At 36.4% G+C, this 72089-nt stretch overlaps 1 protein-coding gene across 2 annotated transcripts; it reads left to right on the top strand.

Annotated features, from left to right (window-relative positions):
* Positions 1-33367: 33367 nt before the first annotated feature.
* LOC114288617 (quillaic acid 3-O-glycosyltransferase CSL1) lies at positions 33368-51166 on the top strand. Of its 2 annotated transcripts, none has more exons than XM_028232134.2 (9): positions 33368-33844; positions 34860-35174; positions 48006-48101; positions 48500-48610; positions 48681-48893; positions 49020-49119; positions 49215-49336; positions 49632-49979; positions 50538-51166. In XM_028232134.2, the coding sequence occupies exons 1-9, from the start codon at positions 33545-33547 to the stop codon at positions 51000-51002; spliced, it is 2070 nt and encodes a 689-aa protein (XP_028087935.2). In that variant the 5' UTR covers positions 33368-33544; the 3' UTR covers positions 51003-51166. The 2 variants fall into 2 exon arrangements, with proteins under 2 accessions (XP_028087935.2, XP_082736448.1); XM_082880322.1 differs by having other exon boundaries at positions 49632-50042.
* Positions 51167-72089: the final 20923 nt, after the last annotated feature.

Below are 72089 nucleotides of genomic sequence, written 5' to 3'. Positions count from 1 at the left end.
TGTTTGTTCAAATTCATTACTTGCGTAGACCGCATGTTTTGTTTGCATAGACCGCATGTTCGTAATCATTTCATTACCTGCGTAGACCGCATGTTTTGCTTGCGTAGACCGCATGATTATGTTCAATTTCATTACCTGTGTAGACCGTATGTTTTGCTTGCATAGACCGCATGTTTGTTCAAATTCATTACTTGCATAGACCGCATGTTTTGCCTGCGTAGACCGCATGTTTGTTCAAATTCATTACTTGCGTAAATCGCATGTTTTGCCTGCGTAGACCGCGTGTTTGTTCAAATTCATTACTTGTGTAGACCGCATGTTTTACTTACATAGACCGCATGTTTTGCTTGCGTAGACCGCATATTTGTAATCAATTCTATTACTTGCGTAAACCGCATGCTCATGATCAATTTCGTTGCCTGCGTAGACCGCGTGCTCCACTTACATGTCTGTGCCTTCACAGCATTGTTATGCTTCCCACTTGCTTTGCGTTGTCACGCATTTTGAGTACACTATTATGCATGTTGCTAACGATATTGTACCTGTTAAGTTTGTTTTCTTTGCAGACACGATATTGTATGCACGGTTCATTTGAGGTTGGTGCAACCAGACGAGCCGTACAGGTATTGTATCCTCCGAGTGAGACGTATTGAGAATTGCATGATTCTCTTACATCCTTTCTACATTTGTAATGTAGTTGCATCGGTGTATGCTAGCTTAAAACTGTTGCATGTGTAATTCGTTACAACTTTTCTTTGCATGATCATAAGTTATGCTCGGCTTCGTGCATTGTCTTGCATTTTGCCCCTGCCTTCGGGCGCATATCTTGATTGTCTTGCATGTTTGTCTGAGTCTTTGGCCTTGTCAAAAATGGGTCGTCTCTGGGCTTTGACATTCACTCCCATCATTGTTATGACTTTCGAGTTCTGTCAAAGAGGGGCAACTGTAGACACCCAAATTTTGACCGTCCTCAAGACTTGGACGTCACCGTTTGAACACCCGGTGATCATCCATGTTTGTGTTCGTTTGGAGTTCCCAGAGGTCTCGGCTATGCGCTTTGCCTCAGGATCTCCGAACTCGACTGTTTAGTGTCTGGTTTTGCACCAAACACTTGTGTTTTGCCTTGAAGGGGCAGGGAATGCCTTGTGAGGCATCCCCACACATCACCGGCCATGGCCAGAGGCCACCGGCTGGTGTTTTGTTGCCATCGGCAATGTATATTGCCGGTCGGCATTCTTTGTTGCCGGTCGGCAGTCCATTTTGTCAAAATGGCAATTTTGAGTGGCCGATCACTGTTCATCTACTTTTAGTAGATATTTTGTGCCAGCTGTGATAGCTGGCACCCACTTTGTTCCCCTCCATACACGTGTATGGAGGGATTTCCTTCTAAGCAAGCTTGTTGGGTAAGCTTTGCAAGGGGGACTTCTATAAGAGGAGAGCTCTTCTCCTTCTTCTAGGTTGGCAATTTTGAAAGAAAAACCAGAGCTTATACATATACATACACACTCTCTCTCTATATTTCCCTCTCTCTCCTCCCTTGTGTGTGTTTTGTGGCCTAAAAGTGCATTTTTACCTTAGTTTTGCACTAGCACACACACTACCACACCTTATGTCAACTTTGAGGGACTTTGAGGGGTGTTTGTTGAAGTTTTGGACTGGTTTTGGTCAATAGAGGGTGGCTGGACCAACTGTTCTTCAAAGGTTCTTCAAGGGTAATCACTTTACTTTAGTTTCTCCAATCTTGCATTGACTTTTGACCTATCTTGCTTTCTGTTTTAGGCTTTGTGTATAACTGAAAAAAGCTTTGTATTTTCATGCTTAAGACATCTCATTGAGGTCGTTTTGGCATTGGGGGTCGAACTCCCCCTCTTAGGCCTCTTTTGGCCTCTTTTGGTGCCTTTTCTTTAAGCCTTGTTGACCTTTGGTGTACTGCTCTTTTCACCACTGAAATCCAGTGGATTTTCAGTGGTGAAGAAGATGGTTTGAGGTCTTGCATAGGGGAGGGACACCCCTCTCCCCTTTTGTCTCTCTTCGCGGCATGGAAGAACGGAAAACGCAGCGGGGTCCGGCTCAGCGTGAATAGTGCATTTATTCTGAAGCCCCGAAAATTCAACTTTTCTAAGTCATCCAAGCTTGCAATCCAATTTGTGAGGTTTTGGGCAAGAAATGCCTCCATTTGGTGCAAAAACTGAGTTAGAATGAGGAAATCCCGAAGCTGGAACTTATATTGAAGATAAGGCAGTGAAAGGAGGACAGATGTCGACGTTTCAGAGAGTCTGCCATCGATGGCCGGCACCTGCTCATTGATGGCCGGCAGTGGCTTATCAATGGCCGGCAGCCTTTCCCTCATGCTTACTAACCTTCTTGGTGAAGATCCAGTTGTTTGCTGTAGTGGAATCCTGTTACTTGCACCTTTTAAGGTCTTGTTTTGGTCCTTTTTCGATTTAAGTTTGTTTGTTTAGGTTGTAATCATTTAGTGTTTTTGAGTTGTATTTTGTTGCTTATGGAGTTGTTGTAATTTGCTTATCGAGTTGTAAACTTGTTAAGGTTTTGTTGCTGCTTATTGAGTTGTGTTGTTTTTGTTTGTTGTATTGGTTCACTACCTGACTTGGCGATACACGGATGTTCAATATTCATCAATATCACTTTTATGCAAAATGATGCGATGCGATGCTTAGAATATAAAATGCAACACTTTTTTAACCAAAAAGCTGTTTTCATTCCATCTTGGTTTCTTTTTTACAAAAGAGCACAAGTTTTAAAGAAAGTAAAACTACCTGATGCTGTACAAGGTGCTAAAACTACTAGTAAAAAGAGAAATAAAGCAAAAATAGAACATCTAAATCGGCGCCAATTGTCTCAAGAGTGGGAAGCCCTTCTCGTCCTCTTCCTCGACGAAAGCCCAAAACTACCACCATCAGCTCCGCTACCTGAGTCTGAACCCGAACTATCTCCAGCCTCATCTCCATACTGAGACGACTCTGACTGTGGACTCATTACTTCCTCGTCAGACTCATCATCATCTGGAGCAGGCTCTCGCAAACTACTCCCGGTGTGAGCACGCCTAGCTCTGCTTCGGCTGTGCGCTGGAGTCCCTCGTCCCACTCCCTCTGCTGCTCAGGGAGGTGCTGAAGGACCCGCCCCTGCTCCTGTTGGGAGATCTGATGGTCCTGGCATCAGGAAAGGAATCTGAAAAAGGCAGTTCGCCAAAATGCATTAGTAATGAAATGTATCAGATGCAAAGAATAATGTATTGTGAGCAGTGAATGATTTGTAGTGTATGTGTACCAAGAGCAGTGTATGGGAGCAATGTATCAGATTAGTGCAGTGTGGAACTGTGCAAATGCTAGTGTGTCAAGAAAAGACTTTGTGGCATGAAGTGCAATTCGAAAGAACTCACTAGGATTTTGTAGAGGCTGAGTAGGTCCAGACTCGTCTCTATCATCTCTGTCATGGAGGCCACTAGATCAATGGCCTACCCTGTGTACTCAATGGGCGCCTGCAAGTGCATCGAAAAGATCAGTATCCGATGAAGAATAATTAAAATGAAGTAAATATGCAAAATGTGGGGTTTAGTACATATCGGAGTCGGGCCTCGCATCCCGGCAAGTGCACGCCCAGTAGATGCAGGTGCAATGGGGATCTGATAGGTCTCCCCAGAACGTCTCTCATAAGTCAATGAAGTAGGCAGCTTTGGCCATCCAGTCCCCTGTCTCTCCTCAGGATCTTTTCTCCTATGAGATCTAGTCGCTCTGCCACTCCCTCTCACAGCTGGAGCCCTTGCTCCCTCTCCTCTCCGAACACTGGACAAAGATGGCATCAGATGCGTCTGAATGAAGGTCGCGTAGTCACCCTCTGTGTGGAAGTAATCTATCTCCAGTCCTACCATAAACTGAATCACCTGGTCGGTAGATATGTGTCTTCCTCATCGATAGTGGAGGTGCCATCGGTACAAATGGAGCAGGCAATCTCAAGGTCTGGCGTACGAAGTGCTCACTCAAAAACCAAGCACGACAGATCGGGCCCTCGAAGAGGATATGGTAACGGGAGACAATCCGGACGATGTTATATTGATCTCGGAGCCCTGACGGTATCACATCCCATGGCTGCCACGTGATCTGAGGAAAAGAGAACGAACAAGATGATTAGTTATTGTCAGTTAACTAATGTGGGTGTATCGAGTTAATTGAAATAATGTCATTGCGAAATTACCTCGCGCGCCGTGACTGAGTCAAAGTACTGCCGGAAGAACACGAAGCTCTCTCGGGTCCTACAACGGAGCTGGCCGTCGTATACATCAGAGAGTGAGACTGTCGCTGGGGTCTCTTCCACAGGCTCCGGAGCAAGTGTCGGGAAGTATGCGTACACCCATAGCTGTAAGGAAGATGTGATCAATACAGTGTATGAACAAAGTATAGAACATGCAGAAAGCAGAACGCAGTACAATGCATAAAGAGTGCAGGTCTAGAGCAGAGATTAGACTTTGTGTGTGCAGTGTATGGTATGCAGTGTGCAGTATGTATGGTGTACAGAAAATGCAAAGCAGAAAGCATATAGTGCAAGAGCAGATACAAAGAATGCATAAAGTACAAGTGTTGAACAAAGTGAAAGCAAAAAATGCTAAGCAGATAATGAAAAGGGAAAATTAAGCTGTGTACCTCAAAAGCGCGCCAGTACCCGCCGATCAAGGTCCCGCACATCCGAGAGGTCGAGCTCATGTATCCATACAAAGTGGTAAGGTCGGCTGCGCCCCAATCATAGAAATGGACCTGCTAGAGCACCACTACAGCGCCCAGGAAGTATAAACCCACGGTATTCCACCTGTTTGAAAACAAGGTGGTACCAAAAAGGAACAGAAAAAAGCCCTTGGCATACTGCTCCGCCTCCTTATCAGTCTCGAGATGCTCCCCTCTGTAATGCTCCTCGAACCAGGTATATCTAACCATACCGGTTCGAGTGTCAGTGGATGCCCTCCAAGTAGTATATCCCATGCGGCCACCCACTCTCCCATGTTGGGATTAAGAGGAATCGGATCACCTCCTATGCCCAGGCCAGTGATCATGGTGAAGTCGAAGGGAGTCATCGTCATCTCTCCCGTCTTGGAGAAGTGGAAAGAGCTCCACAAGATCCCCTAGGAGAGGGCGACTCGCTATGACCTGTCAAGCTGGAGTAGAATAGGCCAAAGCCGGTCCCATCTATGATCTGGCGGACCCTCGCGGGAAGCTCATCATACCAATCCCGAGCGGTCGTCGCACCATAGCCTCTGAAGGAGCGCGATCCGTCCTGTGGTAGTGCATGTGATATAATCAGATCAAGTGACAAAAGTACAGTTGAAAATACAGTTGAATGCAGACCGGTGATGTATTGAAAATACAGTTGAATGTAGATCAGTGATGTATTGAAAATACAGTACATTCAAAGCAGTGATGTATTGAAAATACAGTTGAACGCAGAGCAGCAATGTATGAAATACAGTCAGAATGTGATGCAATCAAATCAAAACAATGAAAGAAATGCAAATAGTTGAAAATAATACTGCAGAAAAGTAGAGTTGGTACTTCCTCGGCCATTGCCGACAAATGAGACATCGGCTCTCTCAGCAAGAGGTCGTCTGGCGCATCCTCATCGAAATTAGTGAAGGCGTGGATGCCTCCCGCTATTGGTATAATATAAGTCTCCGAGTGATAGCTCGTCGTGTCAAAAGGGCGTATACTATGGGGTAAAGGCTGAGGCTCGACCCCCAGCTCGGCCGTGAAGTTCGCTGCCAACTCTACTGGAGGGAGTGCGGGGAAGCCCCCATCATGCGGGATATCGTCAGCCATCTGAGATAGATGCAAAAATGAGCAAAAATGAGAAAAGATGAGCAAAATGGCGGAGCTTTGAACAAATCAAACCCTAAGAGAGAGAAAAGTCAAAGAAAATCAAAAACCCGGGAAAAGTGAACTAACCTTGAGAGAAACTCGGGGGAAATGATCCTTGAATGGGGGAAATAACGAAAGAGGCCTCAGAATCAATTTCTGATCGGTTCAAATCGAAAAGAACAAAGGGGTTTTAGCGATTAAAGGTTGTCTAAGGTGTTGGGACACGCGTAGAACGTGCGGATCTAGAGAGGAGGCACACCTGGAGAGCAAGGGAAATGATTCTTGTACAAGGGGTGTGGAGGAAATGAAGTAATTTTAGGTGTATTTGAAGAGCCATAGGTCAAAAGACCAAAATGGCCAAATCTGCCAGCGGTGGCTGGCACCCCCTTCATCGGTGGCCGACACCCCTTTATTAATGGCCAGCAGTTGCCATTAATGGCCAGAAGGCCTCCACCAGCTTCCCCTACCTCTTTTACCTTGATATGTGTCCTTGGGTTCCAAGAATTGTGAGGTATGTGCAAAACTTGATTCAAAGTGCCTTCACGGAAGCTCGGAATGGCATTCATGATGCGCAATGGCCATCACTCATCAACACACACAAGGTGTATCCTTTTTGATACATTGCAACTCTTCCGGGAGATAAACCGAAAGTTGCCTTCAAGTTGTCTTTATCGAGCATACTTTGTTATGACATAGCATTTGCACATTATATTTAACATGCATCGTTGATTATCTTGCATTGAATATGCATCATTGCCTATCTCTCATAGAACATGCTTCGGTCCCATCTCTTGCATGTTAAGCATTGAGTACGCCTTGGCATCATGTTGTGATCCTTCGTCTCGCATGAGATATGCATTGTTTGGCATCGCACCTTTCAGGTTTCTCTCTTGTACATGCACGATATTGTATATACGGTTCATTCGGAGGGATTCAGGGTAACACCATTCCTCTCCCTTCCCTGTTTGTTTAGAAACACCCGGGTACGCCCATTGTTGCATTAACACCTTGTTAGAAGTGTTTGGGTTGTTACCTTTCCCTCTCTCGCGTGTGATACGCTGAGAGGTGTACCTTTCCCTTTCCTACGTGTGATATGCTGAGAGATGTTGTGTTTGAGACTCCGGATATTCTCGGTAGTCGCTTTTTAGCCTTCTACGCGTGAGACGCAGTGAGAATTGTCTAATTTTCTTACATCCTTTCTGTTGAAATGTGTAAGACTTCTGCAACTTGTTGGTTTGCTCAAATTGTTGTATTTATTTGCATAAATGTTTCATTACAACTTTCTTCGCATAATCATAAGTTATGATTTGCATCGTGCATGTCATTTGCATTTTGCCCCAGCCTGCGGGCGCATCTCTGTATCTTTATTTTGAATGTTTGCCTGAGTCTTTGGCCTTGTCAAAAATGGGTCGTCTCTAGGCTTTGACATTCACTCCCGTCACTTTGCGGCTTCCGAGTTCTGTCAAAGAGGGACAACTGTAGACACCCCATTTTGACCGTCCTCAAGACTTGGATATGCTTGCAGAGGTACATCCAATGACAAGTTCGATTGCTCGTTGAGTATTCAAATTTCGCGACGGAACGTCACAGGTTTGAGCTTTTCAAACCCTGTATTCTTTTTGCCTCATTTTTGGACCATGTGTTGGTCCTTTCAGCATGCTTCTTGTGAGGCACTGTTGGCCACCTTTTGGCCCTGCCTGCCATTAATGAAGCCTGCCGGCCATCAATGAGGCACTGCCGGCCACCACTGATGGCCGGCAAAACACCTTGTCTTAGCAGATTTTGTGCTAGACCTTTTGAGCCAGCTGGTTTTCACTGAGACATCCTCCATACACGTGTGTGGAGGGATAGAGGCCTTTTCAAGCTTGTTAAACAAGATTTGCATTGCATGCCTCTATATAAGGGGAGGCTCCTCCCCTTTTCCAAAGGTTCAGCCACTTTTTAGAGACAATATCTCTCTCTTTCTCTATATATATATATATTTCTCACACTCTCCTCTATATTGTGCTAGTTTGTGCCTTGAAGTGCATTTTCTCTTCACTTTTGCACTACAACACATAGTAAAACACCTTCGCTCTTGAGCTGAGGTTCTTGGAGGTTGTATTTGGGTGTTTTTAGTTTTGTTTTGCCTCAGAAACTTGCTGTTATTACTGTGCTTCAAGGGCGAGTCTCGTATCCTCTTTAAAACTTTATTTTCATCGCTTATTTGGACATCCTTGCATATTGTTTTAGGCCTTGCTTTCAACTACAAAAATCCTTATTTTCAAGTGTTTAAGATGGTTGTTTGAGGCCTTTTTGGTGTTGGGGGTGTTTCACCCCCCTTTGTGCCTTATTTATTAAGCTTTTGAGCCATCCTTTGAAGCTTTTGTATTAGTCTTTGTTTGGCCTTTTAGACACTGAAATCCAGTGGATTTTCAGTGGTAGAAATTTGGTTTTGAGACCCAAAATGAAAAGGGGTGGTCCCCCTTTGCCTTGTCTTGTTAGCATGTGTTATTGGCCTATCAAATGAGCATATATTTCTATCCTCTTAAGACTTAGTTTGAGCATGTTTTTGTGAGTTTTTGGACCTAATATAACTTTGTTTTTGGCTGGTTTGGTTGCCTCATGCATGCTTGTTACACTTGTAGTGTAATCTTGCCATTTAGCCTTGTGTGCTCAATGCTTTGATCCATCATACTAACCTATTTTGGTTCTATCTCAGCATGTTTTTGGTGTTGTTTTAATATGCTTAAACTCTATTTTGGTTGGTCTTGGTCATGTGAGACTTGCCTTGTATGGTTGTAATATAAGTGGCTTTGACTAGCTTTGAGTGTCAAGTCTCTAGCATGCATCACTTGAGTTGTTTGCATGCTTTGGTCTCATCTCTAACATGATTTCAGTATATATGGTGTGGTCATACCCTCTCATGCTTCACTTTTTCAATGCTTTTGGAGAGCTATTCTTTATGCCTTAATCATGGCCTAACTTGTATGTATGCATGCCTAAGCTTTTGGGTTACCATCTCAGTGTATTTTTGGTCTTATTTTGCCATAATACAACTCTATTTTTGGTTGGTTAGAGCATCCCTCATTTGCTTCTTACACTTGTAATGTAATCCCACTTTTTGGTCTTACATGCTTGGTGTTTTGGCATTTTATTCTAGCATATGTTGGCTATGTTCAAGCATGTTTTTGGCATTGTTTTGACTTGCCTTGGGACTGTTCTAGCATGCTTTGTTTGTGGTATTTATGTGATTTGGCATCATTTAGCACTTGATTTCAGAGCATATAGCATTGCCATCTTCTCATGTATATCACTCTTTCATTGTGTTTGAGAGTTGAGCATTGTGCCTAGTTTGTAGACCAACATGTGTGCATATTTGCCAAGCCCTTTGAGCTTCAATTCCAACATGTTTTGGCCACTGTTTTGGCATGATGTAACTCTATTTTAAGCTGGTTTGGTTGTTTGAGCATTGTGATGCATGCTCATAGTGTTATTCTCTTCACTACCCTTAGTGCTCTTGGCCCCTTAACATGTCTTACATGCATTGCTTGCATGATAGAGTCTCATGCATGCCATCTTAACATGTCAAGATTAGCATGATTGTTTGCATAACATGTTGTTCGTGTGCATTGCATTGTGTTCGATCGGATATTGTGTTGAACATAAGGTGGATTAGCTCATTTCATACTTGAAGTGATGAAATGAGCCAATCTCCCGTGGTCTCCATCGCCTTTGATCTCTCATGATAAAGAGATGGTCTAAGTGTCTTGTTTGTCATGTATTTATTGAGTTTGTACAAATTGGATCTTTGGCTATCACGCATTGCGATGCTCGATTGATTGTCTTGGATCCAATTATGCCTTTCCCTTGATGTTTCGAGATGATATAGAGGGGCATAGTACGTACATACCCTAGGGAGACCCTCTATTTTCTCTATTTTGTGCTCTGATGCAGCTTGGTGTCACAGCACATCAGTGGTCGACACCCTCTTATTGTTGGCCGGCAGCCCTTCATCCTTGGTCGGCAGTGTGCATCTCTGGCCAGCAGAGGGGTCGGCAGAAGCTCCTCATGGCTGGCAGGCCACTGGTGCACTCCTCAGCACTGTTTTGGTGAGATCCAGTAGCTAGTTCTCAAGGACACCCTGTAAATAGAGCCTCTAAAGAGCATTTGGAGAGCTTTTCAGGACGGGAATCGAGCATGCATCTTCAATTTCTTCAAGGCAGAGCTGAGGCAGCCTGGTTCACATACTTTAATGCTTAAGCATGAATTTGTAATTTAATTAATTCATTTGTTAATTAGTTAAAGTTTTGTAATAATTAGCTTAGTGTTTGCTAGTTATTCAATTTGATTGTGTAATAATTAGTCTAATTAGTTTAATTAGATCAGTTAGTTAGCTTAGCTTAGATTAGCTTAGCTTGTTCATTCGGACCCTCCGTCGAGAGGGCAAATTTTGTAATAAGTATGCGTGTGCGTGATGCATGTCTTCCAACCCCACTTCTTTCTCCCTTTTACTTATCAACTTTCGATGGTTAGTTTTATGGTATGTTTCAATTAGCATACTTATGCTTTGCATGCGTGCATCATTCATTCGTCTTGCATGCACCGGGCTCGGCGCATCATTCAAACTGCATTGTATTTCAATTTCTATTTGAATATATGTATCAAGTGTAGCATTCATATGCCATCTTAGAATACTCGAGTCTATTTATCTGCTTTTTTGCATGTGTTGCATTAGGCATTGTTAACATAGCTAGGATCATGCATTGATTACTAACTAGCTTCTGTTTTGGCTCGGAGTACACTGTCAGTGTTTACGTTTTAGCATCCTTACATGTGTGTAAGTGACTGTCATGATAGCGTGCTTGCCATGAGGCTATTTGCTTAATTGATTAACTGCATGAATGCCTGTGGGTGAAGGTTTGATTGCCTGGATTGGAACAACTCGATGATTGTGAGTTTTAAGCCCACTTGAAGTGGCAAAATCATGTTTTTCTAAGCCCACTTGAGGGTGACAAATCCGCGCTTTAGCCTACCTGCGAGTAGCACTTTCAAACCACTTTCAAAACCAAACATGAGTTGTTTCGTTCCAATTTGCGCAATTGAGTCTATACTTGTATATTGTGCGCATCACATAGTAAGCTAGCTAATAAATCAGAATAACACATGTGTTTTCAAAAACAACATATCATGTTAGTAGAGGCCAATCTTTGATCGGGCGAGCAGGGGTGCTCATTTCAGGACCTTCCCCTCTCGTACCCAAATTCCCGAGCTGAGGCAACTTTGGTGATGACGAACATGTGGTCTTGGGCACGAGTCAGGGTTTCCTAAATTTTCCAAAACAAAATATTTACGTGGCGACTTTGAAATCTGGCAAAGCAGTCTATGTTTGGCACTTCTTGATTAAAATCGATTTTCCAAAATGATTTGCCGGATTTGGACTCTTTGGTGATTTATCAGTCTTACATTGCACTTTGTGAGATTAGATTCAGAACCGTGACAGGAGTCCGAACTATAGTAGCTAGAACTACAATTCGCGCCCTCACGCGTGGAGTGGAGTGTTCGGGCAATCTACATCAGCATCCCTAGAATCAGAATCCAGGGAGTGGAGAATGGAACCAATGAGGCGTTCTTAGCTCGAGATCTAGATCTATTGAAAGAAATAAGGGAGAGAGCAACAATTCGACTGGGGGCATACTAGTAGCAGCTTGCTAGGGCTTATAATAGGAAGGTCAACCCAAAGGAATTCAAGGTTGGGGACCTGGTCCTAAGGAAAGTGTTCGGCAGTTAGAAGGGCTCAAGAGAGGCCAAGCTTGGCCCAAACTGGGAAGGGCCCTACAGAATCATCTCGGTTGTCGGAAATGGGGCATATCGGCTTGAAAACACTGATGGCAAAGAGTTGCCAAGACCTTGGAACACTTGCAATCTGAAGTTTTTTTTATCATTAGTTTTTATTTTTTGAGAATTATGCAAATATTAGCCAAAGTTTTAATAAAACACTAGTTTAATTTCGTTTTTATTGTTGGTAATATTTGTGCGATAGGACTGAGTCATCTTATGAAGATGTTTCCGATTGAAACATGATGAATAACTTAGACTTATCATGTGGTAGAGTTGAATTATACTTGCCATATAATAGAATTGAACTAAGTTTACGATGTTTTCGATTGAAACATGACGAATAACTTGGACTTATCATATGATAGAGTTGAATTATACTTGTCATATGATAGAGTTGAACTAAGTTTGCGATGTTTCCAATTGAAACATAAGGAATAACTTACACTTATCATATGGTAGAGTTAAATTATACTTGCCATATGATAGAATTGAACTAAGTTTGTGATGTTTCTGATTAAAACATGATGAGTAACTTAGACTTATCATATGGTAGAATTGAATTGTACTTGCTATATGATAGAGTTGAACTAAGTTGAAAATGTTTCCGAATGAAACATGTCGGGTAATTTGGACTTGCCACTACGGCAGAGTTAAACCAAGTCTGGTCTAGTTAGATTAACATGGAGACCAAGGTAGCAAGACTCGGCTAAATCTTTGTTTGAATAAGACTTTAGCAAAAATTAGAGATACACACTTATTGTGAAATTAAGTGCTACTTCGGTTCACATTAGGGGGCAAGAAGCATGAATGAGGAATAGGCTTGACACTTGTTGAAATTTTTTACAACAATTTACAAGTTGGAATTAGCTGAGGTAAATAGTTAAGAGTTACCCGAGACACTTGTTACCTAGGATAATCAAACAATTTGGAAGGGTTAAAAGATTGAAGTATAGATAATAGACAGCAAGTACAAGTGAAGGGAGAACACATGTAAAAATGTTTAAATAAAATATTTTTAAGTGTTGTTTTACCCAGATCACAGTAAAAGGTGAACTTCAAGGTAAGTTGGTCCGAGGTGACTAACTACTGGTTCATTCAAGATAAAGTGGATCCAAGGTGATACATGTCAAATGTATTCTAACCCAAAGTGGTTACACAGTTAAGATGTACTTTGAGATATGCAAAAATATTCTAAGTGTGAAAGCATGCAAGGCAAAGAAGAAAAGCAGTGTAAGCATACATGAAAAGAAGTATTCAACACTTAGTGAAAAAGAGAACTCACATTCAACAAAATATTACTTGTTCAGATACAAAGGGAGGCACATCGGCCAAAATAAAGATTGATTGTTCGAACTACTAAAGAGTTACAAATGTTCAAAGAAAAAAGTATAAAGTAAAGAAAGACATCCTAAGTACTAGAAACATAGAGAATTGTTTCGAATTGCTCAACCTCGGCTATTGGCTTTAGGTCAGCCTTGATTGGCTGTGTGGCTTCCTTCTTCGCCGCTATCTCGACTTCTATCTCGAGCAAGGTCTAATCCAAGCTCTTCTCGGCCGCCTAGACTTCAGCCTCAGAGGATGTCTTCTTGGAGGAGGAGCTCTTGGGAACCTCGTCCTTCTCGTCTTATGTCAGGTCCAGGACCTAATCATTCAGAATAGAGGACGTGGCCCCAATCGCAGCTTCAGTTTCATCATCAACCTCTTCCTCGACATCGTCATGAGATTCTTTGGGAGCTGGAGAGAAAGGCACTTGGAGTTGGCTAATATTTCGGAAAGGTGAGTCCATTAGGACAGATAGTTAATTAAGGACTGTCGTCCAGCCGAGCTAATAACCTCGGTTACAAGCCTAATTGACTTGTTCTTTGTACTAATCTCGAACGGCGGCCTGCCCTTCTTCGAAAGCCTTCTCATTGGCTGCTTTTACATCGGCATCTTTGGAGCCAATGGACTCCTTGAGCTTGGCCTCCAACTCAACTTCTTTGACCTTGGCAGCCTCAACGTCGGCCTTGGCAGCTTCGACATTGGCCTCAGCAGCTTCGGCTTTGGCCTCAACTTGGTCTTGCGCAGCCTTGGCTTGATCTAGCAGGCATCTATTATTGACCTTGGTGTGGTTCAACAAAGACAAGAGCATGACAGCCTCTTAGGTTTTCTCAACCAACTCCTTCCTCATCATCTCAATCTTAACCGTATATGAATGCGCATGCTGGATGGCCTGCAAAGAGTGAAATAGATTAATGAAATTTGACTAGAAAGTGTTTAAAAACTTTAAAAGGGTAAAGGAAGAGACTTACCAAGACTAAGTGTTGTATCATCAGGCTGAAGTTCTTATACTACTGGAGGTCGGCCATGTGATTCATGTCTTCTGGTAGGAGCACGGCCGTTGACAAGGCAGCGCCGACCTTGACTTCCTAGATCGCGCTGTCGCCGGTTCTCCAAGGTCTGTCCCCTACCATGACTTCGGGCTCCCAGGTCATTTTATGAGGAAAGTTACTGCTACCTTCGAGGCGGTCTGACCTCAGCTTTTTTGTTGGGGAAATAGGGTGTTGCGGCCTTAGCTGGCCTCTTCTCGGCAGCGGACGTATTCGTTTTGATCATGGCTAGATTAGAGATCGGCACAGTGTCCTCAGAATCAACCCGAGTTACTATGGCCATGGCCTTAGCCTTCTTCACTCTCTTAGGCTTTAGTTTGGACTGGGATGGGAAAAAGGAGGACTGGACAGTCACAACCCCAAGAATGTTGGCAAGAAGATCTTCAACGACAGCTGGTTTACGTCCCATCTCGTCAGTTGTCCCTGCAATAGTAACGTTGGTGCCAAAGCGAATTGCTAGAAGGACAATTAGCGGATTTGAGGGGTCGGACTCCGAGAACTCAAGACCTCGGTGTCTTCTACTATGAGTTCTGCCGAGGGAAACATTTATAGGAGCTCGGTGACGGCACTGGCATTGGGCTGAAGGACTTAGCTGGGGGGCTGAAGTGGATAGTTGGTTTGCAGGATCGGATGTGGAGGCCTAATCTAGCCTTGGAGATGAAACAACTGGTGGAGTTGAGGCAGAAGGCAGAGTTTGGCTTCTTTTGGAAAAATCGGGTAAAGGACTTCTATATGTTGGGATATAATTGAGAAGGAGAGGAGCCTTGCAAAGTTTGATAGGCAGGCCGAGAAGTCAAACCAAGCCCTGGCTAGGCACGTAGCACTGACAGAAATCTTTTTGGGCTCAGAGAGAGCTGTAAAAGTAGAAAAGAACATTAGAAACAGATAAACAGCAAGATGGCTAAGTAAAGTAATAGAAAGAGGGACCTTGGGGTGGGGGGAACTAAGTCCTTACCCTTGTCATCCCTAAAAACTTCTCGGACCAGTGGGTAAAGAGGGAGTTCATCATCAGGTGCGAACTCCCAATTGCCCGAGACAATTAGGTAGTTGTCGGCTGCGCCCTTTTTGGAATCTGGAATGTCAGCTATCAACTTGTACTGTGTGGATCTCAGCTTAAGGTAGTACGTATAGCCAGAGTTGGTTTTTAGACCACACATAGTGTAGCAGTACTGGATGTCAGATAGTGTAATTCCAGCATTCTATCGACGTGCCAACTCGTCAACACCGCTGATAATTCTAAAGGAGTTTACGGCCAATTGCATGGGGTTAAGCTTGTAGTAATGGCGGACTTCCCTAAAAAGAATGTCTAGAGGAAACCTAACTCCACCCTCAACGATGGAAACTACTAGAAATAGCATGTAGCCTTGGCTAAGCAATATTGAGTCCTCCTCCCCAGCCAACCTCAAGTGGACGTCGGCTGGGATAGAGAACTCTCGCCTAAAGCACTCAAGTTTTTCTGGGGTGTCTACCCTCCACCTGAACATATCCATGATGTCAGCTTAATAAAGTTGGAGCAAGATTTCGAGAAAAAGTGACTGGTATGGATTTAAAGACCTCAGCTAAACCCTAAACAGGCACTAGAGCTAGGGTTTTTGAAGATCTAGGGTTTTTGAAGATCTAAGGAGAGTTTGTTTCAGTTTTACCTAAGTGTTTGGTTTCTAGGCAAATCCTAAACCTAAAAACTAAGCATGAAAACAAAGTTGCAAGGGCAAGATCTGGAAATAAGCAAGAAAAACAAAAGAAAGAACATGATTCAAAATCAAGAAAGCAACAGGGATTCAAGAACAAGAAACTGATGTACAAATGACTAAGTATGGCAATCGAGGCAAGAATCAGGGAATGAATGAATAACAAAGTATAGCTACAAACATAGATGCAAAATGACAACAGACAGAATGTATACAAGTGACAAATTCAAATAGTAAATAAATAAATCAAAAGAATAGTGAAAGATTGAACTTAAAGAGGAAAGAAATTGTGAGCTTACCAAGTGAAATGGACATCGAAATAAGGCTTGCTGGAGACAGACGATATGAGTATTCGGAACCAAATGCTTGAAAGCTCGCCGGAGAAGGCGATTGAAGTAGTTACAGAGAGCTCGAAGAAATAGCAATAGAGGTTGGGGAGTTTTTAGAGAGAGAAAATCTTAAGCACAGAGAGAATGTGAGAATACGGAGTGAGAAGACGAAGAGAGAGAAAGAGAGTTTTGTTAAAAACTTAAAAGGCGGCAAAACATAATGAATTAGCCTTGGACGACGTGCTTGTCAGGTGGCGTGCACAGAAGCAATGCGACCTGATAGCACGTGTTAGGTACGATCTAGTAAGGAAGCGACGCGTGGAGAAAACAGTTGGGAAGACTGTGTGTGACATTTCATGCGCTGTCAAAACTTTTGAAATTCTTGATTAATGAAGCAAAAACCTCGGCTAGAGGAGCGATCTCAGTTAGGATACTTAAATAACTTGACTTTTGGTTCTTGATCCTAGATAAAGATGGACAGTTGAGTCTTGGGTACTTGAAATCGACGAGTCATGACTTCGGTCAAAGATAAAAATGAAGTTTTGAGCCGACGTATTGGTTAGACAAACGATGTAGGTTCCATCACCTCAGATTGCCGAGGTATCATGACCCAAACCTATCCCTATAAGTTTAGCATCATAACCGGCCAGTAATCCTTGAATTACCAAAGGCCTCTGAACAGAACAACATATAATTAGGGGTTGTGGAAGCAATTGTACAAAATATATGTAGTCCATTGAACTGTGATGTCAAACTTCCATACACATAGTATTATAAGGGACTTCGCCCAATGTACAGGTAGACAAACCAAACAAAAAAAAAAACAAAAGAACATCTTCAACATGATCACAAAACTTGACTTCTCAAAAAGGAACCTCCTTGGGAGGCACGACGACTGGCTGACCCAAAAACTCGCCAGACAGCAACTTAGGCTTGGTCATGCGCCTGCTCACCTATATACATAATATAAACATTGAACGGAAGCCCAGTGAATAATAACAGAGTAAAGGAGTAAATGAATGATGTCCGTCACAGATATAACTTTCAAATCTCTTATTGAACAGAAGCATAAGCATATTCGTATCAGAAACAGAGTCATAAACATATTCATATCATGAGTGGTGCATCGGTTAGCATTAAACATATCTCTTTGGTCAAGCATATTAAGTTCTACATTGGAACCCCCGGTATCGGGTAACATATCTCATACGTGGGCCACGGTATTGTTTCGCCCAGGCGAGGGCATGTGCCACGGTATTATCTTCCCCGGCCGGGGACCTCATGACCATAAGCCACAGTATTATGTCCCCTGGGTGAGGGCCTCTGCTAAGGATACCACAATTACATTCCAAAGAAGTGGATCATTATTCATGTAATCACAACACATTCTTTTCTACCATTCAAAAACAGTTCATATCATATCATAATATTCAGAAACCATTTCATATCAAACATAGCTTTACTAAATTATTACTCACAGTTGGCTCCAAAGCAAACAAACGGAGTAGGCAAATCAGATATCTTGTGGCGTGTGACCTATACAGATGCAGAACGAATGCGTACTGAATTACACACCCGGAATCATTAACTTAATTCTTTCTTATCTTGGTGTTTTTCTACTTTTTATCGTCATTATTATGTCTTATTCTCGGCTTAGGAATGCCTAGGATGCAATGAGGATGCTAAAATGCACTTAGAAACACTTAACAAAACTTGCTGAAAATAGGGGTCCTGCTCGAGCGTAACTTCCTTCACTCGAGCAGACATGCAAAATATGAGTAGTCGTTCGAGCGCAACTTCTGTCACTCGAACGGTCTGTAAACTTCTGCAAAAGTACTGGTTGCTTGATTTTCCCGCTCGAGCGTGAGACTCAGGTCCTCACTCAAGTGGTCTGCAAAACATGTGAACTTCTGGGAGCTTGCATTTCACACTCGAGCCAACTTTTGGTCGCTCGAGCAGAAACGCAAGATCACAGAATGGTCACTCGAGCGCAGGATCTGTCGCTCGAGCGCAGGGTGCAAATTCTGAAATTTCCATATTGCACTTCTAAGTCCAAAACTCGAATTTAATGCCTTCAAACTCAACCTTTGGGCTCCAAAACTTCAGAAAACATGTCTAAACTTGAAAAACATGGAGAATTAACGATCATTTCAAGAAACCAAGGCCCAAAAGCTTGCCCATTGCTCAAAAGTCAACTCAAAACTTTGAAAACATATCACATGTGCAATGGAGTGAGTTCAAATCTTCTAAATCATGTTCAAATCTTCTAAATCATGATCAAAGTAGGCAAATTGATGGAAAACATAATAAATTTTCAAAACTATGGTAGGCTTGGTGCATACATGTGAGAAATCTTAGCAATTAAGCTTAAAATGGAAGAAAATGTGCATGCATGCATGATGTGTTCGTCCTTCCTACCTCACTAGCTCAATTCTTGCATAATTCAACTAAATTCTCTTGAATTCTTGTAAGAGTGAGTCAAATGAAAGTTTACGGACTGTAAGTCTCACCTAAAGTCCTCAATTCTTTGATTTCTTGGTGAGTCCTACCTCAATTCTCCAATTGCCCCTTAATTGCCTAGCAATTCCTCCCATTCCTTCTTGAAATCAACTCTCACTCTCTAATTCTCTCTTCTCTCACCTTTTTGAGCTTAGGAGTATGAAATGAGGGTGTAAAATAAACTAAGGAAGTCAAAGTAGCCTAGAGGCTTAATTAAACTTGACTTAGGTTGATCATATTGACATTAATTGTTCTAATTTAATCGTTTCGAATTGAATTTTAATTAAACCTACCATAAAATTCTATAAATTCCACATAACACATATACCAAGTCAATTTCGTGATCGGATATCAATAAGGCCTTCAATCCACAGAACAAAGCATAAACACATACAAATAGTCCAACTTAAAACAGATAAAATTTCACATAGCATATAACACATGCAGTTAATGTAACATTTCACCTTAATTACTTGTTAGGCATTCTTAATCATGGTTTAACAGTTAATCATAGATCGGGATTATTATATGAGGTAATAGAACCTAGGGGGCAGTTGTAGGGACATATTTTGAGAATGACAACATGTGGCTAAGGTGATGTCGAAATATCAGCCGAGATGCCACGTGGCCTTATTACGTTGCCGAGATGATCTTGGCTAGACTGAGGTTATCTGCAGAGATACCAGAATCCGAGATGAGTAGATAAGGGACAAGAGTCCCAGAACAGGAGAGGATCTCAGTCTGGATAGAGATAAGGCTCAAGAAGAGCTATCTCTATCTAGATGAGGGCCCGAGATAAGCATGGAGCCTGAGTCCATTGAAGTAAGGCTTCTAAGGGGATCAGGTCATAGCTGGTTATAAAAGTAAGGCACCCTTGTGGGTCTGAGGTAAGTTATTTCTTGTGAGTTTAAGCATAATTTGCTATTTTTTAGAGATATTGATTACTAACTTGATCGTCGGAGTGCCCCTGGGTAGACGAACCACCGCCAGATTCTCATCTTTTTATGCAGGTTATTGGACTTAATTTATTCTACAGGTGCTCTCCGGCTGAGTTCCCCATTTGGTTGTGTGGTCGGAAATCAACACCCACAAGTACGTAGAACTATTCTATTCTTTGTTACTAACATTATTGAAATGTAAACAACAAAAAAATGAGGGGAAGAAGAAATTACCAGAAACTGGGTTTGCCATGATCGGGCCACATAAGGGTTTGGAAAGTTCGAACTTGATGGTCGCCATAGATGCTGAAGCTGAGAAGCTCCCATAGAGAGGAATGAAAGGTTGCTGACAATGTAACCACTTTTTTTAGAAGTAGGCTCTTTGTTCTGCAACTTCTTCTCTAAAGGAAGATCAAACATTTCTTTTGTGGTTTTCAAACAAGTCTTCATGCAACTCTATTGGGATCTTCTCATAGTTCTCCACCAAAAAACAATCATATCTCTCACAAGCCTCTCTTACTTTCTTTGTTATTTCCATGCTTCACTTTCTCTCTCCAAACCTAAAACCTTATCATGATCACCCATCTATCTATCTATCTATCTATCTATCTCTCTCTCTCTCTCTCTCTCTCTCTCTCTGTGTATGTCTTGTGTGTTTTGGTTCAAAAAAGTGGATTTGGAAATGCCTCAAAGGGACATTGCTATACAAGTTCAAAAATTAGACTTAAGCATTGCTTGGAAATAAGTTATTTTAGTAGAATTTTTTTTATCTTTTTATGAAAAGATGTGTAGAAAAGTAGAGAGAATGATGTGATAACTTATAGTGATTTTTTAACTAAAACATACAATTGTCAAACGAGACCTTAATTTTCAAACTCAATAATGTAATAATAAATTAAGATATTTAAAGTAATACTCTCTCTCATATCTTTTTAATTATCAATCATCATATCATTTACATATCATTAAGTTTGTAAAATAAGTTTAAAAAAAAATTTAGCCACAAAAAACCATAGGTTTTTTTGGGAAGCCATGGCTTGGGCTTTTTTGGCTATTTTAGTCACAAAAAATAAAATAGGCTATTTTAGCCATAACAAACAAAACATCACATCCAACCCATAGTCATTACATTCTTCTCTCACAAAAAAACTCAAAAAAGTCAAAAAGTCAAAAAGCCCTTCCCAAACCAAGCTTTTAAGCCCAGGCTAAAATAGTCAAAAAAATTAAAAAGCCAAAAAGTCAACCCATTTTCCTAACGGAGGCTATATATCATTTTCGTTACTAAAAGTAAAAATTTGAATAAAAAAAATATCAAGAAAAATAATGCAAAATATGATTCTCTAACCAGAGAGAGAATAATATTTTATGTCATAATAATTGAGTACCCAATGCATGAGGGAAGAGTGGCGGGGTAAATTTAAAAAATGTCTTAAAAATAGGTTGATAGGGGTTTTGATTTGATATATTGAATTTAGTAGCCCGTATTTTTTATTTTTAATTAATTAATTGCAGCATGTATTGCGTGATTATTTATTTATTTATATTTTAAAAATAATAATAATTAATTTTAGTGGACTGATTTGGCCACAACGTACGGACATCGCCTGCGATCTCTGTGATTTCAGTCTCTTGAATATTATTTTTTATCTATATTTTTATTTACTTCTTTTATATTTTTCTTAATTAATGGGCCCTTATATTTTTTTTATATGTCAAATATATTATTTAAGTGAAAAATCAAAATAAGAATATCAGTTGAATAAAAAAGTCTATACACTAGTTCTCCATCAAGTTTGCAAAGTAGTTTACTACCAATAAGATATAACATTTATTGGTTGTGAATGCTTTACCAATAATCTGGATTGTAAATTATAGGGATTTTTATTGATAACTTCAATTTAAAAGTATTTTAACTCAAGAAATTTATGAAGGAATTTTTTAACTCATTTAGTCTCATATATGTATAGTTTTATTTCATAAAGTCCATTTTCTTGATTTATACTATTTTCTTGGACACTTATACCCTTATATTTAATTTTGATACCTTTATAAATATTTTTTCAACGATTAGCAATTTAATGATGTGAACATTTATATTTTAAAATTCACATTTGTAGGAATATAAATTGGCCCGTGGGCGGCCCGAAACCCGCCCACGAGCCAGGGCGGGCCCGGCCCGTTGACAATGTGAATATTCGCATTGACATGTTAAAATTCACATTAATAGGAGTGTAAAATTGACCCCCGTCCCGTGGCGGCACGAAACCCGCCTGCGGCCCATGGGCGGCCCGGGCGGGCCCGGTCCGGCCCGTTGACAATGTAAATATTCACATTGACATGTTAACATTTACATTGATAAGAGTATAAAATTGGACCGCGGCCCATGGGCGGCCAAAAGCCCACCTGCAACTCAGGGCGGGCCGGGCCCGGTCCGCTGATAATGTGAATATTCACATTGACATATTAACATTCACATTGATAGGAGTGTAAAATTAGCCCGCGCCTCGTAACTGCCCGAAACCGGCCCACGACCCGTGGGCGGGTCCGGCCCAGCCTGTTGACAATGTGAATGTTCACATTGACATGTTAACATTCACATTGATAAGAGTATAAAACTAGACAGCAGCCCAGGGCGGGCCCGACCCGGCCCGTTGACAATGTGAATATTCACATTGACATGTTAACATTCACATTAATAGGAGTGTAAAATTGGCCCCTGTTCCGTGGCGGCGCGAAACCCGCCCGCGGCCCGGGGCGGGCCCGGTCCGGCTCGTTGACAATGTGAATATTTACATTGACATGTTAACATTCACATTGATAACAGTATAAAATTGGCCCGCAACCCGTGGACAGCCCGAAGCCCGACCGCAGCCCGAAGTGGGCTTGGCCCGACCCGTGACAATGTGAATATTCACATTGACATGTTAACATGCACATTGATAGGAGTGTAAAATTAGCCCACGCCCCGTGGCTGCCCGAAACCTGTCCACGGCCCGTGGGCGGCCCGGAGTGGGCCCGGCCCGGCCTGTTGACAATGTGAATATTCACATTAACATGTTAACATTCACATTGATAAGAGTGTACAATTGGCCCGTGACCCGTGGGCAGCCCGAAACCCGACCTCGAGCCAGGGTGGGCCCGGCCCGTTGGCAATGTGAATATTCACATTGACATGTTAACATTCACATTGATAGGAGTGTAAAATTGGCCCGCAGCCCGTGGGCGGCCCGAAACCCGATCACAGCCCAAGGTGGGCTTGGCCCGACCCGTGACAATGTGAATATTCACATTGACATGTTAACATTAACATTGATAGGAGTGTAAAACTTGTCCGCTGCCCGACGCTCGCCCGCGGCCCGGGGTAGGCCCGGACCCAAACCCAGGAAACCCCGGGCCGCCCATGGAACGCGAGTCAATTTTACACTCTTATCAATGTGAATATTCACATTGACATATTAATATTCACATTGTCAACAGGCCGGGTCGGGCTCGCCGTAGGCGTGTTTCGGGCAGCCATGGGGTACGGGCTAATGTTACACTCTTATCAATGTAAATGTTAACATGTCAATGTGAATATTCACGTTGTCTACGGGCCGGGCCCGCGTCGGCCTGGGGCCGGGCCCGCGTCGGCCTGGGGCCGGGCCTCGGGCTGCCCACGGGTCACGGGCTAATTTTACACTCTTATCAATGTTAATGTTAATATGTCAATGTGAATATTCACATTGTAACAAGCCGGGTCAGGCCCGCCCTGGGCAGCGGGCGGGCGTCGAGTCGCCCACAGGCCAATTTTACACTCCGATTAATGTGAATGTTAATATGTCAATGTGAATATTCACATTGTCAACGGGCCGGACCAGGCTCGCCCTGGGCCTCCCATGGGACGCGAGTTAATTTTACACTCTTATCAATGTGAATGTTAATATGTTAATGTGAATATTCACATTGTCAACAGGCCGGGTCGGGCCCGCCCCGGCCGGCCCACGGGCCGCGGGCTAGTTTTGGGCAGCCATGGGGGGCGGGCTAATTTTATACTCTTATCAATGTGAATGTTAACATGTCAATGTGAATATTTGCATTATCAACGGGTCGGGCCGGGCCCGCCCAGGGCAGCCCACGAGCCGCAGGGGGGTTTCGGGTCGACCACAGGCCGCTGGCTAATTTTGCACTCCTATCAATGTGAATGTTAACATGTTAATGTGAATATTCACATTGTCAACGGACCGGGCCGGGCCCGTCCCGACCCGTGCCCGGGGGTTCGGGCTGCCTACAGGTCATGGGCTAATTTTACACTCTTGTCAATGTTAATGTTAATGTTAATGTTAATGTTAATATGTCAATGTGAATATTCATATTGTGAACGGGCCGGTCCAGGCCCGCTCCGGGCGACGGGCTGGTTTCAGGCCGCCCACAGGCCGCAGGCCAATTTTACACTCCTATCAATGTGAATGTTAACTTATCAATGTGAATATTCATATTATCAACGGGGCGGGTCGGGCCAATTTTTTTGGCTTGTGGGCCGGCCCGGCCCGACTTGAATTTTTCCGGACACCCACGAGAATCGACATGAGCCCGGCCCCTACACATTGACGATATAAACATTTATATTAACGATGTGAACATTCACATTAAGGTATTTTGGTAATTATGTCACCCATAGGACTTATTGAAATATAAGAAAATAATGTGAACTAAATGGAACATAAGTAGATGAAAAGGGTATTTTGGTCTTCTTATCTCAAATTGGACCTAATGAAATAGTCAAAAAGAATATGGGTTGAATGAAATAAAGCTCTTAGAAAATGGATTTATCAAAAAAGCTTTCTAAATTATATCTTAAAATGTTACTCCAATATTATGGGTTTAGTTTGAAAATTATTTTTTGAAATTTAATTAACCACTATCGTGGGTTTAATTTTGAGATTTTATCAATGTTATGGATTTAGGTTGCAAATTTCAATTGGAAAATTCTACAAATATTATAAGTTTGAGTTTGAAAAGTTTAGAATTTGTCAAATTCCGAGAGGGTGCTAAGCACAGTGCGGACTCACTTTAGGCTTTTAAATATTTTCAACCCTTTTACATAACCCAAAATTAAAGGCTCCCTTTGAAAACTGTATTGATTTTTTAACTTTTTAAATTTTTTTAGTATGAGATTAAAAAGTTTAGTTTAAAAAAGACTTTTAATTTTTTTAACTTTTTGTGAGAAAAATAATATAATAATTATAAATTAAATATGATATTTTATTTTACTAAACTAAAAAATTTATTTTATTTTTTATAACTATTTTAACTAAAAAAATCTTCAAACCCAACCTCCCAAACATAGGCAAAATATTATTCACGCCCAAACCAAAAGTACCCGACAAAAAAATTATATTTAATAAAATAATTAATTTTTTTATAGTTGATTTGATGGTTGTGAGAAATAAAGTGAAATAGTTATGATTTAGATGTGACATTTTATCTTATTCATTATTTTAACATATTTTGTCTTTATTAGTTATTTTAGACCAAATTCAACTTCTCAAATAAGGCAAGTATTTCATAGTGAATGAGAAAAGTGAGAGTTAAAGGTTTGATATTAGAAAGCTACAGCACTACTAATATAAAGTAAACTAATAATGTATGAATGTGATTTGGTTAATGAATAACTAAGCAGAAATTAAAAAAAAAAAAAAAAAAAAAAAAAAAAAAAAAAAAAAAAAAAAAACTTAAACCTATAATTTATTGAGAATGCTGATGACTTATCTAGATTCAAAACAAATCTCAACTACACGTGTAATTTCTAGTAAAAAAAAAATTGAGTTTATTTGAAAAACAGAAATAAAATGATTGGATTTGAAAAACAAAAAATGATATATTTGAAAAACAGAAATAATTTGTAGGAGCATGACCATTTAGTGATTGGATTCTCTCTTTACAGTAAACAGAAATACAAATTGTATATTTGAAAAACAATGGAAAATTTAGACCATATATAGAAGAAGTGTCTCTTAATGAATAGATATGTCTATTCAATTTAATTTTGTAATAATCTGTAGGAGCATGACCATTTAGTCTATATAAAAAATATTAATTTTTAACTTTTAAAATTAGGATTTATTTTAAATTTGAGAGAACTTGACGGTCTAGTGAGGCTCATCAAAAGTTCTATTTCGATGATTTGAACTGTTCATTCTGTAGAACCCTTGGATATATATCATTCATAGAAAAAATTAGATTGATCTAATAAACATAACATTTTTTATTTTATCATGTGTCTCTGAAAAAAAATAGACGACAAATATATTTTTAAAAATAAACTATTTTTTTATACAAAACAAGATAAAATTACGTGAAGGGTCGTACAAATGAGCAATTTGGATCATTAAAATAGAATTTGTGGTGCCTCACGATCCCGTCAAATTCCCATCAAGTTTATATTTAAATTTTCAAAAAACACAACCATAAAATTATGTATTATTATTATATAAAAATGATGGAGTTCCACAATTTTATATCCACACATTCAATTACAATAATGTGGCAAAATAATTGGATACTATATATAATTAAGTGTGTGACAAATTAAAAATTAATATATATTAGCATCAATTATGTCACATCATTGTAGATTAAATCAGAATTTTTTTAAGAGTTTCAAATAATAATAGAAAATTATTATTATTATGTATGAAGTTCTCTAACAAATGAAAACCGTAAAAACTACTCACAAAAATTCAGAAATTTTAGTGCATGTTATTACATGATGCCTGCTACTGTTGCTATATGGTACCTTTTAAAAGGCATGTTGAGAAGTGTATTTTGGGAATAAGAAAATGTAGAAAACAAGTGAGGGTTATGTGACAAATTAAAAATTAACATATATTAACATTAATTATGCCACATCATAGTGGATTAAATTTTTTTAAAAAAATTAAGAGTTTCAAATAATAATAAAAAATTATTATTATTATTATTATATGAAGTTCTCTAACGGATGAAAACCGTAAAGACTATTTACAAAAATTTAGAAGTTTTATCGTCTGTCGCTACATAGTATTTATGACTGTTACTATATGATACATTTTTAAAGACTATGGTGGTGTTTGGCAAGTGGGTTGGGGCTAAAATAGCCACAAAAGACAAAACAGGCTATTTTAGCCACAACAAACAAAACATCACATCCAACCCATAATCATTACACTCTTCTCTCACAAAAAAAAGCCAAAAAGCCAAAAAGCCAAAAAGCCCTTCCCAAACCAAGCTTTTTAGCCCAGGCTAAAATAACCAAAAAAGTCAAAAAGCCAAAAAGTCAACCCACTTCCCAAACGGAGGCTGAGAGAGTATTTTGAGAATATAAAATATAAAAAATAAAAAACGAGTTAAAGTACACTCACTTTTAAAATAGTAATAGATTATTGTTATTTGATTCAAATATGTGCAAAACAAAACGAAATGTAAACTTGGGTCCTTTTAAGGATTTCCATTTACATTAAATAAAAGAACTTTAGTTGATAGATTGAGATTTTTTTTTTTTTTTTTTTTTTGAGAATTGAGAATTGAGAATTGAGATTTTCATATTTTATTTACTGATTTATGGTTTGCCTATACGATTTTGTTTGTAATTTTTCATATTTTATTTACACATTTGAAATGCAAATGTCTCCCATAAATGTTTGAAGACTAGCTACACCATCCTCAGATTTTTATTTTTATTTTTAAATATGATGGGCTTTCTCATGTTGGTGGGAGAAATCTATTTTCCAAATTAGAAGTCTTGAATAAATTATTAACAAAATAAAAAAGGACAATTGGAATGTTGAATTATTATAAAGTGGTAGATGGTTGTTTCTTAACAAGATGTATTATTTGTTGGTCTTGAAAAAAAATGGGAGAAAATAAATTTATTTTAAATATATATGTCTTTGAGTATTCGGAAAAATCAAAGAGGTATGATAACTTGGCAAAAGAGGTATAAGCGATTTTTTTTTCTCATTGCCCTAATTAAGGTATTTCGGCATAAAATATTTTCTTCAAACATATTTTACCCAATTACATTATTTGGTTGAACAAATACTAAAAAAATATTTTTGTAAAATAATACTGTCACCAAAAGCACATAAAATAATTGTCATTTTCATAGTTTGTAAGTTAAATTTTGAGTGGTGAAGACTTTTCATTGGCTGTCAAAATGCCACTAGGTCCACCATATTTATTTTGTGTCAAAATAAACGGAGTTTAAGGATCGTTTGACAATAAGATAAAATAAATAAAAAGTGAAAAATATCGCAACGAATTTAAAAAGTCAAAAAAAAAAATAAAATCATACCAAAAAAAGTCAATTTTTTTTGTTCTTTTTACTTTTTATACGTTATTTTTTTAAAAATCATTTTTAAATATTTCAACTCTTTTTACTTTATTTTTTAGTTAAAAAACTAAAAAATTACTTATAAAAAAATCTTAAATTGGAAATCCAAAAATTAACAAAAATAAACAATAATAATGGACAAAGGGTGGAACTGAAATAACCTTTAAAATACTGAAACACAAAAATAAAAAAGAAATTGGGTCTTGCAGTAATATTAACCAATTATACACGTGTATCGCGCGGGACGCGTGGATCCAAAATTTCTAATTAAAAATAAAAATAAAAAATAAAAAATAAATGAAATGACGTTGATTGATAAGTTAATGCTGCTGGACCAACATCATCATGACAACGGCTGGAATTATAAAGGCCCCAAAACTGACACATAACTCCAATTGGGTGACCTCACCACATCCCATATACACGTAGGGTCAATGGAAGGAGGATCAAAAATAAATAAATTTAGACCAATTAACATTCGTTGGAGGTGGTAGGGTCACCCCGTTGAGGTGTCATTTTTGTAAAGGCAAATGTCTTTGTTGAGACTTTTTAAGGTCATTTCCAACTCTGCACTAAGTTTATCATTAAGGATTGTTTGGAATGATCTAAATAAGTATATTTTTTATTTTTTTACGAAAAGATGTGCAGAAAAGTAGAGAGATGATGTGATAAAAAAAAGATAAAAAGATAAAAAGTGTGTACTTATTTAGGATAGCCAAACTTGACCTAAATTTAAATTTGATGAATTTTTTTTTTTTTTTTTTTACTGTTTCAATGGTTTCATTAAACCTATATCAAATTGAGAATATACAAATATTTCTCCAAACTGAGAATGCTTTGTGCCTTTCATCAAATCATTATTCATTACCGTTGTATTTTCACAACCAGATGTCCACTAGATGTCCTCCCGAATGACTACCTCAAGCAAAATTTTGTAAAAATTTTACACTAAAAGGTCGATCTCCCGAATGACCCCTTATCATTTTGGTCACTGATGTTGTTCTTTGTCCCATTGTGAAAATTTTACATTGGCTGGTCGAACAGGCAGTCAATCGGTGGTTTGATGAAAAGTCAAATCCTTCCGTTAGAGCAGGCGATATCAAAGAGCATTTTTACCCAAATTTGGTGAAAAAAGTAACGCACCGTTGGAGATGTCCTAATAGGAGTTTTGTTATTTATTTTATCACTTTTTAGAGCATCTCCAATGGTATTTTATATACTTTGCTATTGTTATATTTTGTCTTAAAATTTTCAAATTTCCATTCTAATGGTAAGACATATAACTTACTATATATTACTTATAGGTAAATATTGTGTCAAATATAGCACAAGTTTTATCTATAACTAAAATCTTTGTGTCTCTCTCTTTCTTCCAGGATCAACATATATCATTTTAATTTGACATTTTGTGTGAATAATTAAATTTATTTTACATTATATCATTAGAGCAAAATTGTTATAATTAAATATTTTAACATTATTGCTAAATTATAGTAATAACTATCTCTTTATCCATGTATCATATGTCTGTAATATATATATTAATTAAATATTTAAATAGCCAACTAGTATGTGGCATCTAACTAATATATCCTCATAAACGACAAGGGCAACTGGCCTCTAGTCTTTAATTGGATTGAACGGTATTATTTGGTCTGTGAGGGCCCATCACGGGTCTTGTTTTGATAATCTGAATCGTTCAATATATAGAATTCGTCGAGTACTATATATTTGTAAAAAATCACTTTAATTGGATATCGATAACCATTTCATCTTATCAATTTTTTGTCAACTGTTAATTTGTTCACTGTTCATTTTTTTTAATACAAAACTGATTTGATTACATAGGTATCGATATTCGATCATCGTAATTTTTTACAAATATATAATACTCGATAGATTCTACATATTGAACAGTTCAGATTATCAAAATATAACCCGTGATGGATCTCCACGGACCGAATAGCACCGTCCATTCCAATTAAGGACCGGAGGCAAGCTGTGCCTAAATGAAAAGTAGTAAAACAACATGATAAGGGCTATATCTTAAGTATTTAATTTTGACATAATAATAATTTCAAGCATTATAGATAAATGTAATAACAAAATTTTAGTATTATCAAACAAAGTTTTTTTTTGATACATATTTTTTAAGGTATGGCTCATATATGAGACTTGAGATTTTAAGATATACTCCTTTTTAAAGTTGAGTGTTCTCGCCGGCAAAATTTTTATGTTGTGTTTGGTTGAGAGATTTGGAGAGGAATTTGAAAAGAAAAATAGAAAAAGTAGGTGAAATGTAAATAAAATAGGTCTATATTTCACTTACTTTCACACACTTTTTCCCTTTTCTTTTCTAAATCTCTCCTTAAATCCTCTAACCAAACACAACATTAAAATCACGGACTGTATCAGAAGATTTATCCAAGTTATAGGGACTTTAATTTAATATGCCCATACGGACTAGAATAGTCTACAGAAGGAAAATATATATATATATTATTAATTAGTACATAACTTTTGAATCAAGTGGAAAACGACAAAAACTCACACCTCGTGGAAGGAACTCGCGGGCCACGTGGAAACCAGGCCTCCTTCATTTATTACTAGTAACTATCTTGGAACCTATACTTTATTTAGATTTTAATTTAAAAAATGTCTCCCTCAAGATACATTATTCAATATCTAAATTAAATTTCTCATTATATTTATTTTTATATTGAATATATAAATTTTAAATCATTTGTTTTAAAAAATAAATGCAATAAATTAACCTAAACAATTCGAATAGTTTGAGTGAAACCTGCAATCACCCAATGACCCATATAGTTGGTTAGATCCCTTTATTTTGATGTGTTTAAAACATTAGTTAGTTAGCAAGAGTTTTGGATATTTTGAAAATTTAGTTAAAAGTTAATTTTTAATTTTTTTTTGACTTTTTTGACTAAAAAAAATTAATTTTTTGTGACTTTTTTAATTAAAAAAACTAAAAAAATTTAAAAATTAATTTTTTATGAAGTTTCCAAAATACCCCCCATTGAGTGACGTGTTCTTTTTTTTTTTTTTTTTTTTTGTTTGATTCACGAGTGAGGTGCTCTTTGTTCAAAGACCATGAATAGGCAAACATGCATTGGGACAGGTGACTAAATTGTAAATTTATTCAAGTTTACTTTAATGAATAATATTTACATAAAGAATGCTAAAATCCACAAACATCATAATCATATACACTACCCCTCTCCTCAATAATAAGTGATATAGCCATACTATGCCATATATGTGAGAAAAATGATACTATACAAATAGTGAGTTTATACAATTTTTTATTAGGAATAAAATATATTGATAGTCCTATTTTATGTTATTTTATTTTTAAAAATTTTAATTTATCAGTTTTATTTTTAGAATATACAATTCGAGATAGATTGCTTCAATTGGAACCATCTAAATCATTAATGAAATGATAATAAATACATACATAATTTTGTGATTCTACCGCCTAAATTATGTAATGGAACCATCTAGTTATATGTTAGTTTGATCATTTGAAATTTTTATTTTGTCATTTTGCCTAAATTGTTGATAAAGACGACAAAACATAACTTTACAGTGATGAGAAATAAAATTTAAATTCTAAAAACTAAAGTAATACAAAATATATATTTGAGAGGCTACATGCAAATTATGGAATGCATACTTTACAAATAATGAGTGTATTTTATCCTTCAAGACAAGAGGAGATTTATATTAATAAATATATGTGGAATCAAGTGTGAGATATGTGACACCATATCTTTATCCTCAAAATTTCATGTCTTCCTATCTCATATCATCTACGCCTATTGGATCATGTCTTTAAGAATAGTGTACATTAAGTTTTTCAATAATCTAAGGCCAAGTTTGGCGTACATCAAAAAAGTGCACTTATTTGCACTTATTTCATCTTTTTATCTTTTTTGGGTCACATCAATCAACATCTCCTCTCTACTTTTTCTACACATAATACAAAAAAATTCAAAAAGTGCACTTATTTAGTCTTTCCAAACTAGGCCTAAATATCAGTACCCAAATATACTTACCATATGATTTGCACCATATAAAAGTTAATCTCAATCATGTATTATCTATATAAATACATATTCTGAAAAATGTTTGAAATTTCTAAAATGTTCTCTCAATTTAATTTACAATGATGTAACATATAGCCTCCGTTTGGGAAGTGGATTGTCTTTTTAGCTATTTTAACCTGGGGCTAAAAAACCTAGTTTGGGAAGGACTTTTTAGCTTTTTTTACTTTTTTAACTTTTTTTGTGAGAGAGAAGTATAATGATTATGGGTTGGATTTGATATTTTGTTTTTTGTAGCTAAAATAACCTATTTTGTTTTTTGTGGCTATTTTAGCCCCTAACCCTCCAAAACCAACTTCCCAAACTATGCCATAATAGGTGTTAATTTTTAGATCTCTAGAATTTCACAAAATACATGAATAAATAAGATTTTATAAAATTTATTATTAACTCCTTTTCTTAACCTTATTAATAAAAATATATATCCAAAAAAAAATGCTTTGAAATTTATTATATAATTTAAATTTAACTCATTATAATCTATGTTTAAAATAAATATAAACCATATCACAAATTTTATGCCGTACTTGTGTAATATGTTAAAATCTCATTCATTCACCTCTTTTAAATGTCGTGGTATCGTGTTGGGTAAGGGTTATTGTACCTTTGAAACAATAGTAACTGTTGTGTCTCTATTTGAGACTTATTATGGATTTATTTTTATGATTTAAACTGTTCATTTTATGGGGTTTATCGAGTATTTAATACATATAAAAAATTATATTGATCGGATATTAGTAATTATGTGATCGGTTTTCATATTTTTTATACTATTTTAAAAGAAAAATAAATTGTTTTTTTTATATAACAAATGTAATCAGATCACATGATTATTGATGTCTAATTAATATATTTTTTAACATGCTTAACATACTCAATAAATTATACAAAATAAACTATTCAAATTATAAAACAAAAGTGACAATAAATTTCATATTAAAGCGCAACAGTACTGCTGTGTCTAAAGGCACACAACCACCCCTACCCCGTTTTGTTTAGTTTGTATGGGGTATTTTTTATGAGCAATGGTAGAGGGCCCAAATTCTGTAGCTCAAATGTGGCTCAAATGGCCAAAACGACGTCGTTTTGAGTATAAAACAACATCAAAATGGCCAAAACGACGTCGTTTTGGCCATTTGAGCCACATTTGAGCCGCAGAATTAGGGCCCCAAACATTTTTCATTTTTTATTCTTTCCAAATTACAGTCTGTGAAACTAAGGTGGCCAAAATACAAAGGGCACTAAAACAATAGTGGTTTTGAGAAGAATTTGTGCAAGGATTGCTAGGAATAATTTAAATAAATATATTTTTTAATTTTTTATAAAAATATATAAAAAAATAAAAAATAAATATGGTCTGAATAAAAACACTTTATACCAACACTTATACCGATCATCAATCATGTCATATACCAACACTTATACCGATCATCAATCATGTCAAATAACCTTAATTATAAGAGTACATAAAAGGCAAACACTAACAGACCGTTGCGACCACAGTGAGAGACTGAGAGAAAACAGAGCAGCTAGAGAGCGAAAACACAGAGAGAGAGAGAGAGAATGAAGAGAGAGAGAGATCCATCAAAGGTTCTCCATAGCTATACAACTCCACAACCTTCCACCAACATAAACAGAATACACACGGTATTCCACAGCGTCGCCGTCTTAGGCTTATTCAACTACCGCCTCACGCGCCTCTTCTCCGGCGACGCGCAGCCGCTACTTCCATGGATTCTAATGACATTCGCGGAGCTTCTCCTGGCCATCACATGGCTCGTCCAACAAGCCTTCCGGTTGCGCCCCCTCATCAGAGAAGTTCATCCCGAGAACATCACCATCCCCGATTCAGACCTTCCTATGGTATATATATATATATATATATACATATATTATTCTCAACTCAATCATCCTAAATCGATCTCTTATGCAATACAATAGAATATTTGAGGGGAAGAAAAAAAAAACTAAGTGCATCTTCAATTGGGATTCAATTCATTGATTAAACTTGTATGGATGAACTCATGTGTTTTTTTTTTCTTTCAAATTTCTAACTTTTTTTTTGCACTTGAATTTGATGAAATTGTTAAAAGTTGATGGTTAATAAAAGAACTTTTTGAGATGATGGTGTAATTTTTAGAAGGATTTGATAAAAAGTTAAACTCTTTATTTGTATTTTATTTCATAGTTTTTAAATAAAAAGTTAAAAAATTACTTTATTTTCTTTAAATCAAGCTTTTATCTGAACTATTAAAATAAATTTCATGTAGGAAAATGAAAGGTTTAAGATGATTTAAGAGCATCTTCAGGTCCAATTTGGCAAGATAATTAGGATTAATTAGCCTATTAAAAAATAAAATAAGTTAAAAACTTAATAAGATAAAATATATATTTAAATTATAATTTTTTTTTTTACAAAATTATAAAAAAAATTAAAAGTTCAAAGGAAACTTTTTTAATCAATCTAAAATAATCAGAAAAAAAAAATTCAAAAGTCTTTCATAGTATTTTCTTTCAAGGCATCAAATCTTTTATTAAATTTGAATTTAATAAAAATTTTAAAAAATAAAACATTGAAAATGATTTTTTTTCATCAAATTTAATAAAAATAAAAATATAAATAAAAAAATTTGAGATAAGAAGAATTTTTTTAAAAAGATTTTGAAAAAAAATTGATGAAATAATTGGAGTAATTTACATTAAATCAAAATTTTCCTCAAATTTGAAATCAAAATCAAAATTGGAGATGGTCTAACAAACTAACTTGAACACATGAAGAAGTATCTAAAGTCACTTGACCAATCTACCAAGCTTTGAAAAAATAAGAATCACCATGATGAATGAGCTAGCTAACACATGGAACACAAATTACTTGAAGGTGGATGTGTACATAGTGACTGTCGATCCGTCAAAGGAGCCGATAGAGGATGTGATGAACACAGTGATATCGGCGTTGGCGCTGGATTATCCGGTGAAGAAGCTGGCCGTGTACTTGTCGGACGACGGAGGGGTTCCGTTGACGCTGTTTGCGGTTCGAGAAGCTTGTGCGTTTGCCAAGCATTGGGTACCGTTTTGTAGGAAGTACAGGCTTAAGAACATTTGTCCTAAAGCTTTCTTCTCCAGAATGGCTGATGATGAACGTCTTCTTCGATCAAATTCTTCCGAGTTCAAGACCGATGAACAACAAATGAAGGTACCCTTTTTCACTAATCTCTCTGTCATTTAATTATTTAGATAGAACATACGTTCTTTTTTTTCTTACTTTATTTTATTTCCTTTTTCTGTCCTTTCCTGGGCTTTATTTATTTACCAATATAGTTTCTTTTGTTTTTCTATTAGGATTTGTTACCTTTTATATAAGTAGATGTTTGTGAAATGAGATTATTAATCATAAGGGTGAGAATGTAATTTTTAAAACGTCAAGAGTGGAATATAATTGGGCCACACCTCAGGAGTGTTGGTGTAATTTAGCCTTGTATTTATTTATTTTTTAATGTCGGATTTGGGATCATTAATTTTGATAATGATTTGAAATGAAGAAGAAAAATGTGTGGGAAAAGTCGGTGAGATGTAATTATGTATTTTTTTCACATTTTATCAATTTTATTTTTTTTTAAATTCTTACTCAAATTTATGATTCAAATATAATATGAGTTTATTAAAAATTATGAATTTTGCTATTTTGCATTGACAGCCTTTTTATCGAATTACATTTGTATATAATTTTATATTTCAAATTACACTGATCATTTTTTTAAATACAAGCATAATTCGATAAAAGAACTTATCAATTTAATTTTTTATAAATATATTTTGCTCGATATACTCTAAAAAATAAACGATTCAAATTATCGAAATGAGTCACATCAACCGCATAGTACACAATAGCCACTCCAATTTTCAATTGTTTAGGAACATGCTATTTTAGTAATTTTTGATTTTTTTTTGGCTAAAATATGAAGTAAAAAAACTTATATATTTGGGATATTTTTTAATTTTTTAATAAAAAAATGTGTAAAATAAAGAGAAAATAGAATTTTTGACTTTTAAATTAAAATTGAATGTTGCCAAAATGAGGCCTTATTTCAAAATATTTTTACTGATTTCACTTTTTCTGAAAATTTTTACTATTTAGCACACACTTTTTAAACAATAAAAAAATAGGAATAATTATTTTTAAAAAATCTGTATTTGACCCTGAATTTTTTATTTATTAATTTAAATCTTAAAATTTTTATTCGTTTTTAATTTAAATCATTTGCCTATTTTCATTAAATAAATTTGACCAAAAAAAATAATATTTTAATTATTAAACTCAATGAAATATTAGTCACTAAAATATTATTCTTTTATTGATTTTACTTAATAAAAATAGATAAATGATTTAGATTGAAATTTTTTTTAAAAAAATTCAGGGTTTTAAATAATAATTAATAAGTGTTTTTGAAATTAGCATAAAATGCCTTTTAATTTTTAGGGCAAATAACATATACCTCTCTTGAGGTTTGGCTAAATTACAGATACCCCCTGAGGTTTCAGAAATTACATCCCGCCCGTTAAGGTTTGTATTTTCATAACAATTTACTCCCTGAGATTTAAATTTCATAACAAATTACCCCCTAATTTTTTATGCAAATATAGCATTTAGAGAAGAATTTGTAATTTCTCAAACCTCAAGAGGTATTTGTAATTTAACCAAACTTCAAGGGTATATGTAATTTGCCCTAATTTTTACCTCTTTTTGTCTTTTTATTTGTTATTTTAATTTTATGCACCATGGGCTTGTTAGTGAAACCTTTTATATAAATCTTAATATTAAACAATGTGCACCGCACTCGTTGCCGTTTATCACTAAAAAATGCTAAAAAATTTAGTACACAATTCACATATTTTCATATCTTATACATTTTTATACAATGTTTTTTTATATCTATATAAGAAGACAGTAGGGTTTTTGAAGTTGTCCACACATTTGTCTTAATAGGATAATTGAACGGCTGAGATGACTTTTAATAACAACATCCAACGCTCAAAAATGTTTGAATCAATCCAAGAATTTCAGATTTCCGCCCATAAACATTTTCTCTAACACGCTTTATTTTGCCCAAGGTCTCTCTTTCTCAAAACCATCTCTCTCTCTCTCATCTTTTATCATTCCACTACTCTCTATCTCTCTCTCTCTCTCTTCCTCCTTTACCTCTTATCATTCTGTCATTTTCTTCTCCTTTCAACCCGCCGCTCACCACCTCTTCTCTCGGCACCGTCGCTCTCAGCCAGGAGCACGCCGTCGACAAAACACTTTCTCTCTCTTCGTGTCCTCTCCTTCTCCCTTTCCCTCCTCTGCTGCTGCCGGATGCAACATCGCTACCACCTACAGCAACTCTCCATTGTCACATCGCTTCCACACTGCGATCTCCACCGATAGCAACTCTTCATCTCTTCTCTCTCTCAATTCTCAAATCTTCTCTCCGATCTTAACCCGTAGCGGTGCCTCCGTCCTCCACTGTCGATAGTTTGATGAGTTTCTGGGGAATGGGTTGATGGTTTTGAAATGGGTTTCATTTGTAAATGTGTTTTGATTTCTGAAAGGTTTCATTGTGTTTAGATTTGTGTTTCTAAAATTTGAGTTTGGGTTTGTGATTTTTGATGTGTTTTAATCAATTTTCATTAACTGGGATATGACTCTCATTCGAAGCTCAAACTTGAGCAATAATGGAGTTCAAATAGGAAGAGAGAGACATAGAGGAAAACTAGAGACACACTCTCTGCTCAAAAAAGAACAAAAGCAAAAACAAGTAGAAGAATGAGAAGTAGGCAAAGGGAGGAGGAGGCAACCCACGCGGGTTTGCTTTCCTTTCCCAAGGATTTTCATATATTTTTGTCAAAAATAGTGTTGGTTTTATATTAAATTGATAATTTATTTTTATATAGGGTTGTTATTGGGTGGAATTAATCTATTTAAATAATTGTTTATTACACGTTGTCTGGAAATGTTTATTAAAAAAATATATATCAAGCAGCTTTGGTTATTCAGATACTTAACATATATTTATTGAGAAATCTAAACCAAACTAAATCAAATCTTAAGTCTCATCAAAAGGGGTCGGTTTTATTGAGAAACCTAACATCATTAAAAATAAAAAATAAAAAAAGGTTCTATTAAAAAATGGTTGTGTGAATTTTTTTTATTTTTTATTTTTGATAAATTTGAATTCAAAATTTAAATTAAGTTCTGTTAAAAAAAAGTAGTAAGAAAAAAAGTGGTGAGCGTTTCACTACGGAATTTGAAAAATTGGCAAGTGAGAAAGAGAAGAGAGATAATGGGGGTGGTGTGATTAAGTTGTTTGGTATTTGATATACATTATAACTGTATTCTAATCCCAACATTATTTACACATGTGCCTTTAAGTACGGACATATGGGAGTATATTAATATTAAAGAACTATCATTGAGTGGTGGCTTGTCTTGTCTTTTTTTTTTGTTTTTTTTTTTCTTCTTCTTTTTTCTTTTTTTTTTTAATTTTTTTTTTTAAATATCTGATTGTTTTTCCTCAATTGGTTTTACTAACGTAACTGTTATGTAGGCAAAATTAATAATGGAATAAACTACTATAATACAAGTCATATTAATTTACGAGTGTGGTGTAGTTTACCGTAGTGCTATATACATACAATTTTTTTTTTTTCACAATTCCTTTAATTAGGTGGCAAAACAAAATGCATATAAGAAAAATTTTGAAAAAATATTTGAATACAAGTCAACTTTTCAATTTTTTTTTTTTCAAATTTTGCATGTCACGTCATTTAGGGAGATTTGGGAGGAAAAAATTGTGTGGATGAATAATTTTTCTCTTAAAAAAGTCAAAAAATTACTGGAAAAGTTAAATTCCTAAACAACTCCTAACCTGTTGAAACAATCTTCTGTGTAAAATAAATAATTTGAAACTGTATCAAACAAATAAAATAAATTACTTACATAAATTTATTTACCGAACCGAATAAATAATTAAAAGATCAAGTTGATTCTGCAACACTCTGTCCTTAAGACAAATTCGTTCCGTCACGGTGCTTACAGGCAAATGGCGTCTATCTTCCAGAATATAATGATCTTCACAAATTGTAGTAGCACTCCAAACAATTTATACGACGAACAAAACCTGTGTTGTATACTCTCAAGATATTTCCTAAAATATAATATGAAGAAATATGCAAAGAAAGAGCAAAATGGACTGCAAAAATGAATTTTTCAGATTGTTTTCGGATGTATTGACTGCTAGAAATGGGTCTCTATTTATAGGCAACTTGGTGACCATTCAATCTACCCGAACAGGTAGAAAAAGAAGTGAACAGGTGCAGAATTCAAACTGGACAGACCTGCTACCATATTTGAATCTGTTCGGCAGTTTAGAACCTGTCCAAACTGTTAGCAGTTTTATAACTGTTACATAACAATTTGAATTGGCTGGATTTGGACCGAAAAAGGCACTGTTATGGACAGTAAAATTGATTTCAAATTTGGTGCAAATTTTGAATTAATTCCCCGCAAGAATTTTTGAAAAAATTCAAATGAATTTTGTCCAAAAAATTAACATTAGAACTGACCTGACCCACACCCGCGCTCGGCGCTGCTCCGCCAACCGCCTGCGTGCGCATGCGTGTGGTGGTTTGAGTCGAGGTTCAATTTGTCCATAACTCCTCCATTTTACAAACTTGGGGTACCCCTTGGGGCCCAACTCAAGTGTTGTCACCTAGAACTTATATACACACATAAGTTCTCTTAACTTTTCACTGTGGGACAAACCTTACAAGAAAACCCACAATTTACTTCTTTAAATGTCCATTCCACGAACCCGAAAACGATGTTAAGTTCTCATTCACTCATAAATGGTTTTGATGAACCGTCTTCACCGTGTGACTTGCCATGCGGCAAGGAACATGTCACCTCTTCGGACCCACCCCAAAAGACAATTGGGACCTACTCAAAATTGTATTCAAAGTTGGCACAAAATAAGCCTATAAAAATCAAATTTTCCAACAATCTCTCATATGAATGGAATTTGACAGAGAGAAAATACAACATGATTTAATTACAGAGAGTACAAAAATTAAAAATATTTTGCAAAGGATAGATATCTTTTGGCTTTGAACCTTTCCTTGTAAGACACTATTGGATTTACTAACTAACCAGTGAACATGATGTCTTGAACTGTTTAGCCGTTTGTGTAAATCAAGACAATAGAACTCACACAGTACATACCCAGACACAGTTTAATTCTCACTATTGTGTTCGTTTTGGCCCTGAACAACCTGTTCTTTCATGAGTGCTCTAGAGAATTATAGCCCTTCACAAATCTCATAGAACCGGCCCAGTTCACACTCACATAGGTGATTCTTATGAAGAGTATCCTGCCATACTTCATTACGTTTACCTAGATATAAGAATCATTAAAATTTTACTTAACCTAAAACGCTGCAAACATCACTATTTCATCATAGAAATGAATAGGAGTTTGACTTCCCAGTGATCCTTATGAGTCATACACAATTCGGTTGTTTCTTTGAACCTAGATCTTAGGATCTCCAGTCAACTAAGTTGGGTAGCCATTGTGATAACTCTTATTTAATAGGCTCAAGTCTCATTCCCCTTGATGAATTTTCAACTAACTCTCTTTCTAACCCTTTGGTTAGTAGATTCGCTATGTTGTCTTTAGATTTCACATATTCAATGGAAATAGTTCCATTAGAGAGTAGTTGTCTCACAGTGTTATGTCAACAACGAATGTGTCGTGACTTACCGTTATACATATGACTCTGTACTCTACCAATTACTGATTGACTATCACAATGTATGCATATAGCAGGCACCGATTTTGGCCACATTGGAATATCTTCAAGAAAGTGGCAAAGTCATTCTGCCAGCTTTATCTAAAGCTATGAATTCTGATTCCATAGTAGACCTAACAATGCATGTCTGTTTGGAAGATTTCCATGATACAGCCGCACCACCAAGTGTAAAGATATACCCACTAGTGGATTTTGAGTCTCTAGTATCCGATATCCAATTTATGTCACAGTATCCTTCAAGTACTGCTGGATATCTAGTATAATTTAGGCCTATGTTACAAGTAAATCTGAGGTATCTTAGAACCCTTATAATTGCTTTCTAGTGTTCTACTCCTGGGTTACTCGTATATCTACTTAATTTATTTACTACATAGGCTATATCTGGACGAGTGTAGTTCATCAAATATATTAAGCTTCCAATAATTTGGGCATATTCTAATTGAGAAATACTTTTCTGTACATTCTTAGAAAGAAACAAATTAACATCCACAGGTGTTCTAGCAAGATGATCATCATCTTTGCTAAATTTGTCAAGTATTTTCTCAATGTAATGTGATTGTGACAAAGCATAACCTTCTGATGTTTTGGTAATTTTCATACCAAGAATTACATCAGCAATCCCCGTGTCTTTCATGTCAAAATGTTTATTCAACATTTTCTTGGTAGTTTTAATCATGTTATTATTACTACCTATTATGAGCATATTATCCACATAAAGACATACTATAACATAGCCGTTGTTTGTGTTTTTAACATAAACACATTTGTCACGTCACATTCATTAATTTTGAATCCATTTGACATTATTGGTTTGTCAAATTTCTCATTTCATTACTTTGACGCTTGTTTTAAACCATATAATGATTTAACCAATTTACACACTTTCTTTCTATTTCCTGGAATAGAAAATCTTTATGGTTGTTCCATGTAAATTTCTTCATCTAACTCACCATTTAAGAAAGTGGTTTTCACATCCATTTGATGAATTTCTAGATTATACAAAGATGCAATAGCAATTAGTATTCTAATGGATGTTATTCTGGTAACTAGTGAGTATGTGTCAAAGTAATCAACACATTCTTTTTGTCTAAAACCTTTGACCACAAGTCTTGCCTTGTATTTGTCAATTAATCCATCCGCTTTCATTTTTCTTTTGAAAATCCACTTGTACCCAAGAGGTTTACAACCTGGTGGCAAATCCACCAATTCCTAAGTGTGATTTTGCAGGATGGATTCAACTTCGCTATTTACAGCTTCTTCCCATAAAGGACCCTCAAGACTGGACATAGCTCTCATTTTCTAACAAAAATGTTAAGAAATCTGGACCAAAAGATTTTGAGGGTCTAGCACGTTTACTATGCCTAGGTTCCTCTTCTTCATTTTGATCTATCTCTTGCTCTTGTTCTTGATCATGTTCTTGATCTTGACTAGTAATAGCATCAAGAGATCTTTTGTTAATACTAGTCACTTGTCCAGTTTTATTTAGAAACACATGTTCAAAGAAAGACCCATTCCAAGATTCAACAATAGTATACACATGCATTTCGGAATATTCTGACTTATGAATCCAAAACCGATATGCACTATTATTCTTGGCATAACCAATGAAAATGCAATCAACGGTTTTAGGATCTATCTTAGTCTTTTTAGGATTAGGAATAACCACTTTAGCCAAACACCCCCACACTTTTAAGTATTTGTAAGATGGTACTCTCCCATGCCACAATTTATAAGGTGTTTGATTCATTTTCTTTCGGGGTACTTTATTAAGTATATAATTAGCAGAAAGTATTACTTCCTCCCACAAGTTCTGAAGTAATCCAGAACTTATTAACATGGCATGCATCATTTCTTTTAAAGTTTTATTTTTCCTTTTAGCAATTCCATTTTGCTAAGGTGAGTAAGGAGCGGTGGTTTGATGAATTTTTCCATGTTCTTTACAAAATTCACCGAAAAGTGATTCATATTCACTACTTCTATCATTTCTAAGTTTCTTAATTTTCTTACTAAGTTGATTTTCGAATTCATTCTTATATTGAATGAAAGTTTTCAAAACTTCATCCTTGGTTCGAATTAAATAAACATAACTATATCTAGTATAGCAATCTATAAAAGTGATAAAATACTTTTTCCCACCTCTATTTTGAATTGATTTAAAGTCACAAATGTCACTATGAAATAATTCAAGTGGTTCCGTACTTCTTTCAATTGAATGGAAAGGAGTTTTGGTTAATTTTGCCTCAACGCAAATTTCACATTTATGATTTAAATCAATGTCAAATTTAGGTAAACATTCCATATTAATTAATCTACGTAAAGATCTATAATTAACATGTCCTAATCTACCATGTCATAAATTTGAAAACTCAAGCAAGTAAGAAGAAGATGCATTTTTATTAATAACAGATGGTAAAACAGTCATTACATTCATTTTGAAAAGGCCATCAAACATGTAACCTTTTCCTACATACATCCCGTACCTTTTCTTACATACACCCCGTTTTTGCTAAGTACAAACTTGTTACTTTCAAAAACTAGCCTAAACACATTTTTACTCAACAAAGATTCGGAAACAAGGTTCTTGCTAATGTCCAGTAAATGCAGCACATTGTTGAGAGTGAGTTCCTTTCCAGATGTCATCTTTAAAATAATCTTTCCTTGTCCTTCAACTTTAAAAGTCAAGGAGTTGCCCATAAAAAGTTATTCACCATTGTTCACTACAGAATAAGATGTGAATATCTTTTTGTCGACACAAATATGGCGAGTACCACCAGTGTCTACCTATCATTCTTTAGGATTTCCGACAAAGTTTGCCTCGAAAACAATTGCAGAAAGATTTATGACATCTACACTATTGGAAATTTTATCCACTTTGGTCATATTGACTTGAGCAGGTTTCTTGCTTGATCTTTCTTTGCCTTTGCGTTTGCTACAACAATCTTTGGCCCGATGTCCCTTTTTGTCACAGATGTAACAGTTACCATTAAACTTGTACTTCTTATTTTTTCCCTTTTAAGAGCCTTGTGCGGAACTTTCTCCAGAAAACTTTCGTTTCTTTGCTTTTGGAGCATGTTCCACACATTTGCCTTAGACTCCATTGGATGAGTACCAGCCCGCTTCTCTGATTTGCGGTTGTCCTCCTCAATCCTCAAACGCACAATCAATTCTTCTAAAGACATTTCTTTACGCTTGTGTTTGAGGTAGTTCTTGAATTCCTTTCAGTCTTATGGTAATTTCTCAATTAAGGCTACAACTTGGAAGAATTCACTGATAGACATGTCTTCTGCATGAATGTCATGCAAAATGAGTTGGAGATCTTGAACTTGGATGATCACAGTCTTAGAATCAACCATCACAAAGTCCAGGAATTTGCCAACCACAAATTTCTTTGAGCTAGCATCTTCTGTTTTGCACTTTTTCTCCAAAGACTACCAAAGTTCCTTTGCTATCTTGATAGGACATTAGACGTTGTATAATGTGTTGTCACTCAAGATGTAGTTTCGGCAAAGGAAATTAGTATGTTTCCAGACATCGACTGCAACAACTACTTGCCGGTCAGTTTCATCCTCGTTCAGAATAGGAGCATTCTCACAGAGAAAACGAGTCAGGTTCAGAGTTGTAAGATAGAACAGCATTTTCTGTTGCCATCTTTTAAAATTAGTTCCTGAGAACTTCTCTAGCTTCTCACCGTGATTGACTGACACAGTCACAACAGGAGGAGGGGTAGGCGTAATTGTAGCCACCATACCAATACTTATTTGAGCATTAGTTTCAGTAGCCGTGAATTCTAAATTATAAAACAAAATTAGAATTAGAATTGTATACTACACAAAAAATTTAAACCAAAATCACAGAATTAAATTCTATAAAAATAAAAGAAACAAGAATTGTAACTTTTATTTCCAAATAATTTGAAAATAAAATAAAATTTTATTTAAACAAATTAATTCCACACGAAAAAGTATTTCTGTAACACTTTAAAAATTAAAATACTGAAAACAGAATTTTAATTAATGAACACTCATAAATTATTTATGAAAATTAAAATTAATTTCTGACAAACTTCACAAATAAATATTCTGAATTGTTAATGACACCAGTATATTACTACTAGTTGTTAAATAAAATAGACAGTATATTACTACTATCTGTCAAACAGTATATTATTATTATTTGTTTTTCCAACCAGAATATTATTTTGTAAAACCACATAAAATAATTTCTATTAGAAGAAGAAAGAGAAAAGGAAACAAACGAAAAATTCTGTATAAACAGAATTATTCGAATCTGTCTTAAGATTGTTGGAACAATTTTCTGTGTAAAATAAATAATTTGAAACTGTATCAAACAAATAAAATAAATTACTTACAGAAATTTATTTACCGAACCGAATAAATAATTAAAAGATTAAATCGAGTGTGTGACACTCTATCCTCAAGACAGATTCGCCCAGCTACGGTGCTTACGGACAAATGGCATCCATCTCCCAGGATACAATGATCTACACAAATTGTAATAGCACTCCAAACAATTTATACGGCGAACAAAACATGTGTTCTATACTCTCAAAGTATTCCCTAAAATATAATATGAAGAAATATGCAAAGAAAAAGCAAAATGGACTGCAAAAATGAATTTTTCAGATTGTTTTCGAATGTATTGACTGCTAGAAATGAGTCCCTATTTATAGGCAACTTGGTAACCATTCAATTTGCCCGAACAAGTAGAAAAAGAAGTGAACAAGTGCAGAATTCAAACTGGACAAATCTGCTACTAGATTTGAATCTGTTCAGCCGTTTAGAACCTGTCCAAATTGCTTACAGTTTTAACTGGACTGAAAAAGGCATTGTTATGGACAGTAAAATTGATTTCAAATTTGGTGCAAATTTTGAATTAATTTCCAGCAAGAATTTTTGAAAAAACTCAAATGAATTTTGTTCAAAAAATTAATATTAGAACTGACCTAACCCATATCTGCACCCAACACGACCGGCGGCGGCGCGTGCATGGTGGTTTGAGCCAAAGTTCAATTTGTCCATAACTCCTCCCTTTTACAAACTTGGGGTGCTGCTTGGGGCCCAACCCAAGTGTTGTCACCTAGAATTTATATATACACATAAGTTCTCTTAAGTTTCCATTGTAGGACAAGTCTTACAAGGAAACTCACAATTTACTTCTTTAAATGTCCATTCCACGAACCCGAAAACGACGTTAAGTTCCTATTCACTCATAAATGATTTTGATGAACCGTTTTCACCGTGTGAGGAACATGTCACCTCTCGGACTCACCTCAAAAGACGTTTGGGACCTACTCAAAATTGGGCTCAAAATTGACCCAAAATAAGCCTATAAAAACCAAAATTTCCAACATAACCTACTTTTTGTATGGGATGATCTACTTGAGAACACATATGAACGTTTCGTATCATAGAGATGGTCCCAAAGTGGGCTATGGGCTATACATAAATTTGTAGATTAGAAAATACCCAAAAAAAAAAAAAAAAACAGTCCATATCATCTTTACAGAAAATAATTGTATCATTTGAAAATTGTAGATTAGTAACTAAAGTTGATCCTTCACCAACCTGAAAACCTTCAATTAGACCCATCTCTCTTGCTTTGTGAAACAAGGCATTCAATTCTTCAACTGTCCCATTAAAAAAGAAAATAACAGGGGACCAACCTACTTACATATGTCTTTTGTTGTTCAAATTGTGAAATTAATTAAATAGATTTACGAAGAAATCAAAATTATATACCAAAAACATATACTGATAATTACAACTAAATTTCAACAGAAATACACAAAACAATAAAATGATAAAGAAACCAAACCGAAGCCTGCACGGTAGTAGTTTCCTTAAAACAGATTTCGCCGTCTCACGGGTCGAGTGCTTGAGGAATCCTGACGTCTGTCTCTCAGGATACGACGGTCAAAAACCAGCTACGGCAGAAGCACTCTCTGTCTAGCTTAGCGAACAAAAACAGTGGCAGCACTCTCTCACAGTAGGAACTTTCTAGCAAACTGACTAAAGAATGGAAGAAACAATTTCTGTGTTGGAGACTTGACAGGAGGGTCTCAATTTATACATGTATAGGGGAGAGAGGAGAAGCGTCCAGCCTTTATGGCTGGTCACTAATGCACCATTAAGCTCGGCAATAAAGGTAGGAGTTACAAACCCCATTTATGCACTATCAAACTCTGCAATAAAGGCAGGAGTTACAAACTCCATTAATGCACTATTAAACTCTGCAATAAAGGTAGAAGTTACAAACCTCATTAACTCGAAGCTAACTTCATGGGGCAATTTCTCATTCAATTTTCAATGGTTTTGGCTATACTATTTTTGGTGTAAAGATCTCATTGCAAAGTATCTAGACCCACTTGGACCTAACACAATAGATGGTTGGGACCCACTTTAATATTTAATTAAAGTCACCAAAAAACTATTTTTTCCAACATCTTTTATCTATATAACACTCCAAATTATCTATATAAACTATGAGAAACTCTAAATGCACAAAAAATTTTCAAAGAATGGAACACAAATATAAGACAAAAGTTAAGCCTCACATGTGGACCCGATATTTGTGGGTCCTACACCTTTGTCTCACATCTGTGTCACATTCTGTAAAAATCTTACGTATTCTTAACATAGCTCATAAACTACTATTTGTAAAGAACCATAGGTGCATTTATGATATGGCTCTTGATTTCTGATAGGCTTGAAATTGGGGATGGACACAACATGTTTTCCAACTTTTGATTTTGTGAATTGTGGATCTAGTGAAAAGTTATGAAGGGGTTCTAAAATTGTGGATCTATTGTCGTTGGGTTTTTTCCCCTGTTTTTGATTGTCATAGCATTGTTGTTATTGTCAATAAGAGACTTTGTTAAGGCTCAAATCTTATTTCACCGCCAAAATATTGGTCTACGTCCTACATGAATCACATTTTCTTTGAAAACAGCATTACTTTAATATTGGTTGCACTCGACTTTTCCTCGGTCTTTCCATCCACCCAATGACAGTTAAAAAAAAAAAAAAAAAAAAAAAAAAAAAATTAGAGGTAATAGAAAATAACATCATGCTTATTGCTGTTGTTGTCATCATCACTACACGTCATTATCTTATTTACTAGAAACATCAAACATGACTCTTTAACTTTATCATTTGTGCAGTCGCTATATGAACAATTCAAGAAGAATGTGGAAAAAGCTCGTGAACAGGGGGAAATAAAAGATACTATTGTGCCAGATCGACCCCCTTACATCGAGGTATGTAGCTTGCTAGCAATTTACTTTATTTTGTGAATATAAAGAGAGCTAAACACTCAAATTAAGAATGAATTCTTAATTAGTATACCATCATGCCATTTTGCACATAAAAACAAATCAAATGACTAATTTATTTTGAGATATTTTTGGGTAACTAATATGAGGAAATGTAGACATAAAATGAATCTATTACAGGAAGTGTGATGCCAATTGCTTTTAATTATCAAACAAAGTATGTGAATACTTCTTCTCTATAAAAATAATAAAATAAAATAAATTGCATAATGCTATAAGGAGAGCTATGTGTCATGTAGGCATCTTCTTTCGATCTAATAGTGTGTGAAACTATGAAGTTAAAACTTGATTTATGATTTTGATTAATTGTTTATATGATGTAGATATTACATGACAACAATGACCAAGCGCAGTTACCTTTGCTTGTCTATGTATCTCGAGAAAGACGACCATCATACCCTCATCGATACAAGGGTGGAGCCCTCAATGCACTTGTATGTACCGAATATTCCTCTCTCTCTCTCTCTCTCTCTGTGAGTGACAAGTAGCAATCCTGTTTTGTAGCTTCGAGTATCCGGATTAATGAGCAATGCCCCCTACATGATGGTGTTAGATTGTGATATGTTCTGCAATGAAGCAACCTCGGCCCGTCAAGCAATGTGTTTTCATCTTGACCCAAAGATGTCTCAAACTTTTGCTTTTGTGCAATACCCTCAAACTTTTTACAATATAGGCAAGGATGATATCTACGACGCCCAAGGAAGAACAACATACAAGGTGAGGAACCAACTTTTGTTCCTTCATACCTATTTTTGTAAAAGCTTTTGTAGGACATTCATGTCTTGAACATACCCTCTTGATCACTAACAAAAAAAATTATCCCTATTTTTGTCCCAATTTCAGTCACAATGGCATGGCATGGATGGCCTAAGAGGTCCGTTGTTGTCTGGAACTGGCTATTACATGAAGAAAAAGGCACTATTTGGAACTCCCAATAAAAACTGTATGGCACTAATTTAATAGTTGTATGTTACTAATTTAATTATAAATACTAATGTTGTTCGAGTCTCAATTGCATTTGTTTATTTTTCTCTTCAGGCATGTCTAGTATTATTGGAGAAGAGACTGATGGACACTCAATCTCATACAATGCCAAGTTAGAGAAGGCTAGGGTTTTGGCCTCATGCACCTTTGAACAAAACACAAATTGGGGAAAAGAGGCGAGTATCTTCACTAATCATTTACTCTTTGTTTGTTTTGGCGAAAAATATTTTAAAAAAAAACATTTTTCACATTTTTAGCATTTGATACGATGGAAAACATTATCCATGATCAACGGATAACAAGCTTATTCAGACATAAAATGTTTTTCACTTTTAAAAGTGGAAGACTTTGTTTTCTGCCGAAATAAACAATGCGTTAATTATTTTTATGTTGCTAGCTCTCAAACAATGTTATAATTTGGAGAGACGATTCTAAATTCATAGTAATTTTGATTGCATATATACATTACAGATCGGTTTCTCTTACGCTTCATTGTTGGAGAGCTCGTTCACGGGGTATCTTTTGCACTGTAGAGGGTGGACTTCTGTCTACTACTATCCAAAAAGACCAGCATTCTTGGGTTGTGCCCCAACTGATTTGAAGGACCTCTCATCTCAGCTCCTGAAATGGGTTTCTGGATTGTTACAAGTCGGGCTTTCGAGATTCAACCCGGTCACATATGGGATGTCAAGGATGCCTATTTTACAGTGCATGTGCTACTGCTACTTCATGTATATCCCTCTTTACTGCCCCGCTCTGCTATTATATGGCACTGTTCCTCTGTTGTGCTTTTTCAACGGCATACCCTTGTTCCCCAAGGTAATTCCCACATCTTTTCCGTTTTCAACTTTCTTTCGTGAGTTTGGACCCTTGTTCCCCAAGGTAATTCCCACATCTTTTCCGTTTTCAACTTTCTTTCGTGAGTTTGGTAGTGGTGGTGGTGGTGTCAAAATATCTATTTTATTGACATTTCATCTTAGTTCAAATATCTATTTTACTACACAAAAAAAGCACATAAAATGTGTTGTGTGGTTGAGATACTATTTCAAGTGTGGCCCACATCACATTCAAATCGAACATCAATCAAACAATGTATTTTTTGTGTTTTAATTTTGTGCACTTAGTATTTCTGTCATTAGAATGGTTACGGTGTTGTGATTGCTCAATATTTTGCTTTAATAAGCTTTTATTAAATTGAGTACAACAACCAAACCCCCACCAATTTTTTTTCTTTTAAAAAAAATAACAAATATAAATACACTTTGTCAAATTTATTGCTTCTGTAATATGTTTATTTCTTAATAAAATATTACTTCTCTTTTTGTAGATCAATGGAAATAAAATACAATCTCACTTTATCAATTGTTGTCTTATCAGGTTACAAGCCCTTGGTTCTGGTTATTTGCAACCATTTTCACCTCCTCTATCTTTGAGCAATTATATGAGGTCCTCAGCACCGGTGGATCACTAAAGATATGTTGGAATGAATATAGAATATGGATGATACAGTCTGTCACAGCTCTACTGTTTGGATGCATTGACGCCGTAACCAATTTACTGGGATTAGGGAAAGGAGGTTTTAGGCTGTCGAATAAAGCAGTCGACAAAGAGAAGGTCAAGAGATACGAGAAGGGTAAATTTAACTTTGAAGGGGCTGGGAAGTTCGTGATCCCCTTGGCAATACTAATCATACTCAATGCTGTGTGTTTCATTGGCGGAGTCAAAAGAATGATTTCGGAATGGAAATTCGAAGAGATGTGTGGGCAGTTTTTACTTTCATCGTTTCTCTTATATGTTAGTTATTCACTTATTGAAGGGATAATAGCGATGAGGAAGCAATAGATAGAGGAGGCAATGAAAGCTTTGAGCTCTTTCAACATTAATTTGTGTTGGGACTAGTTTTTGAAACCCTATTTCTTTAGTGACCACATTTCAAAGTGGAAACTTAGGATATGTTTGTTTGGACGGATTAAATAATAGAGGGATTGGAATCCATTGAATTGTAATCCTAGATTCATAATCCTGGGACTATTTGGTTGGATAGGATATATATCCCATGTTTGTTTAGTTATGGGATTAAGGCCATGTTTGTTTGGATGGACTGGATTAGCATTCTCATGACTAATAGTTCTAGGATTACGAATCTATTAGATTATGTATCCTATCTTAACTAATAGTCAAGTTTAAAATAATTAGTCCGTACTTTAATTGTTTAACTAAACATTGGATTAATAATTTTAGGTCATGTTTGATTCACAATACTAATAGTGGGGTATTAATAATCCTATCAAATTAGTGTGGTATTAACTATCTCACCCCTACCCCATTACTAATAATCCTACAAATTTGTTGGATTAATTATCCATTGGATTAATAGTCCTAAACTAAAATGTCAAAACAAACATAGGATGATTGGGCCCACGGATTAATAATCCTAATCCCATGCTTTAATCCTTCCAATCAAACATGCCATTATTGGACTATTAGTCCAATCCCAAGCTTATGTCCATTCAAACAAATACGGCCTTAATGATTAGTGAAATAAAATTGTAATGTAAAATTTCTCTTTTGCTAGAAGGAAGATTGCTAATGTTTGTCCTTTGGGAATTTCTTGATTTTGTTGGTTAAACTTGAAGATTCCAATTACCAAGAGCCCTATATGGTCAAGAAAGTCTTTTTGGGAGATATGCTTAGGCTAAGTGAGACGGATGACGAGGAATTTTCTAAATTCCAGCAAATGGATGACGAGGAATTTTTTCATCCTATCAGTTTCAATTCAGGGAAGTGTTACTGTGTGTGAATGACATTTTGATGTTTTGAACTATGAAATAATAAACTATAAATGAACAAGGAGCCTCATTTCCTCTATTTAAATTTTGTCCTATTAAAGCACTGTACCCTTTGAGGCTGTTATGGTTTCGTTTGAAAAATGAGTTGTCTTTTTAATTTTTTTTTTTATTATTTTAGTTTGGAATTAAAAACATTATTTGGGTTGGAGTTTTTAGTTTTTTGACTTTTATAAGAAAAAAAATGAAATGATTATAATTTGGATATAATATTTTATTTTATTAATTTTTTAATTTATTTAATCTTTTTGTAACTATTTTAGCCTTCAATCTCATTTTAGTCCCATACCAAACAGCCTTCCAAAAAAGGAATAAAGAATACAAGAACACGGGGATTTTATTAGGGGTGTTTGGTGCGACTATTAAAACAAATTATAACTTATAGCTTAACGGATTATAAATTTAATTAAAAGTTGTTTACTTGTTTGGTATAACTGTTAGATTACAGATTTAAGTTGTTAGAAATCTCAAAAATTTTACCAAGTTTTTTATCAATGTCTCACTTGGCATGTAAGACATTTGGTAAAAAATTTGATAAAAATTTTGGGATCTCTAATATTACTCTTGCTAAATAATGTGTAGTAGTTTTTTTTACCAGTCTAATTTTTTTTTTGGGAGGGGGTGTCAGATCTTGACCTAGACAACGAGTTGATCTTTGGACTAATCTTCACAGGCATGAACTGATCGTCAGACTGATCTTCGCGGCCATTAGGAGTGTAAAAATGTCCCGCGACCTGGAGTGGGCCCGGCTCGATTAAGCCTGGTTAGGCTCGTGTCCAAGCCCAGCTCGGGACCTTGGGCTGGGCCTAGGCCATCATTTTGAAACTCGACCTAGCCCATAGGCCCTGCCCAGCAGCCCGCTTAAAGCCCGACCCAAGGTTTGGCCCGCTCGAGGCCAAATATCATTTTTGGTAGAAAAAAATAAAATTTTGGTGAAAAAAAAAAATGTTCAAGCCTGCCTAAGCCTCGCCCAAGCCTCGAGCCCGAGGCTTGGCCCACCTAAGGCCCGAATACCCCCTGGGCCTAGGCCTAATTTTCTAGCCTATGGCTCATCCTGGTCCAAATTTTAAAGAGAGCCTGTGATAACCCTACTCTGTGTTATGTTAATTAACCTTAATTATGATTGTGATTATGCGCTTATTATGATTTTGGGTGATAATTATTTTTTTGAATCTATATCTGTCGTAGGAAAATCTGTCTAATTTTTACTATAAGATTGAATTGACGGCCATGGAGGCGACAGAAACTGGAATTACCTATACCATGGTGATTAGCGTGATTTTTAGAGACTATGGTGAAATTTGATTTAAATATTGATTCAAATCAAAATAATTAGATTAATTTAATTATATTCATTTTAGTTAATTAACATTAAGCCTTGATTAGTGATTTAATTAGCCATTGTATAGATGTGTGTGTTAAAATGGGCTTAAGCTCATGTTACGAACTCAAGAAAATCAGCCAAAAAGTGTGTAGAGGGAGAGAGAGAGAGACGATTCAAGAGAGAGAGAGAGAGAGAGAGAGGCCACACAAATAGAGATTTGAGCTCAAAACTAGAAGATTTGAAGAGTTAGGCTCAAAGACACACCAAACCATCCAGTGTAAAGACGGTTTTCAATGCTAGTTATCTAGTTACAGAAGCGACCCCATAGGCATTCACTTTTGCGTCTCTTTAAGATTGCAGTCATGGTAAAATCTTGGTTTATTTAATCATCAAGGACTCCCAAGCACATGAATTTTCATAAATAAAATAGAAAAATGAAAGGCTTGTTATTCAATAGTATAACATAACTTATATGCCCGTGTTAACCAATATCTATCTAGATCTATCAGAATTTTTTGTAAATGAATTAAGTGAGTTGCAAAAATAGAATATGAATTTCTAGACATATAACTTCGATATGACAATGGGTTGCCCGGGATTTGAACCCGGAAAGACTAGTCCAATTGAGAAGATTGAAGCTTTTAGGTGAGCAATTAAACTCTAAATTATGAGTTTAAGTTCACATAAGTGTGAATTCAATGTATATATGGAACTAAATACATGAATTGAGCTAAGTTTAATAAATTTGAGATCATTAGATGCATGCATGTAAGAATTGGCCATAATTTTGCATATTTGAATATGAAACATGTTGATCATGTTGTATTGAGGGTTGTTTGGCACATGCATGTAAGAATTTTCATGTATTGAAGCTTAATTTCAAGCCTTGAAGTTTGTCCATGTGAGATACAAAACATAGAATGTATATAGATGTAGCTTATGGTTTGAAATTTGTTAAATTCATGGAATTTTGAATTATGGATGAAGTTATCTTCAATTATATGAATTTGGGAGTATTCTTGCATAAATTGAGTGAATTTAGCATGAAATTGAACCTTTGAATGTGTCTTTGGAGCTCAAACAAAATTATGAAAATTTCAGAATTCGACCTGTCCGCTCGAGCTAAGAAAGTCTTGCTCGAGCGTGAAAATTAAGCTCCTAGAAGTTTTACAGAGATTTGCACTGTGGCTCGAGTGGCAAACATTGCGCTCGAGTAAACTCTATTTTGCAAGGCTACTTGCTCGAGCGGCAGAAGTCTCGCTCAAGCTTAAAATTTATGGAACCAGTACTTTTATAGAGTTTGCAGACCGCTCGAGCAACCAAAGCTGCGCTTGACCGGAGAGCCCTGTTTCAGGAAATTTTGAAAAGTTGTTTTATGTTCTGTTTTCCGTTCTTTTTCATTTCTAAGCATTCTTAGGCATGTATTGAGCATTATAAATGAACTAAAGGGATAAAAAAAGAAGCCTAAGAGAAATAAATAAGTTAAGAACGGATTGAATTGTTTGTGACCTAATGTGTTATGAAATGTGTAGGGTCAAGCACGAGGGCAAATCCATCGGCAGAACACTGTGAGTAATATCTTAGTAAAGATACTTTCAAGTATGATATTTTTCCAAATGCTACTTCTGTATAAGCTTCATGGATTTGTTGATTTGAATACAAATGCATTGGGCCCAAGGTCATTTGAGTATGAATATGATTATGAACCCAAGTATGAAATGCGCACAAATATGAACGTGAAAATAATGAGCCAGAGGCCGTTTGATACGATGATTGGGCCCGAGGCCATTTGACATGAATGAATTGGGCCTGAGGCCGTTTGTTAAGAATGAATTGGGCCCGAGGCCATTTGTTAAGAATGAATTGGGCCTGAGGCCGTCTGTTAAGAATGAATTGGGCCCGAGGCTATTTGATAAGAATGAATTGGGCCTGAGGTCGTTTGATATATTCGGGCCTGAGGCCGTTTGATATATTTGATAAAAATATGAATGGGCCTAAGGTCGTTTGATGTGTTTGACAAGGATATCACCTATTAGAGAATTTCATTCATATAACCTCTTTATTTTGGTATTATTCACTAGGCTTTCACTCACCCTTATTTATAGGTACGTAGGTGAGCAAAAAGACGTCCAAACCCAACCTCAGTGAAGGATGTTAGGGAAATCTAAGTTTTTGTTAAGTCAGCCCAAACGTCTCACGCATGAGACTTTATTTTTGTTCTTTTGTTTTACCCCTTTTTTTCTATTTTGATGGATACATTGGATCACCTATGCATATAGACCTTTTGTTTGGCTGGCTATATGTTTGTATGATCCTAGATGAACAAGATGTTTATTTTGGTTTATGGTGTGAGTTATTATTACATATGTGGAAAATGTTTTAGTATGCCATGTAAGCACAGCTTAATGGACAAAAAACCGTTTACTATTATGATGTATGTTTGGTTTTGTCTATGTCATGACCCAAACCTGTCCCTATATGTTTAGCGTCGTAACTGGCCAGTAATCCTTGGATTACCAAAGGTCTCTTAACAGGATAACATATAGTTAGGGGCTGCAGAAGCAAATATATAAAAATTGTCCATTGAGCTGTGAAAACGTACATGGGATAGATGATTTTAAATCTTAAAACTAAAATACAGTATTTTTATGCCACTTCATGCACATACAACAGAAAAACCTTTTTGTAAGTCAAAAAAAATTAAGTCTTAGACATCCACAAAAACACAGCCTCTAAACATGACTTGATTAGGAACCTCTTCGGGAGGCACAAAGGCTGGCTGACAAAAAACTGAGTCACCAGGTCCTCAACTCTGAGCCTGATCACGTGCTTGATCACCTACATATATAAAATAAATAGTGAGCGGGAGCCTAGTGAATAATAACAGAGTAAAGGGTTAAATGAATGATGTCCCATAATTAAGTCCGTGCGTAGAACCAATTCATATTCATGACCTCATTCAATGCATATATATATATATATATATATATATATAATTCAGGAATCATACTTGGTCATTCATAGTTCATCCGTTAACGCTAACAGATCATATACAGAACATCATAGATCATACTTGTCAGTTCCATAGAGGAACCTCTAGCCGAGTACGGATAACTTGCTAGTTCCATAAAGGAACCTCCAGCCAGGTACAGATAACGTGCCAATTCCATTAAGGAACCTCCGGTCCGGGTACATATAGCATACTTGAATCATAGCATTAATGTCATATATATATATATATATATATATCAGAGATAAACAATCATTCATAGTGCATAAACATAGCATTCATAGGACAAATCTTATTCCATATGCAGAAAATAATTTAACTTGAACATAGCTTTACTAAGTCATTACTCATAGATAACCGGTGGCTCCAAATAGATGACTAGAGTACGCAATTCACTTAACTTGAGGCGCGTGACCTACATAACATGACATATACATACATTGAAACACACGCTCAGATTATACGTAACTTATTTCATTTGTCCTTAGTGTGTTTCTAGCCCGTATCCTCATTATAGTGTTTTAACCTTGGCCTAGGAATGCCTAAGATGGAATGAAGACACTAAAATGTATTTGAAAACATTTTCCAAAACTTGTTGACAACAAGGTCCATGCTTGAGCGTGGCTTTCCTCGCTCGAGCGGACATGCAAAATGTGAGGGTCTGCTAGAGCGTAACTTCCTTCGCTCGAGCAGTCTGCAAACTTTGAAAAAGTACTGGTTGCTTGATTTTCTCGCTCGACAGATGCTCGATCCCTGCTCAAGCATGACTTTCATCGCTCAAGCGATCTGCAAAAACACATGAACTTTTGGGAGCATGCATTTCACGCTCGAGCGGACTTTTGGTCGCTTAAACGAAAGTGCAAGATTACAAGGTCGTCGCTCAAGCGTAAAATCCGACGCTCGAGCGGAAGTGTAAAATCTGGAATTTCCAGGTTGCACTCTCCAGCTCCAAGCTCGAATTCTACACCCCAAAACTTATCTTCTTGGGCCAAAATTCTGGAGAACATCTAGGAACTTGTAAAATATCATGGTTTGAAGATCATTTCATGAAATCAAGGCCCAAAAGTACGTCAAACATGCAACAATCCAACTTGAAATGTAAAAACATGGTATGAACATGACATACATGTGTTCACTTGAGTTCATGGCTTCTAAAACATGATCAAATGTGATCCATTGACAAGAAATGTTATGAATTCTTTAACTTGTGCTAGAATTACAACATGCATGGGGGAAATCTTTGAAAACAACTTCAAAATGCTATAAATATGCATGCATGTATGGAATGACTTATCTTTATTCAATTCTAGCTCAATCCTTACATGATTTCATCTAATTCACTTGTTTTCATACATTATTCAACTACATTACAAGGCCAAAGACTAAAACTCTTACCTAGAGTCTAAGTTGCACAAGTGAGGAAGCTTCAATTCCCAAATTCTTTGCAAATCTCCAATAATTCCTAGCAATTCTCCCCTATCCCAACTTTTGATCCCAATTTTCTTCTATCTCACTCTCTCTCTCCCACGTTTTTTTTGCTTGTGTGTGTGTGTGAGCTCAAACGTATTGAAATGAAGAAAAGAAATGGTGAAGGCATATAAGAAGCCTTATATAGGCTCACTTAATGATAATTAATTAAGGCTAATTAAGTGGACATTAATTTAATCGTTCCAAATCAAATTTTGATTAAACCTACCATAATGTTCTAAAAATTCCAAATAGCACATAAATCAAGTCAATTTCTGAATCGGATGCCGATAAGGCCTTTAATTTGCAAATCGATTAAAAACATGAACAGATCTTTCTACGTTAAACAGATATAAACACAAAATAATGCAATGCACATATAATTAACTCAAGATTTCTTCTTAATTACTTGTTAGGCATACTTAAGCATGAATTAGCACTAATCATGGGTTGGGGTTGTTACAGTCTAAGACCGTAGGTAATCTTATGATTACTGGCCGGTTATGACCTTAATCTACTGGGGTGGGTTCGGGTTATGATAGAGGCCATATGTTTGTATGATCCTGGATGAACAAGATGTTTATTTTGGTTTATGGTGTGAGTTATTCTTACATATGTGGAAAATGTTTTGGTATGCTATGTAAGCACAGCTTAATGGACAAAACATTTTAAGATTGCTTCCATTTGGCCCCCTTTACTATTATAATGTATGTTTGGTTTTGTCTGAGGCCGTAGGTAATCTTATGATTACTGGCCGGTTATGACCTTAACCTACCGAGGCGAGTTCGGGTTATGACAGAGTGGTATCAAAGTACGAGTTAATAACTCACACACTTGTTGTGTCCAAATGAGCAGTAAGTGTCTAGAAAAGATCTATGATGCATTCATGTGATAAGTATGAACTTAAAGGCATTAAGAAGATGCTTAAATGTTTTGAAACGAATGACTGTGTGCTATATGCATTGTGATTTCCTTGAATTTGTATACTCTTTTGTATATGCATACTTGTGTACATTTTGTATAAAGAATAATGCAAGTTTAATTAGATAATGGTGAGAACAAGAGCTGATGAATTAGAGAAGTCCTCTACTGCTAGAATGGATAGGATTAAAAGATTAATATAGGGCATGGCAGAAATGTTGAGGCAACAATAACAGTGGCAATAACCACACCCTCCATCTCCACCTCTGGTACAACCCGTACACTACTTACAAAACGATGACCAAACCATAGCTCTCACAATAGAGTTTAAGAAAATGAAACCGCCATAATTTCATGGGGGAATGGATCCATTAAAGGCTGAAACGTAGTTTCTTGGCATAAAAAAACTATTTGAGGTGTTTCCGTGTCTTGAAACATAGAAGGTATTACTAGCTGACTTTACATTGGAAGATGAAGTAAGAAGGTAGTGGATGTTGATGCGTGAAAGCAATAAAGATATTGGTCGGGCACGGTTCTTGGAAATTTTATACGAAAAATATTTTCCACAATGTGTCCGTGATAGAAAAACGTCAGAATTCATGGAACTTAAGCAAGACAGCATGACAGTAGCTGAGTACGAGGCCAAGTTTACTGAATTAGCTAGATTTGCGCCGTACATGGTCGACATTGACTATAAGAAAGTGAGAAAGTTTGAGGGTGGTCTTTGAGATGATATCTTAGAGAAAGTGAATGTACTAAAGCTAGAAACCTATATTGTATGCTAGATCAGACTTTCATATCAGAAGCTAACATAGCCAAGAAGAGTAAACCGTTAATCGACTGGAAAAGTAAAAGGCAAGGTTTCTTTTCAAAGAAAAGGCTTTCAAAGAGATAGAATACGGGTTCCTCAAGTACTTCAACTTCTTCCAGAGATACATCTTCAATGTGCAGCCAATGTGGTAAAAGATATCACGAGGTTTGCTACCGTGTTTCAAGGGCCTACTTTAAATGTGGCAAAGCAGGGCATATGGCCAAGGATTGTAATCAAAACAGTGGGAAGTTAGCTGCTAACTCAACTGGATCGTTCCCAAAACTGGGAAACACTACGGGGCCTACTACTACCAAAGACACCGTAAGGCAGGGGGGAGTCTTTGCACTCGTTCCGGGTGATACACGAAACGCAAAAGTTGTCATCTCAGGTACTATTTCTATATGTAATCAGGATGCTTTTGTATTAATTGACTTTGGATCAACATATTGCTTTGTAACTTATGCATTTGCATCTAGATTGAGTAGACCTCTAGAATCATTACCATATTTATTATGTGTATCTACTCCATCCGAGGAATCTGTGTTGTGTACATCTGTGTGTCGATTTTGTGATATGCGAATTGGGAGTGCTACCTTGTATGTAGATTTGTTATCCTTGGACTTTAGATATTTTGATGTAATTTTGGATATGGACTAGTTATCTAAATACTGTGTCACCATTGATTGTGTAATGAAATAAGTTGTATTTAGACCACCAGAGCAGGAAGAAATTGTGTTTGTGGGTAATGGGGTAGTGCCTCCACCTTATTTGATATCTACAATGAAAGCATGTAAATTGATCATGAAAGGGTGCCAGGGTTACTTGTGTAGTGTATTGTCTGAACAATCTATGAATGTTGAATTGAACAGTATACCTATTGTTAGAGAATTTCCAGATGTATTCCCAGATGAATTACCAGGAGAATTGGTTGACCAGGAGATAAAGTTTACTATTGATGTTATACCAGGCACTCAGCTTATCTCGAAAACCCCCTATAGGATGTCTGCTGTTGAAATGAAAGAACTAAAAGAACAATTACAAGACTTACTTGACAAAGGGTTTATTCGACCAAGTACTTCACCATGGGGTGCACCGGTATTGTTTGTGAAAAAGAAAGAAGGAACCTTACGCATGTGTATTGACTATTGTGAACTGAACAAGGTAAGAATAAAGAATAAATACCCTTTACCCCATATTGACGACTTGTTTGATCAGTTGCAGGGATCACAAGTATTTTTCAAAATTGATTTAAGATCCGGGTACCACCAATTGAAGGTAAAAGCAAAAGATTTTGAGAAAATTGCATTCCGGACTAGGTGTGGTCACTATGAATTTCTTGTTATGCCATTTGGAGTGACTAATGCCCCTGCAGCATTTATGGATATGATGAATCGAATTTTCAAGACTTACCTTGATGATTTCGTTGTGGTTTTTATTAATGATATTTTGATATATTCAAAAAGTAGACTTGAACATGAACACCATTTGAGAACTGTCTTGTGAACACTTAGAGAAAAGAAATTATTTTCTAAACTAAAGAAGTGTGAATTTTGGTTGGGTGCAATCGTCTTTTTAGGGCATGCTATCAACAAAGAGGGGATTTTAGTAGACACACAGAAGATAGAGGCAATTGTGAACTAGCCTACTCTAACAAATGTAACATAAGTCCGCAGTTTTATGGGTTTGGCAGGGTACTACAGACGGTTTATGAAAGATTTTTCGAAAATAGCCATACTTTTTACTCAACTCATATGCAAAGGACAACTGTTTGAATGGACTTATGAAAGGGAGTCTGCTTTTTAAGAATTGAAGACAAGGCTAACTACTACTCCAGTTTTGACATTGCCCTCAGGTATGGAAAACTTTGTGATATATAGTGATGCTTCTTACAAAGGTTTGGGTTGTGCATTAATGCAGAATGGAAGGGTGATTGCCTATGCCTCCTGACAGTAGGGATGACAATGGATAACCTATCCAATGGATATCCATGGAGACCCAACCCATATATATGGAGTTTCTCTATTTTTTGTACCCGCTGGGTCGGGTAGGTGATATTGTTTAAATCTCCATCGGGGATGGGTCGGGGATGGGTACCCGCCCATCTCCCCATATCCCGTTTTTCAGCTTCAGTCCAGCTGGAGAAGTCACTGGAGGTCTCTGGTGGCGGAGTCGCCGTCGACGGTGACCTTCGAGACTTGCTTCTTATTGAAGAACGACAGCAAAGGAAGTGATCTCGGTGACAGCAACATCAAAAACGCCGATCCGGCGTACTCCCGGTTGGTGGAGGAGATCACCAAAAGGGAGAGAGAGAGGGAGAGAGAGAGAGAAAAACAGATCTGAGGTCTCCGACCCGGATCTCCTTTCGGAAATCTACAGTTAGCTTTTCATTCTCACACTCTCTCAACTTCAATCCAACCAGACAACAGTAGACCCATCTTTGCCATAGCATCAACTATCTTCCTCTGTTCTTCCAACACCCAATTCTCTATCTGAAGAACTGACATAATCGCAGCGATTGATTGGCTTGGCCTGATCATTTCTCGACTCATCACGGCCCAAAACGAACACATTGCTTCATTAGCATTCATGGCCAGTTCTTTAGACCTTTGTAAAGCAATGTTCTGCTCCATAAGCTTCGCTTTGATAAGCAATGACTCTTTGATGATTGCAGCGTGTTACTCTTTGATGATTGCAGCTACTGAAACTTGTTTGGTTGTCTTAAAGATTATAAATTTAATTACTTTAAAATAAGTTTTTTCATTAATTAATTAATATGTATTTGATTTTGTTGTTGAATTAAAAAAAAAAGAAAAAAAAAAGTGAATGTTGATTTGGCTTTGGCTGTGAACCATGAAAAAACCAAAAAAAAAAAAAAAAAAATAGGGTCAAGTTGGGTTGGGGAAAACCCAAACCCATTAGGAGATGGAGAGGATAGTCTCCATGGGAATGGGGAATGGAGAATAGGGAAAAATTATAATAGGGGAATGGGGATGGGGAATTAATATCCGCCCCATTGCCCTCCATTGCCATCTCTACCTGACAGTTGAGGCCGTATGAAAAGAATTACTTAACACACGACTTGGAATTAGCTGCAGTTGTGTTTGCTTTAAAAATTTGACGGCATTACTTGTATGGGGCAAGATATGAAGTTTACACCGACCACAAAAGCCTAAAGTATTTCTTTACTCAAAAAGAACTAAATATGCTGCAGAGAAGATGGCTTGAGTTGATAAAGGATTATGACCTTCAGATTCAATACCACCCAGGAAAGGCCAATACAGTTGCCGATGCATTAAGCAAAAAATCAACGAGAAACTTAGCTTGTCTACTCACTGAACATAAATAAATCTTACAAGATTTTGAGAAAATCGAGATTGAAGTTGTGTTACACGAACAAACTGGGTTGATAGCCGCCATTTTAGTTGGGCCAGCAATAGTTAATGAAGTCAAGCAAAGGCAAAAATAGGATGAATTCCTCAAGAAAATAATTGATGAGTTTGAAGCAAATCCAAAACCAAAATTCAACATTGATAATAAAGTGTTGAGATTTCAAAATCGAATGTGTGTCCCAAACATTCCTAAACTAAAGAAGAGAATCCTAGATGAAGCTAACAAGTCAATGTCTACTATGCATCTGGGTAACAACAAAATGCATCGGGACTTAAAGCAAAGCTATTGGTGGCCCAAAATGAAGAAGGAAATTGCAGAATATGTGTCTAAGTGCCTTCAGTGTCAACAAGTTAAAGCTGAACATTAGAAACCATGCCGTCTACTTTAACCTCTCCCTATTCCGGAATGGAAGTAGGAGCATGTGACTATGGACTTCCTTGTTGGCCTACCTCAAACTCCTAGAGGTATGGATTCTATTTGGGTTATAGTCAATAGACTGACTAAATTTGTACATTTTTTGCCTGTAAAGACTACTTTTGATGTTTGTAAATTAGCCACTATATATGTTGATGAGATTGTTCGTTTACACGGAGTTCCGGTATCTGTTGTATTGGATAGAGATCCGAAATTTGTATCTAGATTGTGGAAAAGCCTGCAAAGAGCAATGGGAATAGAACTAAGATTTAGTACCGCGTTCCATCCACAAACAAATGGGCAATCAGAACGGACCATACAGACTTTGGAGGACATGCTCAGGATGTGTGCCTTAGATTTTCAAGTGAGTTTGAAAGATTATTTGCCACTAGCAAAATTTGTATACAATAACAGTTATCACTCCAGCATCGGTATGGCACCATACGAAGCTTTGTACAGTAGAAAGTATAGATCACTAATGTGTTGAACAGAAGTCGAGGATAGGGCTCTACTTGGACCCAAAATTGTGCGAGGCGCTTCTGAGAAAGTTAAAATCATTCAACAAAGGCTCAGGACAGCACAGAGTCGGCAAAAGAATTATGCGGATGTTCGAAGAAGGCTTCTTGCGTATGAGGTTGGCAATCATATATTTATTTGTGTGATTCCAATGAAGGGCCAGTTGAGATTTGGTAAGAAGGGTAAATTGTCACCCCATTATATTAGGCCGTTTCAAATTCTGGAAAGGCTTGGTCTAGTTGCTTATAGGGTTGCCTTGTCATCGGGATTCGAACAAATACACAATATGTTTCATGTATCAATATTAAGGGGCTATCTCCAAGATCAATTTCATGTGATTGACTACTATCGAATAGCGCTTGATGAGAATATGAAATATGAAGAATGGCTGGAACGGATCATTGACCGGCAGATGAAGCAATTGAGAAACAAGTTTATCCCTGTAACAACCCTGAACTATGATTAGCCACTAAACCATGATTAAGAATGCTTAATGAGTAATTAAGATGAAACTTTAAATTAATTGCATGTGTGATGCATTATTTGTGTCTATATTTGTATGTTGTAAGCATATCTGTTTGTGTTTCTGTTTGGTTTTGCAAATTGAAGGCCTTATCGGCATCTAATCACAAAATTGACTTAGTATATGTGTTATTTGGAATTTTTAGGAATTTATGGTAGGTCCAATTTAAATTCGATTCGGAACCAAATAATTAGAATTAAATAATATCACTTAATTATCCTCAAGCCAAGCTTAATTAGATATCACTAATCAAGCCTATATAAGGCATGATGTGGACTTAAACCTTTAGTTACACCCCCATTTCCTCATCCTTGAGCTCAAAACGTGAGAGAGAGAGAGAGAGAGAGAGAGAGAGAGAGAGAATAAGGAAAATTGAATTCAAGCACAAGGATTGTAGAAGGTAGAAGTCTTTGAAGCTTTTGGCTTGGAAACTCAAACAATTAACCATCTAGAGCACAATTGAGAAGCTAATGTAAGAATTCAAGCCTTTGGTCTTGTTCTTGAGTTGATGAATTCATGAATTCAAGAGAATTGAATGGTTTATTATGAGAAGTGAGTTAGAATGAAAGAACATAGATCATACCATGCATGCATGTCCATTTAAGCATAATTTGAGTTGGATTTCAAAGAATTCTCTTATGCATGTATCCATCTTACCTTTATTTTGAGAATTCATCTTGTTTAATACCATTTCGTATCAATTGATCATGTTTGGAAGCTTTGAAATCAAGATAAAGCATGCATGTTATGTTTTCAAAGAATTGAGTTTTGTTTTGCACAATTGGCAAGCTTTTGGGGCTAGATTTTGTGCAATAATTTTGAATTCATGATGTTTTACAAGTTTAGACATGTTTTCTCAAGTTTTAGGCCCCAAAGGTTACATCCTAAAGCTTTGAATTCGAGTTTTGAACTTAGGAATGTAATCTAAAAATTCTAGAATTCTGTTCTCCGCTCGAGTGACAGAATTTGCGCTCGAGCGACCACTATTTCTTTGGCACTCCCACTCGAGCAACCAAAAGTTGGCTCAAGCATAAAATGCATGCTCTCAAAAGTTCACATGTTTTGCAGACTGCTCGAGCAACAAGAGTTGCACTTGAGTGCGAAGACCTCAGTCTCACGCTCAAGCAACCGTCGAGCAGAAAAAACAAGCAACCAATACTTTTGTAGAGTTTACAAACCGCTCAAGCGAAGGAAGTTACACTCGAGTGACCTCTCACATTTTTGATCCTCTGCTTAAGCGAGGCCCCTGTTTTCAACATGTTTGATTAAGTGTTTTGAAACTCATTTTGGCATCCTCATTGCATCCTAGGCATTCCTAGGCCACGAATAAGATACAATAATGAAAATAAGATGTAGAAACACACTAAGAGTGAAATGCAATAAGTTAAGTATTATTCGAGTATGTATATCAATCTGTGTATCTATTATGTTTGTGTAAGTCATACGCCGTAAGCTATCTGATTTGTCTACTCTGTCTGTCTACTTTTCGGAGCCATCTGTCAGTAATAACTTAGTAAAGCTATATTTAACTTTATTGATTTTCTATATGATGAAATAAGATATGTTTTCTGAAATATTATGTTCTGTACAATAAATGATTGTCCAATTTCTGATATGTATTCGTGGCATCCTTAGTATCATGTAATATCTATTAGCTGTTACCCAGCATCGGAGGTTCCATTATGGAACTTAATATGTCTGCAATCTGTTACCCATACCAGAGGCTCCATCATGGAGCTCTACATATCTATTATTTGTTACCCGGATCCAGAGGTTCCTTTATGGAACTGGTTATACATAACCACCATCTGTTCTGCATCTGTCTATATTTGATCTATATCTGTTCTGTTAACACTAATGGATGTACCACGTATGATTAAGCATGAACTCTGATTTCTGTATATGAGTTGAAAAAGAATAAGAATATGAATCTATTTCTAATATGAACTCTGATTTTTTAATTTGATATGGGACATCATTCAATTAAAACCCTTTATTATGTTATTATTCACTGAGCTTTCACTCACTAGTTATTTTATGTATGTAGGTGATCAGGCGTGTGACCAGGCTTATGGTTAATCGCCTGAAGCTTGTTTTGTCAGCCAACCCTTGTGCCTCCCGAGGAGGTTCCGAAAGTCATGTGGTCATGTTTTGTGAATGTATAAGACTTGGTTTCTTTTGGTATATGAATAAGTTTTCTGTTTATCTGTACTTTAGATTAAGTCCCATTTTTGTTTTATCTGTATCAACGGATGACGTAAGACTACTGTATTATGACATCATGTGCATGTATATAAAAGTTTTGAAATTTTGTCCCATGTATGTCAGCACAACTCAATAGACTATGAATATTTTTATATATTTGCTTCCACAACCCCTTATTATGTCATAATCTATTCAGAGGCCTTTGGTAATCCAAGGATTACTGGCTGGTTACGACACTAAACCTATAGGGACGGGTTTGGATTGTGACAATCCCAATGGTGAAGGTAGAATAAAAAGAACACTATGGGAAGGACGCTACATGGGAAAAGGAGGATGAAATGAGGCTGCGTTATCCACATTTGTTTCTGGACAGAGGTAAAATAAGTTTGGAGGACCAAACTTCCTAAAGGGAAGATTGTGATAACTCTGCTCTGTGTTATGTTAATTAACCTTAATTATGATTGTAATTATGTGCTTAATATGATTTTGGGTGATAATTATGATTAATTATGTTTTTAAATCTATATTTGTTCACCGTAGGAAAATTTGTCTAATTTTCTGTTATAAGATTGAATTGACGACCGTAGAGGCGACAAAAAACTGAAAATGTCTGTACCATTGTGATTAGCGTGATTTTTAAAGCCTATGGCGAAATTTGATTAAATATTGATTCAGATCAAAATAATTAGATTAATTTAATTATATTCATCATAGTTAATTAATACCAAGCCTTGATTAGTGATTTAATTAGCCATTATATATATGTGTGTTAAAATGGGCTTAAGCTCATGTTATGAACTCCAGAAAATAGCCAAAAAGTGTGTAGAGGGAGAGAGAGAGACGATTCTAGAGAGAGAGAGGCCACACAAATAGAGATTTGAGGTCAAACCTTGAAGATTTGAAGAGTTAGGCTCAAAGACTAGACCAATTGAGAAGATTGAAGCTTTTAAGTGAGCAATTAAACTCTAAATTATAAGTTTAAGTTCACAAAAATGTGAATTCAATGTATATATGGAGCTAAATACATGATTTGAGCTAAGTTTAATAAATTTGAGATCATTAGATACATGCATATAAGAATTGGCCATAATTTTGCATATTTGATTGTGAAACATGTTAATCATATTGCATTAAGGGTTGTTTGGCACATGCATGTAAGAATTTTCATGTATTGAAGCTTAATTTCAAGCCTTGAAGTTTGTCCATGCAAGATACAAAACATAGAATGTATATAGATGTAGTTTATGGTTTGAAATTTGTTAAATTCATGGAATTTTGAATTTTGGATGGAGTTATCTTCAAATATATGAATTTGGGAGTATTCTTGCATAAATTGAGTGAGTTTAGCATGAAATTGAACCTTTGAATGTGTCTTTGGAGCTCAAACAAAATTATGAAAATTCCAGAATTCGAACTGTCTGCTCGAGGGAAGAAAGTCTCACTCGAGCGTGAAAATTAAACTCCTAGAAGTTTTACAGAAATTTGCATTATGGCTCGAGCGGCAAACCTTGCGCTTGAGCGAACTCTGTTTTGCAAAGCTACTCACTCGAGCGGCAGAAGTCTCGCTCGAGCTTAAAATTCATGTAACCAGTACTTTTACAGAGTTTGCAGACCTCGAGCAACCAAAGCTACGCTCGAGCGGAGAGTCCTGGTTTCAGGAAATTTTGAAAAATTGTTTTATGTTCTGTTTTCCGTTCTCTTTCATTTCTAAGCACTTTTAGGCATGTATTGAGCATTATAAATGAACTAAAGGGATAAGAAAGAGGCCTAAGAGAAATAAATAAGTTAAGAATGGATTGAATTGTTTGTGACCCAATGTGTTACGAAATGTGTAGGGTCAGGCACGAGGGTAAATCCATCGGCGGAACACTGTGAGTAATATCTTAGTAAAGATACTTTCAAGTATGCTATTTTTCCAAATGCTACTTCTGTATAAACTTCATGGATTTGTTGATTTGAATACAAATGCATTGGGCCCAAGGCCGTTTGAGTATGAATATGATTATGAATCCAAGTATAAAATGCGCACCAATATGAATGTGAAAATAATGGGCTAGAGACTGTTTCATACGATGATTGGGCCCAAGGCCATTTGACATGAATGAATTAGGTCTAAGGTTATTTGTTAATAATGAATTGGGCCCAAGGCTGTTTGTTAAAAATGAATTGGACCCGAGGTCGTCTGTTAAGAATGAATTGGGCTTGAGGCCGTCTGTTAAGAATGAATTGGGCCTGAGGCAGTTTGATAAGAATGAATTGGGCCTGAGGCCATTTAATATATTTGACAAAAATATGAATGGGCCTAAGGCCGTTTGATGTTTTTGACAAGGATATCACCTATTAGAGAATCTCATTCGTATAACTTCTTTACTTTGGTATTATTTACTGGGCTTTCGCTCACCCTTATTTATATGTGTATAGGTGAACAAAGAGACGTCCAAACCCAGCCTCAGTGAAGGATGTGAGAGAAATCCAAGTTTTTGTGAAGTCAGCCTGAACGTCTCACGTACGAGACTTTGTTTTTGTTATTTTGTTTTACCCATTTTTTGCTATTTTGATGGATTCGTTGGATCACCTATGTACATAAACCTTTTGTTCGGTTGGCCATATGTTTGTATGATCCTGGATGAACAAGATATTTATTTTGGTTTATGGTGTGAGTTATTATTACATATGTGGAAAATGTTTTGGTGCCATATAAGCATAACTCAATGGACAAAAATTTTTAATACTGCTTTTGTTTGGCCCCCTTTACTATTATAATGTATGTTTGGTTTTGTTTGAAGCCGTAGGTAATCTTATGATTATTGGCCAATTATGACCTTAACCTACAGGAGTGGGTTTGGGTTATGACCGGAGCCATATATTTGTATGATCCTGGATGAACAAGATGTTTATTTTGGTTTATGGTGTGAGTTATTATTACATATGTGGAAAATGTTTCAGTATACCATGTAACATAGCTCAATGGACAAAACTTTTTAAGACTGCTTCCGTTTGGCCCCTTTTACTATTATAATGTATGTTTGGTTTTGTCTGAGGTTGTAGGTAATCTTATGATTACTGGCCGATTATGACCTTAACCTACCGGGACGGGTTTAGGTTATGACAGGGCCCACGGGACCCGACATGGACCAGCCCAAGCTTGCACCCGAGTGGGCTGGGTCGGGCCAAATTTATACCCCTAGCAGCCATGGACTGATATTTGCATTGTCGGACGGTTTCGGGAGGATGATCGTCGAACTAATCCCCGATTGGAACAAAGAAGGATCCTCCCAGGAGTTCGAGAGAGCTCAAGTTCACTGAAATTCAAGAAAGCCTCGCCATGTACACACACATACATATATATACACAAATAGAAACATATGTACTTCGTTGCAGTTTATCGTAGCATGCCAAAAATTGCCTGGAGCTTGACAAGAGAGAAGATCACAATTAAGTTTAGTATATATAGTGGCATAATGTTAAATATTCGAAAAAGGGTAAGTATATTTAAGTAATTTTCTAATTTCACTGCACAATCTCCCACGATCTCATTTAATAACTTTCAATTTTAAACAAAAGTCACTATAAGTTGTTACATAATTTTTTCTATTTTTCTCTACACTTTTTTTTTGGTAAAAAGTCAAAAAAATATTAAAATAACATATTTCCAAACGAGACCTAGTAAAATATGAAACACTTTTACAAAATTTGTACCAAACAATCTGCTTTAACTTTTTGAGCATTAATACAGAGTTTTAAAAGTAGAGCTCTAAGTTGAGCTCTACTAATATGGCAACGAAAAAAAAAGGGGGCAAACTTCATTTTACCCCCCTGTGGTTTAGGCCGAGTGTAGTTTACCCCCTTGACATTCAAAAATCACCACATAACCCCCATGTAGTTTATGGACCAAAGCGCACTGTCAGCTTTTCCATCTAAATTAACGGAATGTGAGACTCACGCGCCTAGAAGAGAGTAAGTTGATTTTTAAGACTAAATTACCCCTCATTCACCTTCAAATTTACAAAATATACCATTCTTCTTCCTTCTTTCTTTACTGTTTCTCTTTTTATGGTGGGATGAAGATGAGGTTTGGAAGCTTGTAATTTGGGAAAATTGGAGTGTTTGGGGAGAAAATGGTGACAATGAAGAAAGAAGGAAATCAGAGCTAGTCTTTAAGAGGTTTACTCAATGGCTTTACTACAATTAATATAGATTTAGCCTCCTACAATGCTCTAATGGCAAATGATTTTCAAATTTAACAGTTACATGGTGTACTCAACACAATTAGCTGGGGCATTATGATGCCAATTGGCCTTTTGGTGGCAAGATATTTGAAGGCGGTTGGATCGACAGCGAACCCTTTATGGTTCTACCTCCATATTGTTGTTCAACTCTCAACCTATATAATCGGCTTGGCAAGAGGTGCAACTGGGTTTCTTCTTCTCAGCAAATCTTCTGGTATTCATCACCCTTACCATCTAGGCATTGGGATTATACCTTTTTCCCTTTGACTACTTCAGGTATTACAACACTTTGCTCCACAAATCTATTATCAGAATATATATAATAATTTCAGATTGTTTGTTTGTTCTTTTTAATTCTTATTATTATTTTATAATTAGTAGGTACGTATCATGCTAACAAATCTTTGTTTTTGTGTTTAGGTCTCTGCTCTACTTCTGCGACCTAGCAAGGACCACAAGTATAGGTATCTCTGGAATTTGTTCCACCATAACACGGGATACACAGTCATTCTCTCGAGCTTCTTCAACATATGGTTAGGATTCAACATTTTGAAAATTGTAAGAGGCTAAATCTATATTAACATGTGAAAAATGCTGGGTTTTCTAGTGTTTTGCATCAATCAAAATTTTTTGAAGTTGAAATTTGTTAGAGTTGGCAGAAAAAAGAAAATATATGTGTATATATCTATATATATGTGCAGGTTCAATTCAAAAGAAAGAAGAAAGAAAGAAAATAGGTGTGTGTGTGTGTATATATATATGTGTGTGTGTGTGTATATTTGCATGTTTAATTTAAAAGAGAGAAGAGGAAAAAGACAGGGGTATAAAGGAAAATTTATTCGTTCTGTTAACAGAAGTTAGTGTGCGTTTTAGTCCACAAGCCACATAAGGGTTATATGGTGATTTCCGAATGTCAGGGGGGTAAACCGCACCCGGCTCAAACCACAGGGGGTAAAGTGAAGTTTGCCCAAAAAAAAAAAGAAGAAAAAAGTAATGATACATAGCACTAATACTAGAGTTCTAAATGGAGCTCCAGTGAGGTGGAAGTTCTAAATGGAGCTCTAGTGAGGTGGAAGATAGAGAGAGTAGAGAGAGATAGAGAGAGGAGTGTGGGTCTCACCTTCACATAGACACTTTTTACATTATTAGAGCTGCATTAGAGCTCTCAAATTAGAACTTTTAAACATTATTCAAAAAAAAAAAAAAAAGAAGGCACAAACATCACATCATGGATGGAGGCCGGCTCATTAGAACTCCTCTAAAGCTCTATATT

Source organism: Camellia sinensis, chromosome 7 (assembly GCF_055761805.1).
Source record: "Camellia sinensis isolate YWXY chromosome 7, ASM5576180v1, whole genome shotgun sequence".
NCBI classification, from domain to species: Eukaryota; Viridiplantae; Streptophyta; class Magnoliopsida; order Ericales; family Theaceae; genus Camellia; species Camellia sinensis.
The sequence above is the reverse complement of the archived record's forward strand: the minus strand, read 5'-3'. Positions and strand labels throughout refer to the sequence as shown.

Excerpts from the sequence above, each read along its gene's own strand:
- LOC114288617 (XM_082880322.1), top strand. The coding sequence starts at position 33,545 with ATGAAGAGAGAGAGAGATCCATCAAAGGTTCTCCATAGCTATACAACT. Across the intron at positions 48,102-48,499 it reads ATCGACCCCCTTACATCGAG|ATATTACATGACAACAATGA; the intron begins GTATGTAGCTTG and ends TATATGATGTAG. Across the intron at positions 48,894-49,019 it reads AAGGAAGAACAACATACAAG|TCACAATGGCATGGCATGGA; the intron begins GTGAGGAACCAA and ends TCCCAATTTCAG.